Source organism: Lepisosteus platostomus, chromosome 16, assembly GCF_059453375.1.
Source record: "Lepisosteus platostomus isolate fLepPlt1 chromosome 16, fLepPlt1.hap1, whole genome shotgun sequence".
Classification (NCBI taxonomy): Eukaryota; Metazoa; Chordata; class Actinopteri; order Semionotiformes; family Lepisosteidae; genus Lepisosteus; species Lepisosteus platostomus.
The window spans coordinates 23365923-23438011 of NC_142626.1; the positions used below are offsets into that span (position 1 = coordinate 23365923).

General features: G+C 39.6%; 1 protein-coding gene and 1 long non-coding RNA gene across 2 annotated transcripts; both read left to right on the top strand.

Moving 5' to 3' along the window:
* Positions 1-14180: 14180 nt before the first annotated feature.
* On the top strand, positions 14181-29323 carry LOC148647072 (uncharacterized). The gene is made up of 6 exons (XM_088609486.1): positions 14181-14351; positions 15277-15345; positions 26861-26939; positions 28383-28438; positions 28561-28651; positions 29194-29323. Exons 1-6 carry the CDS (start codon positions 14181-14183, stop codon positions 29196-29198), a joined length of 471 nt encoding a protein of 156 aa, XP_088465612.1. The 3' UTR covers positions 29199-29323.
* Positions 29324-41185: 11862 nt separating this feature from the next.
* Positions 41186-57177, top strand: LOC148647073 (uncharacterized). The gene is made up of 3 exons (XR_015927745.1): positions 41186-41223; positions 55713-55827; positions 55912-57177. It is a non-coding gene; the product is annotated as an uncharacterized LOC148647073 (long non-coding RNA).
* The last annotated feature ends 14912 nt before the right edge of the window (positions 57178-72089 follow it).

A 72089-nucleotide genomic window follows, 5' to 3' on the forward strand; every position in this document is an offset into this window, starting at 1 on the left:
AAAAGGAGAGTGACATCATTCTTTACTTTACTGTTTAAACCACTGAAAAGTGCCTCAATTAGAAGATCGAGAGATATCACTTAACATGTGTACACTGTTAATTTGTTCAATTCAAATTTGCTGTCAGTTGAACCAATGAACAACAGAAATTTTCAGAAATAGCTGCCATTAAACACCTGTGTAATGGTCTCATTTTTCCTCTTTGGTTTGTGGTCTCCTCTTTCCTACACTACAGCATAACAAAAGCATGTAAGTAGGAGCATTTTGTAGGATGCCTGTCAAAATAATGGACTCACAGGTGCAATTCAAATTTACTCTGAGCTTAGACCCTTTGATGTATTAGACTAAAGGAATTGAGAAAGCTTAGATTGTACTACATGATGATATGTCTACAGTACAGTATCTTAACTATTCTTATGTCTTTGGATCCTTTTTTCATTCTACCCTGCTACCTACAGCACTAATGGAGTGATACTACTAATCAGTTGCTCAAGATTTTTTTTTCTGCTGAACAAATTGTTTTGCGTTTTTTAATTTAACTTCTGTTTTTAATAAATAATTCACATAATCTAAAAGACTATGTATCCCTGTCTTGCATAATGTCCTCAGAAGAAGAATTAAGTCATGAAAGTATAAAACTCTGAGACTGTGTCCTAGACTTTCCCAAAGTCTCTCTCCCCCATGTGTTTGAATAAAGAACTGTTTATCCTCTGAACCCTTTGTGAGGTTCTTCAGAAAGATTCTCTTACCATGATGGTTTCCACTGTTTGAAAAAAAAAACAGACAATATCATGATTAAAACCTTAGAAAGGATTCCAAAGTCCTGAGCTGAGAGTAGGACAAATAACTCTGGGATCTCTTCAAGCAGTTGCAATACATTTTTGCCATGACACACCGTGTCATAAGACAAGCCACCCTGTTCTGACATGACACTACAAAATGTGGACACGTTCCCAAAAACGTCTTATTAATAGGTATTAATAACCTATCAAACACAAAATGCAGCTCATGGGCAGCATGTCACCCTAAAATGTGATCTGTCATCATATCTGGGGTCCCTTTTGGAGAAGTCAGCAAAGTCCGCTGTCAAGTTGTCTAGTTGTTCATCCCACTGTCTATCACAGGAAGGACAGAACAGGAAAATTCCTCTTTAATACTCCACATGTCTCATTTTCAATAGTCTCAGATCTATCCCTTTTATACAGAGTTCAGCACTGACCTTTGCCATTTTTTGGACAAAACAGGGTTCCTGTATTAAATGTGGATACGGATAGTCTGTTCAACTACAGCTATTTTGCTTTTCACAAGCAACCTCTCTACTTCCCTAGTAAACTTTTTTTTTACTTTTTCCTTAACCTGAACTCAATTTAAATTTCCTTTCCTTACATATTCTTCTCTTTTTCTGCCTGTCACAAATTACTTACAATCTTATGTCTCCCTATACTCTGTCTCATCCTTCCTGCGATTTGTGATTGGTAACCTGTGCATAATTAATTTGCACTTTCTTTTGATTGTGCTGTTTCTCTGGACCAGCTATCTGGGATCACCAGATAATCTGCAAAGCATCTGCAAAGATGATGATAGGAAGAGACTAGTGTAAGAAAGACAGAGAGTGCTGTGCAGCTCAGTCAGTCAGGTAGAATATTCCAGTATTATGTTTTTAAGGATCCAGTGACTCAGTATGGAAGCTATTTAGTAATGATTAAAGTGAAGTTGTAATATTGGGTGCAAATTAATAGTCAATTTAAGGATTTATAAAAAAATCTATGCACACTTTGTGTCAAGTACACATGAGTTTGTAAAAAAAGACATTCTGCATTCTAAAGCATAAGAACATTAGAAAGAATAAAAATGAGATCAGACCTCTCTGCCCTATCTGTTCATTCTGTAATTTGGTAGCTAAGTGAAGTTCAAATGGAGTCCAGAACTGGACCCGAACTACTTGGCTTTAACTTCTGTTTTAGAGAACAATAACTCTGTTTAATGAAGCATTCCTTTTCCTTCATCTTTAATAATTTCCTTGTTTTAGTATAGAGTGTGAAAAAATTCCAAACCCAAAACTTGTTTCTTAGAACCCTAGCTTTAAGATCTTATACAGTATAGAATAAAGTATTTTTTTTTCCAGAATTAAAATGATTTTAGCCCTTACATTTTTCTTTTTTTAGGACTATTTTCCTAGTTCTGTGAGCATCAGTGTTTAATCATTGCACAAGATATGGTATGATGGATTGTTGACTTTCGCTATTCCACCTACACACATTTAATCATAAATAATATTTATTTTTATTTGGAGGTAAATTTAGCTAGATGGGAGTCAGAAGCAGAGAAATTCAAATTAGGAAAAAAAGTGACAAATCTAGTGTTTTTAAAACTGTGAATTTAAGATTTTATCAGAATTAAGATTTGTTTTGCTTAAACTATGTTGGAGGTTCTACAAAAATGTGTAAAATTAATTACCTCATAATAATGTGTTAATAATGATTCATTAAAATAACCCATAAATAAAACCATCTGTGGAACTGATATTATGTTGACAACTCATAACAGTAAGATTGTAAAACAGTTTTGTTTTCTTTCTGAGTGAGGCAAATGTACTTCATAATAATTTCACTGAGAGAGAAAAAATCCACAAATTGATCACCTGGAATATTCTAATTTAGAAACAGTTATTTATTTAGTTACTTTAAAAAACGATACATTATTTTCCACTTTCCAAATGACAAAACTTCTATTCACCTGGTTGCAGGTGTTAGTCATAATTTAGACCATATTTTAACATACAGTATGCTCCATCAAAACCTCTTGTAAAAACCTATTGCAAAATACTTCAGTTATTTCTTCTCTAGTATGCATGTACACACATGATACAAGCGTAAAAAATAAAAATAGATTAAATTTAGATTAAAATAGATTATTTATCTTGTTATACTCTCCAGATATTTAAAGTTTACTTCAGCATTGTTTTTATTAAGGATAATATTTTTACAGGATTTTTAGCTTTCATTGAGTCATTTCAGCACAAACAAATGTGTCATTTGATTGCCCTGTTCTGAATGTGTATCTTAAAAAAACACACATGGGCTCCCAAGTTTTTTAATAACTAGTTCTCCATCACTTTTACAAAGCATGATTTGTTATAGCAGGCTTGCAAAAATTACACATCAATTACACAGTTCTTTAATGATCTTCAGTATTACCATCAGAAAAAAAAATCTGAATTACCTTAACAAAACACCAGACGTTGTACACAATACTTTTACTTGAAGTTTTGAAGGGTCATTTTTTGTTCTACAAGTTCCACTAAGAAATGATCATTTTTTTACCTTCAGCTGATGGAATTGATGAGAGTCATTTTTAGTTTTTTTGATTGGAAACTATTTTCAGCTACAAATTTGCTGAGCTATAAGATGTAACACAGTGCTTACAGTATCTGATTTGAATTCATAAGTCATATTTTGTAATCCAGCTGGAAAACTCTATGATATTAATCTATCTATGAATTGACTTAATTACTCTGCTCTCCTGCACACTAATAGCTGATGTGTGGGGAGGGGAGTCCCCATTACCTGTAAAGCGCTTTGAGTGGAGTATCCAAAAAAGCACTATATAAGTGTAAGCAATTATCATTATTATATGTATATAACCCAGGTTTTCTGTAAGTACAGTGTAGCTAAGAAGATCTGCAGGCTGCTGAGTATGAGAAATTTCCTAAATGGAGGCCAAGTGCTAGGATGTCTTCTTCTCTCTTCCAGAATGCTGTACAAATTGCAGACTAACTGAGATTGGGCAGTGGAAAGAGTTTTGGCGCTGGTCCATGTGCCACATCTGAAACAATTGTAAGGAAGTGTAAGGCACAGGGAGATGTGTACAGGCATGGAGCATTAATGCTGAAAGGCATGGGCGCATGGATGCAAATGCTGGGTGGCTGGGTCCTTTTAGTAGACCTGTAAGCAGAAGAAAATATATAAGAAGAAGAAAATGAAGAAGAGCACACACATGTTAACAACAAAGCAAAAGGGAGAACTTCCACAGAAAAATAAATTCCAGCAGAAACAGATTCTAGCAGAAATGTGTTTGTGTGCTTAGAGACCAAAGGCAAATAAGTGGAGGGCAAAGACCTACAGTATTAAAATGAGGTCACAAATGTTTGTCAGTAAAAAAGGAACAAGAAATGAAGGAAGGCAGCAAACAATTATTTGATTATTTTGCTGCAGAAAAAAAAAAACAAATCAAAGAGGAGCAGTGTATTCATACAGGAAATAAAATCTCCCTTTGTGGGTTGTGTTGCTTCAGAAAGTGGGAGCCAAGAATATAACAACTGGATAGCGGAAATCAAATATGTTCTCTCTAATATAACAAATTATATGGTTTCATAGTATTTTGTATTTCTGAGTTAAAATTGAATAAATCCAGTGTTGTGTTTTTTTATCTTTTAGACCACACTCTATATACAAAAACATAACAGTTTTTAGTAAAAGAGTAAAATTTGTATCAGGGATATTGACTTAATTTTTTTGAACATCTATATAAAAAGGTATATGTAATGAAGCGTAGTACTGGACCCTATGCAGATGGTATAATCTGGAAGAGACTGGAGACGGGCAACAGGGAAACACAGCAGGAACAGGACAGAATGACTGACAGGGGGGCGTGATGGCAGTGTTCCGGTGCTCGGGGGGCGTGGCACAGGCGAACAAGTCCAAAACAATCCAGAAGGGGAAACCAGGAAGCAGTCCATAGCCGGGAGATCCATCCGAACAAAGACAGGAACGGGGACATGGAATCAGGAACAATGAAGTAAAAACATAACGGAACCGGGTGCTCTGAGCCCCAGACCCAGATGGTCAGGATGCCGGGGAATAAGACCTGCCCTCGGGCTACCCGTGAGCCTGGGGAATAGGCGATAGGCCTTGTAGTGTCCATCTTCCAATGCTGAGCGCAGAGCTTCGGAGGCCTGGGGTTTATATAATACACACGGAACAAGGGGCAGGTGAATGTAATAATGAAACTAAAATACAAAAAGGGTCGGAGCACCCTCTAGAGGAGGGATGACGATCGTGGCAGAATGTAACATCGACTATTTCTTTATTTACTGATTTTGTTTTGCGTCACCAAGCATAGTTGTGCATAGTTATACAGTAGTACTGTGAGACAACTTTTAATTGCTAAAATTGATCAACTTGCTAATTGATCAAAAGCATCATTTTACAGCCTTGGTTTCAGAGATACTATATACTTATAGTGTTTTGCCTTTGCTAGGACCAATCTTCTAACTTCTCTCCTTTTTTCCCAGGATTGACAGAGATTCCTTATGTTAGGGTAACCCTGAAGAATGTCCTGGAAAATGTGGAGAACCCTGGAGAAAACTATTCTAATCCAGTTGTTTAACAGTTTACACCTGTAAATTACATTTCTGTGAAAATTCTTTTCAGTTGAGACCTTGGCACCATATAACTCCTATATAATTTAGTTTTTTTTTTCACTGGAGTTTGTGTCACAGGGAAGAGAACAGAAGCATGGGGACTGTATTGACTTTACGTTTACATGTGGCAAGTGCTCGATTGGTGTTTGGTCTTACTTCTTTGTTCTTTGAACTTCACTCGATCAAAGATCTTCCTAGAGCAATCAGTGACTCTGACAGACAGCAATCAATAAAGGTTTACCAACACAATGTTGCATAGTCAAACAATATTCTGTCAATTCCAATACAGTTCAGGGACGACATGTGGGACTAGAGGGTCTGAAACCAGGAAGGGGCTCTGCTACTGAGGAAGAATAAACGATACATTATTTTGCCTGGCAATCTGCATGCAGGCAGCTTGTTAATTAGCCTTCAGTCGTTAGTTCAGGTTAATCCCAGACATCAATCCAGCCCTTTGTTTCGTATTCTGGCCAGGAAGGGGCTTTTTAAGCCTCACAGGGGGACTCAGGAGAAGAATTTGGGGGGGGCACTGGAAATGAGAGAGGACCCTGACACTGAGGGGGGCCCTACAGAGAGCAGCAGGGGAAAGCCCAGGTATCTTTTCCATCCCCAGGACAGCTTAGATTGGGGAAGACACCTAAGACCATTAAAGGACTTCACAGAGTTTCTTCTTTGCCTTACTGTAGGTGTGGTAAAATGGAGGCACACCAGGATCCAGGATAGGGACAGAGCTATTTCTTGTTTGTGGGACTTTCGGTTTGGGTTACTGGGGACCTTGAGGTTGATGGTTAATACGTTTTGCTTTGTGTGTTCCTTTTGGATTTTTTTGTCATGTGTTCTATAGGTTGATTAGTCAGTGATAGATAATGTAACTGCTGGAGTACTAAGGAGTGCAATTATGTAATATTACTGCCCATGTCTGTGAGTAAACTGTTGGCTCTAGGCGATACAAAGAGGAAAAAGGGTCTTAGCTCACTGGGATGCTAAATGACATAGTAAGCAGGACATAGTAAGTCCTGTGTTTTGGGGTCACTATTTATACTATCTGTGACTGATTTGAGATCTATTCTAGCAAATAAATACAGTATGTGCAAAGAGTTCTAAAAGAAGTCTTTAAATTAACTATTGATTTTGTTTTAGAAAAATGTACTCATACACATTTTCGTAAAATTGAAAACGTGCAAGACAAAAAATAATCTGTTTATCATTTTTAGAATTTCTAATACTTTTTAACAGAATGTATATAATTTTCCATTACAGGTGCAAAAGGTACAGTATTGTAGAGGTTTGATGGGTTTACTGAGACAATTATTAATTGGAGCAGTAATCACGAGGTTGTTCGTTTAGAAAATCAATCGTCAGAACAACTAACAACGCACACACACGGGTTCAATACACGAGATACATTTATTAATATAAATTGTGCACCAAACATATACTAGTCTGCCTGGATACAAGCAGCAGACCTTACTGTGAGGGTTATCAATATACAAGGTATATAATCTCGAAGAGATGCAAACACAAAGAGATACACAACAGAGAATATATGTCAATATATATCGTTCGGTTACCAAATCGCTAATCAGTGTTATTACCCACTGTTACTCTAAACTCGGAAGTAGATACATTACTCATTAATTAAATTGATAACAACTTGTGTTGAGGTACAATTGAATTCTCAAGACGCAATGTAGAACATGGGGTTTACTTATCCACTGTGTATGAATTTCCCGGCATGAACACCAAACCAGCTGACAGGCTCTGTTGCAGCCTCTGTTCCAGCGGTTGTCCAATGGGCGTTGTCCCGGCGTCCTCTGGCTACCGGCCAACCAGTCGAGGTGCAGCTTGGAGTAGGACTGGCGGAGGAATCTAACTGCGGCGCGCAGGGCAGTCGTTGCTCCGAGGGGATCTACCAGCAATCCGGCTGGCTAGTAGAAAGTCTCTATGCACAGAGTGTGACCGCGAGTCCTCACAAGTCACTCTTTTGCCCGGGAAGAAGCTGGTTCGTTCCCGGTCCAGCCCTGCTTCTGAATAAGCTATTCAGGTTGTTGGAGGGTCCAACTGTAGGCTGCCGTTGATCAAGCGGAGCATTCACGTTGGTAGAATTCTGAGTACGTACGGGATCCTCGGCCTCGTGCTTAGAACAAAGTCCAAGTCCCTTTGCAGACAACAGTAGTTGTCACGTGATTGTCTCTGAGGATGCGCGAAAATGGCCAAGGAGAGCCCCGATCTGAGCTTGCGCTCCCTTTTTGACCAAGACACAGATGTGTGCTGATTGGTTGAGAGTTTGGCGGGCATTGGAGACCCACGTGGTTTTACCACGCCCTGCCAGTCCCTGATTGGTTGATCAAGGTGAGATATGAGTCACTTACTCTTGACACTTAGGAATGCAGTCCAGATGTCCATTCCGCACTCCCTAGACAGATAGGCACCAATGGATGACCATTGATCATGATAGCCAGGCTTAGATAAGTGCATCCCCGTTTGGGAGCTGTCCCTTATCAAAAGAAAACATCTTAAATCAGCCTGCATGAATACTTTCTCTGTGGCTGCACCACAGAGATGGAGAGTGAGATGGGGCCTCATTTAGGAAAGCACACCAACGCTTAATTCTGTCTTATTAACAAGCATTGCCGCTACAGTATCTAATCTTCCTTGAATCGGGATTGCACCTTATCACTGATAAAGGGTATAAAATATTTTTCTTAACTGCCTTTATTACCTTAATCAAATTTTTAGTTTCCTTAGGCGTTAGTTTGCTTCAACCAATCAATATTCATTTCCTGCTCTGAACAAACCTTTCAAAGGAACAACATTAGAAATAAATTAATATTTTACTGCAACTTAAGCTTTCAAAATCAACTTGTTGTGGGATGAGTTTCAAATTGCAAGGAAAATCACTGGTCTAATTATTAAGAGTAGGAAGTGGCATAAAGGGATTTCAGCTGATATTAGGACTGGATGGGGCTGAGAGTCCATTGGGATGAAACACATGAATGTATAGGATGCACTGTGTCAGAGGTAGTAGAGGTCAGGGTTTCTGAAACGGCTTGATTAGAGAGACCAAAGAGGAACCTGATTTCACGAGGAATGATGGCAGCCGAAAGCTTTGGAGAAATTAAAATTATTTATTGGGATGTGGAGATTTGGCATAACCCGCTTGGCTGAGGGCTAACCTCCCGGCTGTTGGACGGGGAGGATAGGACCCCCAAAAGAACAAAGCGGGACCCCCAGTCACCAGTGCAGAAAAAACAAAAACAAAACCAAATGATTATTAAACAAATTCAGCCGAGGAGAGAAAGTGCTTGCTTGAGGATACCGGGGTTAGTTTTAATGTATGCATGATAAGCCTCAGAGGACCAACGGCCAAGTTGCTTGATGAGATACCCAGGTATGCCTTGGCAAGCGGCGGAAGATGCGGCCCCTGATCTGAAGGAGTGCCCGGAGAATTGTTCGAGGGGGTATCCGGTGGTTAGAAGGACGTCGTGGAGGTGAGAGAGGAACCAGTTGCGGGTCACGATACGGCCCTTCTTGTTTACGAACAGAGGGTCAGTAGGCAAAGCATCAAAGATGTGCATAATGGGATAGAGGCTCGTATGGGCTTATGTATGAGCAGAGTTTGAAATAATAGATGAGAGTGCTGGACCTGAGTTGGTCGGTTTTGCTTTTCTTGAGATAGAAGATCAGTGTATCGGAAGATAAGATGGAGATGTCGGATAAGCAGGGTTGAGAAAAAGGATCGAAGGATGTGGAAGCAGCAGTAATTTCGGAGCATCTTAGGAAGCCGAAGAAGGCTAACAAGAATATATATATATACATTCGTATGAGCTTAACATGCAGTTACATAGTTATATTGTCACAGTCAGGTGCCTCAGCCAGTCGTGGCTGGCATCATCCAAATCGATAAAATTGCCAGGGCATCTGAAGCGAAGGCAGGAGTATAGGATGTGGTCAGCCGTCTGCTCCTTGCCGTCTCCGCATTCGCAGATTGGGTCATCAGTGAGACCCCACGTGCATAGGGTGGCCCGGAAACAGCCAAGTCCAGTTCTTAATTGGTTCAGCTTGACCCAGGCTTGTCTGGGTAGGTTTGCTGGATACTTTGTCAATAAATTGTTTCAGTCTGTGGTTGTTATTATTCCACGCGTCTTGCCACTTTTTGTTAGCCCAATTAGTGCCATTGTCGTTATTTGCTTCTTTCATAAGGCGCCTCATTGTGTTAGAAGGTGAGTGCCGGTTTTCTAATTGGAGGATTGTGGTGTTCTGGTTGCAGATGGCATCGTGCAGCAGGTAGTTGGAGTCATCAGAGGCTTTCAGTGCTTTTTTGCTGCTGTTTGTTCTAGATGTTTGAAGGTCAGTGAGTGGCAAAGGACAACTCCTAGATATTTCGAGCTTTTCTCAAATGGAATAGTTTTGTCTTCACACTTGACGTTGATTGTTATGTTAGCAAGGCGATTGGCGAGGTGGAAAATGCTGCTCACTGTCTTGGTGATGCTAAGTTTAAACCTCCAGTCTTTGAAGTAGCAGTTCAGCTTGTTCAGGTCATTCGATAGTGTAGTTTCTATTGCTTTGATTTCTGTTGAGAAATGCATAATAGCAATGTCGTCTGCATATATGTACTTTTTGTACATGGCAGGTCAGCTGTGTAGATGTTAAACAGCATTGGTGCCAGCACCGAGCCTTGTGGGACACCATTCTTAATGTTACATTTCCTGGAGGTGTCGTTGCCCAGTGTTAAGGTAAATGAACTGTTAAAGATTAATTCTTGGATAAAGAGGACCATTTTCTTGTTTGGGATGGTACGAAGCAATTTGAGTATGAGTCCTTTATGCCAGACTGTGTCATAAGCAGCTGCTAAGTCCACAAGAACAGCACCCGCTTTCTTTTTTTCTTGGAAGCATTGTTCGATATCATCAACCATACAGCAGACCTGGTAGGTTGTTGATCTATTTGTCCTGAAATGGGAGTCAAGAAGAGTAACTTCCTTGTAGTGACCTCCGGGCAACTTCTCTGATGGCAAAAAGCTCTTCAAATCGAACTTACCATGCAATGCTAACAAGAATAAAGATTCAAGAGTGCGGTCGACCCAGGGTGAGTGGTAACCCGACCTGAGGACATAGATGCAGGATTCGAGGATGTCCGAGGTAAGTGGTGCGCGTTGGTTTGGAAGTGGTTTTTCGAGCCTCTCAAAGCCTTTAAGCAGGAGAGTAATTTGAGGGTGGATAAGGGAGGGACAGGTCGTGCCGAAAAGGAGTTTATGGAAGAAGTGGATGCTGCACAGGTATACTTTGGTGGTAGATGCTCGTACCTTGAGTGAGTTTCTACAATAGCAAACGAAGGATGATACGGTGAGAATATCGAAAGAAGGGAATTTTATGTTCGCAGAGAGGTGGAAGGATTGGAAGCCCTTCCAGGCAGTCCAGTAAGAGTTGAGAGTTCGAGGGGCGATTCCTAAGAGGATAGTTTGCTGGGCCAGCTGGACATAGTGATGGAAAGGATGATTCAGAGGAACGTGAGTTCCAAATAGGGAGGTAGTGTGCATGGGTTCAGTCTTGCATCTGGTGCCAAGTTCCTGAATTTCTGAAATTGAAAGCGAGAGAGAGAGTCAGCTATCTCATTAAGGTGGCCTGGAATGTGAACAGCTACAGGGATGAATTGATGTGTGAGAGAAATCCATTAAAGCGACGGAGAAATTTCATGATAGATCGGGATGAAGACCTTCCTTTGTTGATTATATGGGTTACCGCATAGTTGTCCAAATGGATAAGGACGGATTTTTGTTTCCAATTGTGGCCCCAAAGAGAAGTGGCAACGACAATTGGAAATATTTCGAACAAGGCCAATGACTGGTTGGCGAGACGGATTGAAGAGAATTCAGGAGGCCAAGGGGCCACGAACCATTGGCCTTTGTAATAGCCTCCGAAACCGACTGAGGGGGCTGCGTCTGTGAAAAGCTGGATATCCTCGGCGTCGGAGAGGAGGTCATTGTAGAAGACAGATATGCCATTCCAGTTGACCAAGAAAAGTTGCCAAAGCCTGAGCTCGGATTTGTAGTCGGCAGAAAAGCTTACTTGGTGGTAAAGAGAGGACACGGAAGAGGCGAGGTCGAGAAGGTAGGAGATGAACGACCGTCCTTGGGGAATGATACGCATGGCGTAATTGAGGTGGCCGAGCAGAGAGAGAAGTTCCCTCTTTGTGCAAGATTTGGCAGAAGAATAGGTAGATATATACGTCTGGATCCTGTCGATCTTGTCGCGAGGCAGGGAGGCGGAGAAATTGATGGAATTGAGGGTGATCCCAAGGAATTGGATTATATGAGAGGGGCCGGTTGTTTTGTCCGTGGCGAGAGGTACCCCTAGTTTCCTAAAAACAGAAATAAGTGTGGAGGAGGCTTTTGCAGGTGTGGAGTGGGGAAAATCTATGGTAAGGAAATCGTCGAGAAGGTGGACAAGAAAAGGAAGCCTATAGATATTCAAGAGGATCCAGCAGAGGGCTTCGTCTAAGGTATCGAAAATTTTTGGGCTACTCCTACATCCGAAAGTAAGGCTGACTGGGAAGAAGAACTTGTTCTGCCAATGAACCCAGAAGAGGTGCCAGAAGTCTGGGTCGAGAGGCATAACTTTAAAGGCACTAGAGATGTCGGCCTTAGCGAGCCAGGCACCCGGACCTATGATTTTAATGAGAGAAATGGCATGGTCAATTGTGGCATAGTGGAGGGAGAAGTCTGAACTGGGAATAAGGCTATTGAGACTTGGCACGCGGGAGTTATGGGGGGCTGACAAGTCAATTATAAGGCGTTTTTTACCGGAATACTTACAGACCACTATACCGATGGGATTGAGGAGTCAAGTGGGCCGATCATGAAACCATTCTCGACTTCAGATGCTAACAAGGAATCAACGGACTGGGGATCGGTGGTGGCAGATTGCAAATTTTTGCAAAAGACGGAGGAAGAAGGAAGTGTGCACAGGCCTGGTGAGAATCCGAAGGAAAGGCAGTCGAGTAAGATGTGGGTGGAAGAGGGGTTGGGGTGATGGAGCAGTTCGGAAGCAAGAGCGGGGATATCGATTGGGGTAGACAGAAAAGCCAGTAGTCATTTGGGAACGCTGAAGGTGGAGCGAGCATGGAAGGGTCGGTGGGGGCAGGCAGAGCGAGCGTGAGCTTCGCAGCAGAAGCTGCAAATGTGAAGAAAGAGACAAAGGGAAGAGGTACGTGTTGAGGAATTGAAGTTGTTGCAAATTTGTTGGCCTCTGATCATCACAATGGGGCGACCGCGAATGTCTCTGGACTGGGAAGGTTTGAAGAAGACCTGGCGGGAGAATTGATGCTGAGGGGGAGAAGGGGCAAAGTCAGGGATGGTATTTGGGCAAAGATTTGATGGATGTGTCCAAGACGAACAGAAGTCGCAGGAAAGAGCTCTGATGTCGGCGAAAGTGCGGCAGTAAAGCTCAATGTCGAGGGCTCCCCAGTAGGTGCGCTGGTTCCATTGGAGTAGGCGGGCAGCTGCCTTGGCCGAGAACTGCTTGTGGTAATAGTAGAACAGGGAGCCCTCTAAACGGACAGATTGATCGAGGATGATGTGCATGTAATCGTCAAGTTCCTTACAACGTTTGGGAAAGGCGGAGCACATGATGTCGCGAAAAATGTTGAAAGCCAAGCAGAAGTTGGAAATTCCAAGGACTGAAGCAGAATGAGGGTCAGAAGATTTGAGAGTAACGGAAATCGAGCCACAGTCGACTGTTCTGGAATCAGAGTTATAAGTGGAGGAAGAGAGAAGGTGAGCTAGATTGACATCCGCACCTCGTAAAATTTGCTGCCGGAGTGAAAAGGGAATGCGAGGAGGACTAAAATTTAGTGCGTTAGGAGGAGCTGGGAGAGGAACAGCTGTTTGGAGATAAAAGTCCTTTTTGAGTAAAGGCGAGGTTGGAACCCAGGGCCGAAGGCACGGGATGACTGATGCCATGTTGGACACCGGGGATGGGAAAAGATGAGGAGGGAAGAAGAGCAGAAAGCAGATTGTGGTAGGAAGGGTTAGACGGATCTGGGGCCTGAAGCTCAGTGGTTTGGGATATGGAAGCCGAAGATTGTTGAGGAGGAATTGAAGCAGGGGCGAAGGCTTCGTGAAGGACTGAGGAGGCTGCCAAGTCGTCTTGGACACCAGGGGGTGGGGGAGGGTAAGGGCCACCTGCTGGCTGAGCTGGGGGTCGTTTACTGGAAGGCCTTTGGGCCGTGGAGACAGCAGCAGGGGCTAAAAGAAAAGAAACCGAGGCCGAAGGCACCAAGCCGGTGGCACTTGAGCTGTGTTGGACGCCGGAGGTAGAGACAGAGGAGAGTGCAGAAATTAGATTAAGCAGAGAAGGGGGTGGGGGAGGGGTGTGAGCCTGGGGCCTTAGACTTGGCAGCAAGGAGTTTAGGGAAGGAGGCTGGGTGGAAGAGGCTAGGTGCAGTTGTTCAGCAGAGGAATGGATTGGTTGGGGAAGAGACACAGACACAGATATATCAGGACAAGACAAGACAGAAGACGCGACAGGCAGAGGTGCGGACGACCTCGGGGTCCTCACGTTGGGATGAGTGACGGCGGCGCGGGTGATGTCATCAGAGGGCACCGGGGGAAGCTGTGTAGCTGATGTTTCCTTTGTGTAGACTGAGGTTAAGTACAGGGAAAACAGATCTTTTTTGGAAGCGTTTCTTTTAAAACAGACGCCATGTTTTTGAAGTATCCTCTGGAGGCTTGCTACGGTCCAGTTGGAAATCGCGAGAGATGATCCAGGAGAAGGGGGAGCTGATGTGCGTGAAGCGCAGCGGCAGGGACATCCTTGAGAGAAACGGGGGTTATTTGGAGACTTTGCCGTGGAGGAACGGGAAGGCTGGGTTTGTAATGAGAGAAGGACTACGACGGCGGAACACAGTCTTCGGCGAGAAGTTGGATCTTGTGAGGACTGGCTGGGAGATGAGCGGCGCTGATGTGGCACAGCGGGTGAAGGAGGCGATGAGACGGAGGTAAGGGAAGCGGGGGGGGAGGACTGGACGAGAGGGGTAGGAGAGTCTCCAGTAAAGGTCTTCATCGCAGCAGCGAATCTGCAGATCCATGAGAAGGGAGCACGCATTAAAATCTGGGCGAAAACGAACCATGCAGAAAACGAACGAGGAAGAGGAGAGGGTGACGTTTGATATATAAATATGGAGACCGGTTGCTTATGTCAGGATTAGTGGGAATTGCAACAGCTGTCGAACGAGCTCGGCTGCTGTCATTCCTCCCGAACTTTCATTAAAAACTCCATATTATCAGGACTTTAACCTTCCAATCCCAGCAGATGCCAGTGCCATGAGAGCAGTCAAGCTAATTTCACAAGATTCCTGGAGGCTGACATTACATAGGAAGCACTTGACTGTATGTACAGGGACAGGCGACTGCAGAATTCCTGCATTTCTCAGCAGACAACCATGCTACTTTTTCATTGAACTGAAAGATTCTAGAAATATGTTTTATTTTTATCTACACTGCAATTTAGTATTCTGAGGTCAGAATTTCCATTATTTAGGAATTTAGAACTTTGGAATTTAATGCTACACTGTATTAGAAAATGCATTTCTTCTTGTGTATAAAGGGCATTTGGGAAATGTTTGACTGGGGAGTAGCTATACATAACGAATGATGTCAGAGAGGTAAAAAACTGCCTCTTTCCATTCCTTTCCAGTGCATTCTTTCTGTGGTTAGTGTTATCTGAATGAGCTATCATCTATTCAAATATTTAAAAAGTAGACTGCAAAAACATGTACGCAAACAAACAAGAATGTTTGTCTTCAAAAAATGACCTTTTAGTAACCTCTTCTTGCTTACATTGCCTATAAAATAGGATGATTCTGCCTTGAAGCATGACCGTCACTTTGCATTTATCACCTGTGCTACACAGTACATTCAGCAGGTAAGTATTTTATCAGTCTTTACTTTTGTGGTCTGTTCCAGATATTATCTTGTATTTAATAACTACTTAATTACATAATGACAAACGGAATTGTGATGAAAAGGTGTGAAAGGAGGTCTGCACTCAAGTAAATTAGCATGTGCCATGAAAACTGGTTTGAGTTTGTACAGTGCTAAAATACATAATTTTTTACCTTTCTATTTTCATGGAATGACTATTCCATGGCCCCTACCTAATCAGTTTTCTCACTCACAATGGAGCTGCAAAAAGGCAGCGTTTTGAAATTAAACCAGTACAGATCTTTGTGCCCTGGACATATCTTCATTTAATCCAAGTCAAATCTAACCTATTCTTGTATACTAGTTTTAAATCCCTCTTGCAGTTAATGCTCCTGTTTTATTTTTTATGCATTTTAGGGTGGACGTGGCAGCATTTCAATAAAAATGTTCATACAGATGCAGCCATTCAAAGTGCGCGGTACAGACACGTACCGGAGGTAATTGGCTATGGCGTCGCCAATTGTGATGCACGATGACGCGCGGTACCGCGGTACGTGATTGGTTGACCGATAGGGGCACTCGTGGTCCGTTAGTCTGTCTCAGAAAGATTTACAGTAAACATCTTTACTGTGCCCGTTGTAGTATTGAATATTCATATGGAATTTTACCACTGAAGGGAAATCTTAGTAGCTGAGCATAAAATGAATAGGAGTGTAGTGTGCTCTTTGAAGGCACCAGTTCTGTAGGGTTTGGGCATTTACTGGGACAATTATTAATTGTAGCAGTAAATCACAAAATTGATTCTTTTGATGGCTTTAGAATCTAACCATGCGATATAACTCAAACGACGCACACACACAGGTACTAATACACGAGGATACATTTATTAATACATAGAATATGCATATAAACCTAACAGATCTTATCGAGTGGGTCATCAGAATACAAAAGGTATATATTCAGTCAATATATACACATCAAGAGGACATACGTTCAGTATATCATTCATTAAGACCGTTTCGTAAATGAACTTGGTTATAACTTCTACATTAGATACCCAAAACAAGTACATAACTCTTAGGAATTAAATTGATATCAACTGGTTGGGATAACAATTGAATTCTCGAGCTGTAATGCATTGAAGTTGAATACTCATCCAATCTCTGGGGATTCAGATCTCCTGCGGTCTCAAAGAAACAGTTGCAGGCTTGTTGCTGTCCAATCCGCGCTGTCTGGCTAGGTGCCAGGCTGTGCTGTGCGGTTTGCGACGGTGTGCTGCAGATGCTCACTGATTGGCTAGTTAGTGTTGGCTTTAACTAGCACAGTTTATGCACAGGAGAAAAGATGACTGTGGGTCCCAGCAAGTCAGGAAGAGGACCGGTTCGTTCCTGATGAAGAGCTAGTTCTGAATAGTGATTCAGCTGTCCACAGTTCCGACCTGTTCATGAGGCTTGCTGCTGGTGCTAACCTCGGGTGGATCCTCTGGTTACTCTCTGGCAACCTCTGCTCTAGACTCTTAGAACAAGAGAAAGTTCTGGCATTCGGACACACTGGCCGTTCCGTGGTTGTCCGGGCTGAGTCTCAGGAAGGTCAGGAGGCGTGCTGCGAGAATGTCCTGCCCTTGGGAGCCTTTTGCTTCTGGGCCGTCCTGCCCTGGAATTCTCCTTTGAATTCCCTTTAGAATTGACCACAGAATTCTCTAGAATAGTCTTGGAGCTCTGTGTTGCCTGTTTTTACCTGGAGGAACTTCAGCTCATTCATTGGCTGAAAGTTCCATGGGCATCAGAGTCCCACGTGGGTTACTCGGCCCTACCAGTCCCTGATTGGTTGATCAAGGTGAGATATGAGTCACTTACTCCTGACACTTAGGAATGCAGTCCAGATGTCCATCTGGCACTCCCTAGACAGATAGGCGCCAATGGATGACCATTGATCATGATAACCAGGCTTAGCTAAGTGCATCCCCATTTGGGAGCTGTCTCTTATCAAATGAAAACATCTTTAAATCAGCCTGCATGAATAGCTTCTCTGTGGCTGCACCACAGAGATGAAGAGAGAGATGGGGCCTCATTTGGGAAAGCTCAGAACACTTAATTCTTTTTTATAAATAAGCCTCGCCGCTACAGGAGCATACTGTAATGCGTGTGAAGGCCATAAACGATATTAATTTTGGAACAGAAAGTATACAGTATATGGCTGGTCTTGGTACTTTAATGAAAAAAACACACCAGTATTCCATTTCTCCCTAAACATTTTAAGCATCGAAGTCTTTAACTAAAGAGATACTGGAGTCAACAAGCATACTTTTAGAATTTGATTAAAAGGGAATATAATATGGAATTGCGTATCTAAAGAAATTAATAATGATATAATTATATTCATGTACCGCAACACAAGAATAGTGCACGCTGTACATTGTCTATCGATAATGTTTCTGTAGTGCTTTTTCAGCACTCTGCATGTGACCGCGCTGGTGGCGCTGTGGGTTAGGTTCCTGACTCCCATGTCACATGGTCTGTGATTGAATCCCATGGAACTATGACTTTATTTTTTAACAAACATTTCTTTGAAAAAATGAAACATTTCCCTTGGTCAGAGATTAAATAAAACCTCACTCGCACCAAACAAATTTATATTTCTAAATATCACAACATGATCGAATTTAAGTCTTTTTAATAACAATGAATAGTCACCTATGCGTTACAAAATAAACATTTATATTGATTTGAATCGCGTTTTGATTTAAATCGTAAACGCGTGTTTAAATATATGTGTTTAAAGGCGATATATAAAAGCACTGATTCTTATGGAATGTGTTCTGCTGGGGATTCAAAAAAATTTTTTTTTTAATTGCGTATCTAAGGAAAATAGCAGTATAACTTTGTTCATGCACAAACAGTGGCATGTTACATTATTCATTTGGGTGTCTCCTCTTGCCAGAAAGCTCTAAATTGCATTTTGAGTGCGGTTTTTGACTTTTTCTAAAGTGCAACCCATAAATAAAGCTGATACAGTTTAGACTTATTTTAAACTGTATTACAGCAGCACAATGGACAATGCAACGTAAATTGCAAAAATGCACTTGGAATCTGTCCAAGCCCTACTTTGTCAGGCATTTTATTTTACTGCAACGGACATAAAAACTCCCTTGCTTTTAAGAGAGCGTTTCATAATTTCTTACTACGAAATTTATTTAAACTGCGACACTTATCATTCATTCCATTCCATTCCATTCCATTATCAGTCTTCCATTTCTCCCTAAACATTTTAAGCATGAAAGTTTTATGAAATAGTACCCAAATATGCGATTGCTGTATAGAATGAATTTTAATTGAAAAAAATATTTAACACGAAAATTAAGCTGGAAATCTCGCCCACTTCTACTTTGAAAATACCTATGAAACCGGTTGAATTCGTCACAGCCAGCACTCCCGCAGAGAGGGGGGTTGTACTCGTTAATGTCTGAGCCGGAACACATCATTATATCTCATTTTTGCTATTGTTGTTATTGTTTTTATCCTGTAAAGCGCTTTGAGGAGCACAGCTTTCTCACCACTTAGATTACTTTTTGACACCATCCTTACACAAAGCAGAAACTTCTTGTATTTTCTGATGACACAAGTGGAAAGATTACAGATTTTAATAGTCTTTTTTCTGAACCAGGGAAAATGTGATCATGTTTCTCTATAACAATAATAAAAAACTTTATTTTACATATCACCTTTAAAAGTGGCATCTCAAAACAATACAATAGATGTAAACCACAGATTACAAAGTAAATACCTAGACAAACGCAAACGCATTTTTAATAAAATGCTTTTATTCATTCAGCAGAGAGAGAGCGTAAAACCTGGGTGTAACAGCTGTTCCTTTTTCTGATCACTCGCTCTCTGGATAAACGTCTCGCCTGTCCTGTTCTTTGTTTTCCTAATTTGCCGATTATGCCTGCTGCGATCCACTCCTACCCTCATACCTAAAGAAGACTATTTTAAATTTCTTTGAGCTGTCCATTGTGCAATTAACCCTTGTATGTGCTGTCCTTTAGTTGATATCACATAAAGGTGATATGTAAAATAATGTTTTTTTATTATTGTTATAGAGAAACATGATCAGATTTTCCCCGGTTCAGAAAAAAAGATCTAAAGTATACTAGTTAAGAAAAATAAATCTAAACGGGGAGAAAGTTATGCTGAAAGTTTATTAAGATACTTAGAAGACAAAGATATCAATTTATTTTACTTAAAATTTTATATATCACCTTTAAAAGTGGAATCTCAAAGCAAAGTAAATACCCAACACTGATTGTACCCATCTGTCATGCTAATAAAAAACCTTGAATTGAATTGAATTGAGGGAGAGAGGGGGGGAGGGCAAGCGAGAGAACCAGGACAGACAGGCAAATAAGATACACTTCACAGACATTCACAACAGTGACATATCATAAAACGTTTGCACATATAGTTAAGTTATTACTTGGTTTTCAAAGTGCAATGAAATACAATATTGTTGTTGTTCCTGTTCTTGTTGTTTTTATCCTGTAAAGCGTTTTGAGAAGCCACCTTTAAAGGCGATATATAAAAGCACTGATTCTTATGGAATGTGTTCCGCCAGGGATTCAAAAAATTGTTTTTTTTTCTATCGCGTATCTAAGGAAATCTCAGTATAACTTTGTTCATGCACAAACAGTGGCATGTTACATTATTAATTTGGGTGTCTCCTCTTGCCAGAAAGCTCTAAATTGCATTTTGAGTGCGGTTTTTGACTTTTTGCAAAATTGCAACCCATAAATAAACTGCGACACTTTAAACTGCGACACTTATCATTCAACCAGAGCTCGAAATATCACAAGGACCCTCAAGAGCACAGCAAAGACTGTATTAAAAGAATCGCGTATCTAAAGAAATTAATAAGATATAATTATATTCGTGTACTGCGACAGGGCTGTGTAGGGCTTTCACCTCTCTCTTCATGTGACTCTATTCAAAAGCCATTTAGCAGAGACGGGATGAGAAGAGTGACAAACTAGTATAGCAATATGTATAGTATAGCAGTCAAGCAATATAAAGCATCTCCTTTTACTTTTAAGTCCCTTAAATACATTGAGCACAGCTTTCCCACCACTTAAGATTACTTTTTGATACCATCCTTACACAAAGCAGAAACTTTCCGATGACATATAGTACAAGTGGAAAGATTACAGATTTTAATCGTCTTTAATTTTGTTCCGTTATACGTTTTAGGAATGTTTCAGCTATACAAACACCACACAACTATTCTCGATTGTATTTCTGAATGTTATGTTACACCTACAGTAGTTCACTGCTTTAAATACATCGAATTAAGAAAGTTAGGTGTAGCACTTTAGATCTTTTTTTCTGAACCGGGGAAAATCTGATCATGTTTCTCTATAACAATAATAAAAAACTTTATTTTACATATCACCTTTAAAAGTGGCATCTCAAAGCAATAAAGAAGATGGAAAAACAGTTAAAAGGGACCAAAGTAAATACCAGACAAACGTAAACGCGTTTTTAATAAAATGCTTTTATTCATTCAGCAGAGAGTGAGAGGGACATCCAGCAGAGAGAGACACACACACCAGTTTCCATTGACAAAAGATACAGAAAAACCAACACATGCCCCATGATAACGCTAAAAAACAAAGAGGAAAGACTCAAACAAGCGCTCCAATGGATTGAACAGGGGGAGGCATTTCAGGATGTACTTTTCACCGATAAACAGTGGCTCTGGAACAGTTTTCAACAATGTCATTTTGCAAAAAGGGGAGATATGTGGACAAGCCAAAGCCCAAACATCCACTGAAGGTTCACGTCTGGGGGGGTATATCTAGAAGAGGCCCGGGACCACTTCTTATTTTCGAAGGAATTATGGACCGTGAATTCTTCGAGGAAGTCGTGGTCACACAGCATGCCGCCCCATATATCAGGGAGCTGTTTGGATCAAGGGACCGTCTCTTTCAAGACAACGATCCGAAACACACAGCAGCAAGGGCGAGGCTTGTAGCAGAAGGAGTGAACTGGGTGAAAAGTCCAGCCAAATCCCCAGATCTAAATCCGATAGAGATGGTTTGGCATTCGTTGAAAGACTAAGTTCGGAAAACTGCTAAGCAGGAACTGATCGATGCGATCTATAAATTCTGGGAGGAAGAACTGACCGAACAAAATTGTAACAATTTTATTAACAGGCTGTTTCGTGTTCTTCCTAGGATTGTTGACCGGGGCGGGGGACATTCGGGAATGTTAGTCTGAGAAAGGCAGTCTCACGTTTGTGGACAGTCTGTCCACAAACAAAAAAGTCCTGTTAGACAAGAGGAATGTAAAAAAAACAATTACTTTTTGTCAATGAAAACCTGTGTGTGTGTCTCTCTGCTGGATGTCTCTCTCTCTCTCTCTCTCTGCTGAATGAATAAAGCATTTTATTAAAAACGCGTTTGCGTTTGTCTGGTATTTACTTTGGTCCCTTTTCCATCTACTGTATTGCTTTGAGATGCCACTTTTAAAGGTGATATGTAAAATAAAGTTTTTTTATTATTGTTATAGAGAAACATGATCAGATTTTCCCTGGTTCAGAAAAAATGATCTAAAGTGCTACACCTTACTTTCTTAATTTGATGTATTTAAAGCAGTGAACTACTGTAGGTGTAACATAACATTCAGAAATACAATCGAGAATAGTAAATATCTAAATATACATTCGTCCCGGGCAGAGGCCGAAGAGCGCCCGGCTGGGGTGCGCGGGGAAGAGCAGGACAGGAGTGAAAGTGGTCAGGGCGGGGTTTAGGAAGGCGTACAGTCTGGGCAGGTATAGATTACACTTTTCTAAAACGTATTTGAAAAATAAAAACGATTACAATCTAATCCTTCCACGTTTGATCCCAAAATCCCAAGAAAAATAAATCTAAACGGGGAGAAAGCTATGCTGAAAGTTTATTAAGATACTTAGAAGACAAAGATACTGTATCAATTTATGTTGCATTACTCTGATTATGATTAAAAAAACACATATAATTAAACACGCATTTGCGATTCAAATCAAAACACGATTTAAATCAATATAAATGTTTATATTGTAATGCATACTGTCCAGCCTCCATTTCTCTATAAAAATTTATTCTATTACAAATTTACAATTTGTTGATAATAGAAATGTTAGGTTCTCTAAAGCTTTGTGATAGTTGACCCACCCAGGCAGCAAAAGATCAGCTGCACTGGTAAGATGTGACACTGAAGATATGATTAATAACCCTTTAAAACTGAAGGGAAATCTGGAGGGATCCTCCCCCCACACACACACACACAATAGAAGCAGGAAGCAGAAGCAGGGACCGTTGTCAGAAGGGAAGAAGGTGACTATTCATTGTTATCAAAAATGACTTAGAATCGATCATGTTGTGATATTTTGAAATATCAAAGTCAATTGATTGTCCATAATATTGCTATTCTATTTTTTCGAAGAGATGTTTGTTAAAAGAAATGTCACAGCGCCAGCTGGATTTGAACACACAACCCGTGAGTTGGTAATCAGGCACATAGACCAGTGGGCTACAAGGGAAGTCGCATGAAGAGAGAGGTGAAACAGCCCTACACAGCCCTGTCGCAGTACACGAATATAATCATATCATTATTAATTTCTTTAGATACGCGATTCCATATTATATTAGCAGAAAAGCTTAAAACTACCACTTTTTCACATGCTATTTCACATGTTAGTTAAATACTTCGATGCTTAAAATGTTTAGGGAGAAATGGAATACCGGTGTGTATTTTTTCTTTAAAGTACCGATTCCTGGAATCTGACTGGCTGACACCCTTCTGAAGTGGTTCCATAATATCTGGTATACGGAAAAGAAAGCGTTGATAAAAAAAGCCTGGATTCTCATGTATCTGATACAAGTATCTTTTAATACAGTCTTTGCTGTGCTCTTGAGGATCCTTGTGATATTTTGAGCTCTAGTTGAATGATAAGTGTCGCATTTTAAATCATTTTCGTAGTTAGAAATTATGAAACGCCCTGTTAAAAGCAAGGGAGTTTTTATGTCCGTTGAAGTAAAAGAAAATGCCTGACAAAGTAGGGCTTGGACAGATTCCAAGTGCTTGTACAAATGTGCTAAAGAAATTATACTTTGAGTATACAGCTTGTCCAAAGTCATTCATTATTAATACTATTAGTAATATCTTCGGTAAAGGCTTTGATGATAAATATTTCTGATAAAGTTAGGTTGTGTACTTTTGTCCAACTGAGCAATCTTGCTTTCATAAAATATACCAACATTTTAATGACTGATGATTAACATGCTGTAATACACAGTTCAAATTTAAAAGCTCAAATGCTGTACATGAGAGGTTAAGCTCCCCCTGGCGGTTTTACAAGGTGATGCCGGATACTTTCCGGCATGACGTCAAATGACCCCATGATACTGCATGATACCGCGACACGCCCACCGGGGTTGCCGCGAAATACCCCACCCATTTTGAATGGCTGCATCTGTAGATATTGTTACAAGCTAGGACAGGTGACAATGGAGACTCAGACTCTAGATCAAGTGTGTAACATCTGGCTGTGTACAGATTACAGCAATGCAGGGGGATGTTTGCTGAGGTCCAGGGTCTGTGATTAAAGCAATCATAAAGAGTCCTTGGTTTACCTCTGGTTTACCTCTGTAAATTAAGTTGGGTAAATGTTCAAGGGTCATTCAAATTTCAGAAAGACACCATATTAGACCAGATCAAGACAGAGGAAGAGAAAAAGAAAAAGAAAAAGGGGGGAAAAAGTCAGACCCCACAACAGAGAGGAGACAGAAACAGACAGAACTTAAAGCTGGTGTCAGCAGAGAGTCCCTTCTTCATGATCATCTGAAAAACCCTGACTGCAGCTAAGTGTTTGAGCCTGACTAAGAGATTGCTATTCTGTAACCTTTAGAGAACTTGAAGCTCCTGAGTGAAGAATCCCTCAACTCCCTCTCCTGCTTAGTGTGTGCTGTTTAGAATAGGGAGGTAGGGTCCCATTGATTTTGTGGCATCCTGGTCAGAGAGAGAGATGTAATTGTAGGTTTTATTCTATTTCAGAAGGTAGCCTATCTCTTTTTTGGCCTCTAGGCATTATTTAGGAGTCACATAATTGGTAGCAGCCTGGGGTTTTCTGAGTTGACTAGATGTAGGAATCTGAAACGTTTGTCTGTGAACTAGTAAATACAGTAACTTGGGTGTTGTATGTTTATGTTGTGTGTAGTGTTACTGTCATTGTTAATAAATATTTGTTTAGCTGAATGTGCCTGAATTATTACTCTTTTCACCAAAGCTGCACCAGAGAATAAGGAATTCCTGTGCTTCTGCCTATACTAACCATTTGTATAGATTCTGGCAGAAATCTTTACAAGTTGGGGGTTATGATATTTTATTTTACTCACTGACTAATCCACTTAGTAATTTCCTGATTTTCTACTATTATTAATATATTATTAATATAATACTTACTACAGGTTTGGAATCACAGCAGACAGGCTAACTGAAAATAAGTGACAGAAGTGTAGCATTAGTGGATAAATGTTTTTCCAAAAGATAGGAAAGATAGAAGAGAGGAAAACTTCATGAATATGACATGAAATGAATGAATGAACATTCCAAAGTTATAGTGTTGGGCTTTTATTACAAAGCACTAAATGCAGATATACTGTAGAAGCTTCTTTTTCCCAGCTTAATAATGCCCACGTTTTTTTATTTTACTCCAAACATAAAATGTTGCTTGATACTTTTGTGGGAGTGGCAATTTTACCTTTACTTTCAATAAAACAAAGAACTTCTGAACACTTCTTGGTATCTCTATTTAAAGAAATCTTGATTGCAGCATTCAGTTGACCTAATTTCTGAAAATGACCTACTTGGCTTTTTACAAATTTCAAGTTTGACCAAATTACTTTTAGATTTTTAATATCTTCTAAATAATAGTTGCCTCTCCTTAGTGTCCATTTTGAGGTCATACTAAACTCTCCACATAAACAATACTTATTTTAAAGTATATGCAACTTAGATATAATTAATAACAATATTGGCATGTGTTGCTGTCTCAGAATTTGTCGTAGTATATGATAGTTCTGGTCAATTTATTTCCTCTTATTAACTATAAGGTACAATGTTGAGTTCAAGATCATTGTCATAAAAACTGCTTTCTTTCTATAGCTGCTGCTGTGCAGGGTGTAATCAGTAGCACCGTTGCAGTTTCTACAGCTTCACACTATCAATCCTACCTATGAGGCTGGGTTAGAGCCCAACATGAGTCCCACTACGTGCCCCATTGAATCTATCCCACACTACCCCTTCTGGTCTTAATCAAATTTTCAAACATTGGCATGACCAGGAACACAATGATGACCCTGATGCCTGATAACAGAGAAGATATTGCACCTACTCTGTCTTTTGTTGAATGCTCACTGAGTTCTAAAACACTTTAATGGGAAAGGAAAACAATAAAGAATCAAGTACTTTTACTTTGGAAAATATAGGCAATCTTATTTCTACAGTTAGTCTGTTTCACTTTACTTTGAATATACTGTATATATATTTAACACAGTTAAAAATCACATTCAAAATTAAAACTGATAATGATTTATTAGTATCACCCTACATCTAACCCATCTATTAAGATAAGATAAGATCACTTTATTAGCCATATATGATTTCTGGCATTAGGAATTTGACTTTTCACAGACCCCAGTTTGCTCTCCATGAGACACACAGACAGGGAGAGAAGCTTGGAGTCAGAGCACAGGGTCAGCTATTGTACAGCACCTCTGGAGCAGTTATTGTTAAGGGCCTTGCTCAAGGGCCCAATGGAGTAGGATTCCTCTGCAAGCCACAGGTGCAGATCCTTAGCCACAGTGCCACCACTCCACCCTGGTCTATATTGTAGACTAAATACTTGATACTGTATTTATTTTAAAAATATCTTTGGTTTTTCTTAATGTTGTCTCATACAAATGATAAAGTTCAGGTGTCCGTGTAGTAGAAGTCTCTTTATTTTGACTTGCAACCACCAAACTCCCCAACCAGTACAAGAATTAATCTTTTATACTGTACCTTAAAACAAACGAGCTACTACGACACATTTTGAGACAGCAACACATGCCAATATTGTTATTAATTATATCTAAGTTGCAGACAGAAAGTTAGTTCCTTTCATATGTTCTGGACACACAGCCATCTTACCTCATACATGCCCTTTATCTTACTGACCAAGGCCAGGCAGCACATTTTTATATTTGGCTAAGCCAACTTCAAGCCACTAGACTGCATAGTTTGCAAACAATACAAAATACAAATGATATTATTACCTCACTTCCCAGGTGTCTCCCTTATCTCTTAATTAGGTAAAATAGAAATAAATATCAGTTGGTTCTGACTTTAAACAAATTTTGTAAATGTTTTTTAACCACTAAATCTGACAAGTCATATCGTAGCAATATTGCTATTGTTATGTATAAACCTTTCTCCTTCCTTCAGGTTGTAGAAAAACAAGATGACCCAGAAAACGACCACACTGCTTCTGTTCAGGACTGTGGTCATCAGCAAAACAACCTCGGTAAATATATCTCAATTCAATTCAGAGAAAATTGTAAAATTTCAAACACAAACTACTTTGATATACAGTATTGCATTTTATGTAAAAAGAAATGTTTGTATAAAGTCAATAAGGATGTGAGGAAACTCCTGACTAGAGAAACTAGGGTGTCTCCAGAATTCTTTTACTTCGAATCTTCTATTAACTTTCTGTGAACGGCTTCTACTTTACCCTGTTTAGTATCCAGTTCCAATGGTTGATCCTATCTATATCAGGTGAATTTTCTGTTAGAAATCTGTCTAGCTTTTCTTTTTTTCCAAAAAAATCTTCAATCCTCTTTAAACCCTCAATCCTGCCACCATTGCATATTTTGAGTTCTGATAAGTGTATCAAACTCAGACATGTCATCATCATAAAAAGAAAACTATTCTCTTTTCTCCAGTTGCTCCGCAGCCTCCTGACTGAGAAACTTCTAAATAATAATACAGTTCTATACTGTTTTCTTAGTGCTGAGTTACTGTAGTTGGTAGTTGTTGAAAATGTGAATGAAAACAGTAGAAAGTTCCACATGAACAACATCAACACAGGCAGTAATCCAATGCAATAATCATGTGGCCTTTGATGGACTGGCATCCAGCCTCGGGTTCACCCTACCTTGTGCCCATTGCTTGCCACAACAGTGTGTGGGGTAACTGAGGTACCCAAAGGAAACCAAAGAAAAACATGCAAACTCCATGCAGATAGTGTTCCAAGAATTGAACAAAATTAGTACTTAAGAATACAAGTTTTTGAAAGTCAGATTGTGCTTATCTTACGCAGAAAATTATATATACTAGCTAGATACTGTATATGTAATACAGTATGCTACATGGTGTGTTTCAGATGCAAAATTTCTGATCAACTGGGGAAAGGTGAGGAGCTGCAAAAGGGGGGTTATCTTATCTCAGAAAATGGAAATTACAAAGCTGTATTTCAGGTACGTTTATTTGATTCCTCAAAAAGAACAGAGCAAGAACCAGGATGTGCAAGACTTGTCACTAGTGTCCCTGTATATGAGTCTTCAATTTCTGAAATTCAGCTCAAGCGTCCATCCGCATTAATTCCTGACAATGTCTGGATGCTTCCCCAAGGAGTCACGGACCTCTTCTGGGACCTGAAAAAAGTGAAGACATCCCACTGAAAGAGAATCTTCATGATTCTCCAAGAAATCGTTTTTATCTCTTTTGTCACTGTGATGCCATTCAACATCCATTTTCTGCCCGCTTCATCCAATTCAGGGTTGCAGGAGAACAGAAGCCCATCCTGGCAGCAAAGTGTGCGATGAGTACCATTGCACTGCTACTGTTCCAGCATCAGATAAGAAAGGATAAGATTCTAAAAATATTATTAGCACTTTTGTGGCTTAGTGTGAGTGTGAGGTCGTCATTTTTCTTCATTTCATTTTCTTTTTCTTTTTTCTTTTAGTCCTGGTCCCTGCCGCCAAGTGGGGTCTTTTTCCAGGCTGGACCCAGTTAGACAGGGTCAGTGCAGCCTAGGCACTGATCTACACGCTTTACACAACGGCGCACTTTTAAAAAAAAACAGTTTATTTTTGTTTTGTTTTCTTTTCTCTAACCTCACACCAGTGCCTCCGCCCCCTCAGATGCCGTGTCAAGACCGCGGCTCGTCCCACTTCCGCACTTTATATTCTCAGCCTCCTGAGTTCATTTTAATGTTAAAATGTCAGCTGCATGGTAAGAAACTTTATTATGAAGGGGCGTATTGCACCTGGCACATTATTTAGTGTTCTAGTGTGCTTTTTGTACATTTTATATGCAGAAAAAGTGCAGTTTAGTGAAAGTTAATGGAAAGGTACAACCACAGAAGTAGTCTGCCTGTGAAAGCATGGTACCAGTAGCTACTTGACCACTTTACTCTGAAGCAAGAAGGGATTAATTCTGCCAGAAAAGTATGAGTCAAAATGTAAATATATGTTTCAGCAGCATCCCATCCAACATGTACCCTGCTTTGCGGGCGTTGCTTGTCAGGAAATGCACCAGCTCCACCATGACCCTGAGCTGGTGGAAGCGGTTAGAAAATGGATGGATTTTTAAGTGGTCAGGGAAGTGAAACATCCACTTTGAGGTTTGCCATTGAGAAATTACTCTTTTGCTACTTACTAATCAGCTAAGATATTGATTGTATCAAACAGGATAGCTTGATTTGTAAAGAACTCCCACATCTTACTTATATCTTTCTGATCTTTGTCACCTTTTGATTTTTCATCCTTCTCCAGGATGATGGTAATTTTGTGATATACGGCTGGAAGTCAATCTGGGACAGTGACACCGCTGAGACGTGCAATGCTGATCATCTGATAATGCAGAGTGACTCGAACTTGGTGGCCTACAAGACTGACGGTAAAGCCATGTGGCAGACCAACACCCACACCAGCAGTGGCTTCGAAGACTGTGTGCTTCAGCTGAGAAACGACGGCACCTTAGTAATCGAAAGAGATGGTGAAGTCTGGTCCTCTGCAACATCCCGGGGTCTCAAGTATTGAGTAAACTTTTAACTGAACACTGCTACAAATGGACAACTCCATTAAATAGTTCTATTAGCCTCTGAAAATGCCAAAAGGGAAGGTACAGAAAATAAAAGAATCCAAAATATCTGAGAGTGTTTAATTTTCTTCAGAGTTGGATACCAGGTGGGACTGATTAAACCCTGGATATGGAGAATAAACAATGAAAATGGGTTAAAACAATATCATCTGCAACACTAGATAAGAGATAAGATAACTTTCCTGGCCTTATACAATTTCTTGCATTAGGAATTTGTCTTTTCACATACCCCAGCTTGCTCGCCATGAGACACACAGACAGGGGGAGAAGCTGGGGGTCAGAGTGCAAGGTCAGCCATTTACATGGCGCCCCGGAGCAGCTGGGGTTAAAGGCCTTGCTCAGGGGCCCAGTGGAGTAGGATTCCTCTGCCGGCCACGGGATATGAACCAGCAACCTTCCAATCAAGTGCAGATCCTGAGCAACAGGGCCACCTCTCCGCATAAAGCACCTGGAGATGGCAGGGATGGCCAGATGGCTTCTGAGTTCTAGGGGAGCCTCAGATTGGACAGGGCTTTGCAGTTTCTCCTAAATATGTAGACATGCATGCAACTAATTAAATCTGTTTAATAAATCCCATGAAGTGATGTTCTTAAAGTGTTCTTCCCATGTATCAATTTTTTAATAAGCAGGACTCACACCCCTACTCTTTTCGAGAAACACCTTGAGGTTTTTAATGACCACAGAGAGTCAGGACCTCGGTTTTACATCTCATCCAAAGGAAGGTGCCCGTTTTAGAGTATAGTGTTCCCATCACTATACTGGGGTATTAGGACCCACATGGACCACAGGGTGAGCACCTCCTGCTGGCCCCACTAACACCTCTCCCAGCAGCAACCTTAGTTTTTTTGCAATTTAATCTAAATATACACCATATATCACATGCTCTGTGTATTCATTAGAATCTTTGTTATTAAAAAAACTTGGTTGTTAAAGCTGATAAAGTTGGTTAAAGATAAAGTTGGTTACCTGGGTTATTTTATCAGTCCTGAAAATGTATTAATCTTGAGTCCTTCCAGTACCTGAAACACGTCTGCCTAAGGCAGATGACTTATGGGGGGGTCTTCAGGGGAAGAACTACTGAGTGAAACATTTATTTAAAGATTTATGCAGATGCAGCCATTCAAAATGCACGGTACAAACCCGCGGTAAGGGAAGCTACCCACAAGCCACCGCAGGGCACTGCAGTAAGTGATTGGCTGGCCAAAATGACCGACAGGGGCACTCATGGTGCATTGGTCGGTAGTGAAAAGATTTAATCATTTAATCTCTTTACTGTGCACATTTTAATCCGCTTAGTATTGAATATTTATATGAAATTTTACCACTAAAGGGAAATTATAGTAGTTGAGCATAAAAAGAAGAGGAGCATAATGCATCTGAAGGTCATAAACGATATTAATTTAGGAACATAAACATTACTGTATGTAAACTGTACTGTGTGTGGCTGGTCTTGGTAGTTTAAAGAAAAAATACACACCAGTCTTCCATTTCTCCCTAAACATTTTAAGCATGAAAGTTTTATGAAACGGTACCCAAATATGTGATTGCTGTATAGAATTAATTTTAATTTAAAAAAAATATTTAACACGAAAATTAAGCTGTTTACATCTTCCGCCTGAGAACATAGTCACCTGTTGCTACCCTACGCAGAAACACAGCCACTAACTAGCAAAGAGAGGACATTAGCTAGCCAATATGATAAAGAAATAAATGATTATTTTGTTTATTTCTTTTGCACATTTATTTGAACATTGCCATCGATTGTACAAGCACTTGGAAACTGTCCAATCCCTAGTTCATCAGGCATTTTCTTTTACGCTGCGGGCATTCTCCCGGTCTGGCGCCGGTCTGTGTCTTCTAGGATATAATGCCAGCGATTTTTTTGGGGGTTTCCAATAACCCCGCAGCAAACTCTTGTTTTTGTTTCCACTATAACAGACAATCTCCTTTGCTTTTAACCGAGCGTTTAATCATTTCCTAAAATGATAATGATTTACTTTGTTTCCCTCACGGGATCAATAAAAGTATCTATCATCTATCTAAATTGAGACAGAATTCCGGGGTCTCATTATACCAGAGATTAAGGTAGAGCTTCAGAATGGTGATTGGCTGACACCTCTGATTGGGAAAAAAAGACGTGTTGATCTGCTATACATACTGTACCAGGAAGAGGATTTCTTTGAAACGTGTATTTTAAAAGTTTAATTAAGAAGTAAAAACCTTACAGCGTACACAGATTTCTAAACTGATCAGGAGGAAGAAAAATCACCCGTGTTTCGTGCATAAAAAGTGGTTATTAACTATCGAAGCCTTTTTTATTTATTTTATTTTTATTTAGATTTAGATTATTTAGAGTTCCCGTCACCCCCATTCCCATTTAAATCACAAACCTGTGTTTAATTAAATGTCTTTTAACGTAAATCGTTATCTTTGTCTTCTGCATAATAATGTTCACCACTCTGTCCAGCAAATTAATAATAAACTTTATTTTATATAGCATTTTAAACGACTAAGTAATTAGATTGCTCATAAACCTAATCACTTATTCTACATAAACACAGTGTAATTGCTCTCTGAAAATGCTTTTTCTTTTTATTTCAGCTCAGATTTCAACTATAGATCGTACACTGATTACTAGCGAAATACTGATGTTTTGCTCCCTCTTACCACAAAAATATTAAAAATAATGTATTGTAGCTGGGATAAACTTTTTTTTGAACGTGTCTCTACCTGCTGCGACTCGGACACGGATTGGTTAAAGATGGCGACAACTCAGGCACCCAGAGTTGGGGGGGCATCTTTCCGCCTCCCCAACTAAAATGCCAAATAGGAGTAGTTTTTAATTCAGTTTGAATTATAACTGTACGTACTGTCTTCGTATTTTGCCAGGGCTTTAAAGAGAGGGCGCGCCAAAATTTTTCGGTGCCGTCTGCGCTTTAAAGGTACCCCTGTCGCGGAAAAATTGGATCTCGGAACGTTCACCCAGCATAATTATTGTTTCCTTGCACTTTGACAGATTGTCTTTAAATCAGTTGTTGTCAGAATATCCCCACCTCCAAACAAGAAAAAAATCGCAACGATTTTATTAACTGGCTGTTTCAGTAACCTAAAGTATATATCTAAAGTAATAATTTAATAATATATGTAAATGTTTTAAGATATGTTTATGTTGTGAATGTCTGTAGATTGTATCTTATTTTTAGTTTTGGTTTTGTTTCAAATGGCCTTGCAGATCAGATACTGTAATAAGGAACAAAACAATTATCGCGCCCGGGTCCTCAATGGAATCGCTTTAACATGCTAATGTGTTGGTGTAACACTCTGTGTCTACAGTACATTGTGAACAAACCGGTTTCACAGGTATTTTCAACCCCCAACCAATGTTGTTTCATTGGTTGTTATCCTGTAAAGCACTTTGAGGACCTACGTTTAAAGGCACTATATAAAATAAAGGTTATTATTATTATTATTAATATTGATCATATTTTTCTTCCCAGAACTTGTTGTAAATTGTTGTTGTTATTGTTGTTGTTATCCTTTGAGAAGCATACTGTCCAGCTTGTCAGGTACATTATTTTGTAAAATAATAAGTAGAGCTTTGGGCTTATTAGTGCTCCACTTACAGCAACCCAATGTAAATACATTTTGTCTCCAAATCCACCACCACTTGTATGAATCATAACCCTGCCAAGTGATGCAAATTCCGCCACAATGGTTGTGTGCAGGAATTATTCAGTTTGGCATCTCCATGTTCAAGTAAACACTGCTCTGTGTGCAAATGCAAATGCATTTAAAAAAAGTTTTTTAAAGGCGCTATATAAAATAAAGTTTATTATTATTATTAATATTGATGATATTCTTCCTCCCAGGACTTTTAAAATTGTTGTTGTTATTGTTGTTATCCTGTAAAGCGCTTTGAGAAGCATACTGTCCAGCATATTGTAATTCATTGCACTTTGACAGATCGTCTTAAAATCACTTGTTGTTAGAATATCCCCCAAGAGGATATTCCCCCCAAGAGGATATAGAGGATATCCCCCAAGTATCCAGGTAACAGTGAAACGGGCGTACAGTCTGGGGAGATTGCCCGTTTTCCATGTAAATAGTTCCCTGGTTCCGCACCCCTTGGTGTCTCTCTCTTTCTCTCTCTCTCTGTCTTTCTTGGGCCCGCACTCTTGGCGGGCTTGTCTTGTGTTTCTCTCTCGTCTGGGTGCGGGAGTGCTGCTGGCGGGTGGTGACGTAGAAGAAATAAAGCACAGTTTTTAACTCCACAGGTTTGAGTCTCTGTGTTCATCCTCAACGGACCCAAATTCATTACATTGGTGTTAGAAGTGGGAGGATGGACAGTGAACGGCGAATGATGTCGGACTCAGAGAAGCGCTGGTTCCCCCAGCAGCCGAGTGCCCCCTAAAGCGCCTTTTGGGGGTGAGCAGCAGCCGCCAGGTCAAGTGACCTACTCAGTGGAAGGGGGGCCCTTTCCCGGGTCGCCTCAGGCCATGTGGCAGGAAAGAGATGCCAGACCAGCGGGGTCCAGCTTGCCACCCCTGCTCCAGCCTGCACCAGTGAGACCGAGCCATTATAATGATGAGATCCCATGGCAAATGTTTGAGGCCCAGAGGGGGGAGAGGGGGCACATCGCCCAGGAGTGCCAGGCGCTGGATCCCCAGGGACTCCGGAGGCCGTTGGGAAACGGAAGCGGAGTGGCCTAAAGGGGGGAAGGCTGCCCTTAAGCGACGCTACCCCCGCTTCGGAAAGCCAGAAAGAGCGCTTCACCCCGCCTGCTGTGGGAAGGGTTGGCCACAGCCGGGGCTTATTTCTTCCCTGCCTCATCGAGGGCAGACCCTGCCAGGCCCTTGTCGACACTGGTTCGACCATCACCCTGCTGCAGCCTGGTGTCCTGCTCACCGTGCACTTTGGGGCTGCGAGGGTGAAACAACCCTTCTACCTTGCCCCAGTCCACGAGGAATGTATCCTGGGGTTGGACTAGCTGACACCTTTCTGAAGCGGTACCATAATCTCTGGTATACGGACGACCCTGAAATTTGACTTGTTACTGTGTGATAAATTTTAAAGACGTAGATAAAAAAGTTTGGATTCTCATGTATCTGGTACAAGTATCTTTTAAAACAGTCTTTCTTGTGCTCTTGAGGATCCTTATGAGCTCTGGTTGAATGATAAGTGTTGCAGTTTAAATAATTTTCATTGTTAGAAATTATGAAACGCTCTGTTAAAAGCAAGGGAGCTTTTGTGTCTGCTATACTAAAAGAAAATACCAGACGAACTAGGAATTGGAAAGTTTTTCAGTGCGTGTACAATCGATGGAAATGTTCAAATAAATGTGCTAAAGAAATAAACAAAAAAAGTAATTTATTCCTTTATCATATTGGCTAATGTCCCGTCCTTGTTAGTTAGATCAACGAAATGCTGTGGTGTTACTTTTTGTAGATGATTTGAAAATCATTTAAAATGACGGTTACAAATAATGTGGACCAGCGTAATACTTTGAGTTTACAGCTTGTCCAAGGTCATTGATTATTAATAATATGAGTTATATCTTTGGTAAAGGCTTTGATGCATAAAATATTTCTGCATAATTAAAATATTTATGATAAAGGTAGGTTGTTTACTTTTGCCCAACTGAGCAATCTTGCTTTCATAAAATATACCAACGTTTTAATGACTGATGATTAACATGCTGTAATAATAATAATAATAATAATAATAATAATAATTGCTTACACTTATATAGCGCTTCTTCTGGACACTCCACTCAAAGCGCTTTACAGGCAATGGGGACTCCCCTCCACCACCACCAATGTGCAGCATCCACCTGGATGATGCGACGGCAGCCATAGTGCACCAGAACGCTCACCACACATCAGATATCAGTGGGGAGGAGAGCAGAGTAATGAAGCCAGTTCATAGAGGGGGGTTATTAGGAGGCCATGATTGGTAAGGGCCAATGGGAAATTTGGTCAGTACGCCGGGGTTACACCCCTACTCTTTTCGAGAAACGCCCTGGGATTTTTAATGACCACAGAGAGTCAGGACCTCGGTTTGACGTCTCATCCGAAGGATACACAGTTTAAATTTAAAAGCTCAAATGCTGTACATGAGAAGTTAAGCTTTATTGGCTCCTCCTGGCGGTTTTACAAGGTGATTCCGGATAAAAAAAAAAAAATCGGGTGGAGCGGTGGCTCTGTGGCTAAGGATATGTGCCTGTGACTGGAAGGTTGCCGGTTCAAATCCCACGGCCGGCAGAGGAATCCTACTCCGTGGGCCCCTGTGCAAGGCCTTTAACCCCAGCTGCTCCGGGGCGCTATGTAAATGGCTGACCTTGCACTCTGACCCCAAGCTTCTCCCTGTCTGTGTGTCTGTGTCTCCATGGAGAAAAGCTGGGGTATGCGAAAAGATGAATTCCTAATCCAAGAAATTGTATAGGGCTAATAAAGAAACATTATTATTATTATTATACTTTCCGGTATGACGTCAAATGACGCGATACACCACGTGATACTGCGTGATACTGCGTTTTGATGCGACACGCCCACCGGGGTTTACCGCGAAATACCCCACCCATTTTGAATGGCTGCATCTGTATGTGAAAGGCAGTCGAGCAGAAATGATTTTGTAAACTTTGCTGATTTAGCACTGCTAAGAGTTACTTTGTATTTGATAACATATCTGCTTCTGCTTCAACTTAGAGTTGAGAAGTATTTTAATCTATTTGAATCAATTTTAATTTGTTTTGAGTTGAATATTTAATCTATTAAAATGTTAAGGGTTTCCACTATTATTGAAATAGCAGGCTCTTTGATCTTGACCTCACATCATAAAAAAATTTCTGCACTACTAGCATTGAGATGTGGACTTCTGTGGAATTCTTCAGTTTGCTTCTCAGTTGAATTGTATTTAAGGGTTGACAAAGATTGCTCAGTTACCAAAAACCTGCATGTGGCACTGTTAATTTTGCAAAACTCTTTTATTTTACTAAAACCTCTGGTTTGGTATTGTCCATTTTAAATACTAGCTAACTGATGCAGAGATCTCAACCCACACAGACCTATGACATCTGGCACCCAATGGACCTAAGATCAGTGTCCCTGCATCTGCCTGCACCTACAGGAGCAGAAACCACCCCCAGCCACCCCAGAAACCACAGGAGACAAATAACTCTGGGGATAATGTTTGCTGTGACACAGCCGTGTCCTTGGTCAAGCCATCCTGTTCTGACATGACACTATTACTGTGGACATGCGCCCCGAAAACTGCTTTTCCAAGTAGATAAAAGAGGAATTAGCCAAGCATTGGGTAAACGTGCTTCAAAAAGTGGCATAAAACATAAAAATCTGTGCCCGCTGTGTGAGTAGAGGAGCTTTCAGGGAATGTAGGAAAGTGGTCAGAGAGTGCACTGCTGGTGGTCCTAGACAGTCTGTTAAGGGCAAGAACATAATGCAATGAAAATACAAAAGAGATATTGTGGTAATGCCAAGTCATGAACCACAAAACACAGGTCCTTTAAAATTGTCCCAAATGTATTATTTACAATAATCACCAAATTAGTCCTTTTTATAGAGAGTCATGGTGTAACATTTAACTTGGCCTTTACAGCCTTCCAGTTCACTTTAATCAATGCTACTTCATAATCCAGCTTCCATAATGAGAAGCTGGATCCTTACAAATTAAATACTGGAATATTCTACCCAAATGACAGAGCTGCAGGTGTATCTTTTTTAGACCCTCACACCTGAAGAAGGATCCACAGCCGAAACGTTGTGTTTCCTTTCTTTTCAGCAGGGAATGAATCCATTACCTTCAATAAAAAGGTCTAGTCTCTATTGTGTTAATAAATCCATCCAGCCTATGCATGCTGACGCAGCTCCCTACTTGACCTATTTTTTTAACTAATCCTTTCTTCCTCACTTCCTCATCATCAACCTTGAAAGTCCTCTGCTCGATAACCACAGACTGCCTGCTGGTGTAAAAGCACAGGGGCAATAGAAATTCATACATTCAATTATGAGAATTAACTCTCTTCCTTTCCCACAGGATCTTAAACCCAGACCTGTCACAGGGGACCCAGAGCCTATCCTGAAAAGCAATCGGTACAAGGCAGGTTACACCCTGGATGGGACACCAGTCCATCACAGGGCACACAGACAAAAACACACACACACGCCAGAGACAATTTCCCCAGAATCCAATTAACCTACTAGTATGTCTTTGGACTAAGGGAGAAAATCAGAGCACTCAGAGGAAACCCAAAGAAACACAGTGAAAACAAAACTTCCATGGAAACACTATCATAAAAATCGAACCCAGGGCCAGCAATGCTAACCTCTGCACCACTGTGTGATAGGTGAGGAAAGGTAATTCAATTAAATACAAACAAAGATAAGGAAAAAAGGTTTTTAAAAAACACAGATGAGTTTGAAGCAGGGGTGTTGCAAGTGAAAAGCTGAAAAGTTGTAATTAAATAGTAAAAATAACAGAAATGTTCGGTGATGCAGAGCTGCCAAAGGTGATACCGTATAACATATTCTTTTTTTAACTTAACCATACTTAAATTAAAATGTAAAAAAAAAACTTCAAGGATTTTAATTATTAATACAACTACATCATACCATCATAAAATGTTTCCATACCTTCTGTATTGATATATGGATTCCTTTGGAATTTTTCAGTTTATTTTTCAGCTGAGTTGTATTTGAGTTTGTATTTGAAGATTCTTCAGTTACCAAAAGCAAGAGCACTTATGTGTTACTGTTACTGTACAAAACATTGGTTATGTTGTTTCCATTACTAGTGGTTTGATTTTGCACATCTGAGACAGTGTACAGTATGTTCAATGGCAATGCTGGTGATTAGTACTGAACTTACTGAAAGCAATCTATATGGACATATTCACTTTGTACTACAAATGTGCACTGTATATTGTAAGAAACATCATTGATCAGATATCCACATTTGTAACAGGAACTCTTATGTGTAAAAAATAATTTAAAGTTGCAAAAGGGAGATGACTACCTTGATCCATTTAAAAGTTTGTAGCTAATTGATCCAAAGCTTTCCAGTCACGCAGAGCCAGGACACAAAGTAATAGGTTTATTCCATGCTGAAATGAGAAGAAAGAAAATGCAACGTTTTGGCCACAGAGCCTTTTTCAGCTGTGCTGTGAGAGGCATATTGAACAGTGAAAAGCACTCCCCCGCACTGCTGAGCAAGGCTTATATAGAGACCCAGGGCCTCAACAGAGCACCCAAGGGACCCAGGATCAATCTCTCAGACTCCACCTGCACCCACAGAAGCTGTAACTGCCACCTGGTCACCCCAGGCTTTCCGGGAAGACAAAGGCCACAGCTGAGAACTGAGAGCACAGTAAACATCGCTAGGATCTCTTCCAATTTGGAGTGACACGCCATGACCTTGGTCAAGCCAACCTGTCCCAATGCCACATCAAAACTGTTGACACGCCTGTTGACAAAATTGGAAGTAAGTAAGTGTAATCGAAGCCAGGATTGTGGCAGTTACAACAAAAAGTTGTCTCCACAGCATACGATCTACTGTATGTGTACTGCCTATTTGAGCTGTATGAAAGTGGGCAAGGAATTAGCTTCAAAACAATGGCTGGGTAGCTTATTCCACACTGCCATGACCCTGTATTTTCTTTCCACTTTCCACTTGTGTCCTGTGCAGTATCGTTTAGTCTATATTATCATGAGGTACTTGAAATGCCCCTTGCAAATAAATTTATTCAACAACTTAAGGAATTGCTGCTCAACGGGATGTTAAAACATTTAGCAAACAAGCTAAATTGTCTTGGCTGAATTGTATAACATACAGTTTAAAGGTGAATCAAAAATTATTTGGGCTTGGAATCTATGACACTGAAGCTGGTCTTCAACTACATTTGCATACAAGGTCTCCTGCAGAATCCAGAAACTGTGGAGTTCTTAAAGCTTTTTTTCATGTTAGTTTCACAAGTCCGACATGTACATACTTTAAATTGTAAACTAGAGGAAGAAGAGGGTCATCTCATTAAAAATCTTCTATACAGTTACTATTCAGTGGTAAACAAGGTGGTATGGTCGTACAGTAGTTAGCATAGCAGCCTTGCCTACTGGGGCCCTAGGTTAAATTCCAGACCTGGGGCACTATCTGTGTGGAATCTGAATGTTCTCTACATTTTTGTGTTAGTTTCCTCTGGGTGCTGCAGTTTTCTCTCATAGTCCAAAAAATACTGGTGGATTAACTGCCTTCTGGATAAACTAGGCCTGTGTGTGAGTGTCTGTGGGAAACAGAAATCAAAGAACAAGCTCTAAACTGCACTCTGTAACCATGCTGTTCATAGATAGACACTTTATTGATCCCGTGAAGGAAAAAACAGTGCAACAGCAGCTTAACACAGTCAACACAGCAACAGTGTCATGAAATGATCCAAATATACAACAATACAATACATTCGTACAATACAATTTGAACAGTCAGTGAGAAGTGCACTAAGAAGAGTTGCTCACAGTCCAGAATATACAAGGAACAAACAGAACAGTACACAAAAAGTTGTATTGTATATTATAAATATAAATATATTTTACAAGTCCCTGGCATATACAGTATTGCACAAAAAACAGTTGTAAACGGGAAAAGCCAGATGTAAGCAGAGAGTTTACTGCTTAGTCCAAAAACAAGTCAATGTTGCCCCTGTCCAAACACAAAGTTCATAACCATTGGTGAAAATAACTGGAATGTCTAAAACAGAGAAAGTATCAGAAGTATATTTTTGCAGCAGCAGGTCAAGTTAAATAATTTGTCTGCCAAAGTACCTTATGCGTGCTGATGCTGACTTAATTATTCAATCTATAAGTGACACTTGGTGAAGAAATTGGTAGAGTTTTAAATGTTTCACAATTCCTACATCATTAGCCTGGATTTGCACTAACTAGTAATTTGTGCACATTTTGCAGAAGCTCAGAGAGCTGAACATAACTACAGTGACAGAATGACCGATGGAAAGAAAAGCAGCATAATTCCATGTTTGGAATAAGTAAAGGTTTGTTCCATGCTGGAAAGAGAGGAAAGGAATCAGAATGTTTCGGCTGTGGAGCCTTCTTCAGTTGTGAGGAACCAGAAAAGGATCCACAGCCAAAATTTTGGGTACCCTTTCTTCTCTTTTCAACATGGAACAAACCTTTACCTGCAGCTTTGCAGTCTATGCATGCTGACTCAGCTATTTACTATAAGACATCTGTTCACAAATTACTATATTTATCTTAACAAAAAATTAGTTAAAGCATACAGTAAGTTAAAGCAATAAAAAAATGATTGGAAAGACGTGTGTATCATTTGTAATCCAGCGACATCCTAAAACTTTTAAAGGGTCTGAATACTTTTGCAAAGCCCTGTATATTAATTTCTTTATCTGTATCTTTTTTTCTGCTTGAATGCACTTTTAATTCCTTTTTATTTAACCACATCCTGGTCTTTTGATTCATTTTGTAATCCTCTTATGCTTTCATGAAGTTAGTGTAATATTGATCTGAATGAGCTATCACCCAACTAAATATTAAAAGAGCTCTGAGACAAATCCTGTACATTTTTTTGTAGCCATTCCTCCTCAGATCGCATATATAAAGGAATGATTTTGCATCAAACTTACCGATCTGATGACATTTTTCTTTCATCACCTACAATACATTTAGACTGTAAGTACTCTCTGTGTATGTACTGTCTGTGTGTCTGTGTGTTCTTCTGGTTTGTGCTCCATAAAATTTTTCTTTATGGATCATTTAATTGTAAATTCAGACATGTTCATCTGCACATAAATGTTCCTTATCTTTCAATGTTAAGTGAAATATATATTGTTACATCACATACACTTCTGTTACGTATGTCAAATGTGATCAAAATTTTAAACTAGATGAGATCATGTAAAGTTTCTCTCCTATTGAGTAAATTTTGCTCTTCTTCTCAACGTAACTGATATAGTTCCATCTTCTCATATCTGGTTGCTGCTCTAGGGAGACCAGCATTGCATCTCTGACCACACTTGATTTCCTTTTTTCTTTTCTCTTTTTTATTATTTGTATGCAAGATTTTGATTTTTACAGATGCAGCCATTCAAAGTGCGCGGTACAGACACGTACCGGAGGTAATTGGCTACGGCGTCGCGCATCGTGACGCAAGATGACGCGGGGTACCGCGGTACGTGATTGGTTGGTCTGTAAAGATTTACAGTAAACGTCTTTACTGTGCCTGTTGTAGTATTGAATATTAATATGGAATTTTACCACTGAAGGGAAATCTTAGTAGCTGAGCATAAAAAGAATAGGAGCATACTGCAACGCGTGTGAAGGCCATAAACTATATTAATTTTGGAACATGAACATACAGTATATGGCTGGTCTCGGTACTTTAAAGAAAACATACACGAAACATGGTTTCGTTATGACCAGAATTGGTCTTGAGATATTTTTAACTTGATTTACAGTATTTGAGAGGTATGTCTTGACACCGATACTACGTAAATACTGCTCACGTATATGTTTCTAGGTTTATATTATGCATTTCATAATATTTTCATAAAATTACTTTTGAGCAACTGATAAGAAGCGCGAAACGGTATGCCCAGGGCGTTTTAGTTTTCATTTTGTTTTAATGCAGTGCAGTGGATTGATTAGAGATATCAAGTACATACAAGTCATTTTTTAAATGTTGTAGTTCGTCTTGTAAAAATGTTACGAGTACATCATCTGTCAACAATTACACAGGTTCTGTTTCCATATTGCGGATTTTGGTTACGTAATATTATTTTCTAATTTCACGTTGTAAATATATGATTTGGGCAAACAGAGCCGCAAAGAAGTACATTATGGGTTGTTGTTTTTTTTGCAGTTTTATCTAGAACAAGCGATGCTTAAACCTTTGTCTGATTCTTGTGAAACTATCCACACGACAGTTACCTAGGAGTTGACTTCAGTGATGTCACTGATGGGATGTTTCTAAAAATCCATCCTCTGTAAAACGTCTTCTCTAGTTGTCCTGCATATGTATCCGCTAATGAAGCTGTGTGTTCTGAGCCTGGTTCTCTACATTTCTGTATGAACCAGCTTAGAGAGCTAAAGACAGCTTGTGTTTAAATTGAGTGTAAGGTAATTTATGCTTCTAAAGTCATAGTCAGCATTTCTTATTGTACTGTGCTGTAAACTTGTTCTGTGCCTAATTACATTATTTTATAGCTTTATCAAATCTGTACATTGTCTGTCGATAATGTTTCTGTAGTACTTTTTCAGCCCTCAGCATGTGACCGCGCTGGTGGCGCTGTGGGTTAGGTTCCTGACTCCCATGTCACACAGTCTGTGATTGAATCCCATGGAACTATGACTTTATTTTTTAACAAACATTTCTTTGAAAAAATGAAACGTTTCCCTTGGTCAGAGATTAAATAAAACCTCACTTGCACCAAACAAATTTATATTTCTAAATATCACAACATGATCAAATTTAAGTCTTTTTAATAACAATGAATAGTCACCTATGCGTTACAAAATAAACATTTATATTGATTTGAATCGCGTTTTGAAAAAATGTATTTTTTTTAATCGCGTATCTAAGGAAAATTGCAGTATAACTTTGTTCATGGACAAACAGTGGCATGTTACATTATAAGTTGTGTGTCTCCTCTTGCCAGAAAGCTCTAAATTGCATTTTGAGTGCGGTTTTTGACTTTTTCTAAATTGCAACCCATAAATAAACCTGATACAGTTTAGACTTACTGTATTCTAAACTGTATTACAACAGCACCTTGGACAATGCAACGTAAATTGCAAAAATGCACTTGGAATCTGTCCAAGCCCTACTACGAAAATTATTTAAACTGTGACACTTATCATTCATCTTTAAATAAACTTTATTTTATATAGCGTTTTAAGCGAATAGGTAATTAGATTGCTCATAAACCTGATCACTTTTTCTACATAAACACAGCGTGATTGCTCTCTGGAAATGCTTTTTCTTTATATTTAGGCTCAGATTTCAACTATAGATCGTATTATTATAAACTTTCTTGGAAAAATGTCTTTTATGTAAACCATGTTTGCTATTAATTCATTTAGGGCTAAAATACGTTCATTGTCTTCCAATCGAGTCGAGTTGATATTGGAAGCTTGCCACGCCCGGACTGTTACACCAATGCATTAGCATGTTAAAGCGATTTCATTGAGGAGCCTAGCTACTAGTTAACACTGTACTTACTACTTTGAAAATACCTGTGAAACCGGTTTAATTCGTCACAGCCAGCACTCCGGCAGAGAGGGGGGTTGTACTCGATAATGTCCGATGACATTCAGGTGGAAAGATTACAGATTTTAATCGTCTTTTTTCCGAACCAGGGAAAATCTGATCATGTTTCTCTATAACAATAATAAAAAACTTTAATTTACATTATTTTACATATCCCGCTTACACATCGCACAACTTTAATAAGTCTATTCTTTATTAATACTAAATAAATAATACTAAAAATACTACAGCAAAGAGGTCACTTGATTTTTGGAATAATTCCAAATAGCACAATGATCCACTGGCATCCCTGAAGTCTGTTTAGTCCATAATCTTCCAAATACAATCACTAAGCAATTATAAGAATTATACCATCCTATTTCTTTGTGATGTCCTGTAAAAACTAAACCTATTTTTATAAGGCTTTTACTCAAAAGATTTCCAAAAACATTTGTGAAGTACTATATTATTTCTAAAGGTTACTGGTACAACATCAATCATTAAAGCTTAACAATAAAGTTTAGATTGCTGACTATGGACTAACTACATTAACTAACTGCAATGCAACAGTAGACATTTTACAAGTAAGAATATCTGGTTGAATTCTTGCATTTGTAGCCAATTTAATGCGAGAGATTTTAAGTTTTAACAGAAGAAAACTACGAATATGAAAACAGCCATAACAACAAAAATTACTGTGCAAATATCAAAAGGCTACTTCAGTAATGAAATAATAATCACAGTAGAAACCAGACACTGTTTACACCATATTGTTAAGAAAGACTCAAGACAGAAATGTTCATGCACAGCTGGAAAAAACAACTTCTAAAACAACAGTGAAGGCTGCAACATTACGCCCATGCTTTTCCACACTTGTAAGGATAACCTTAAAACTTAGGCTGTTGAGTCCAATCAATTAAAGCTGGAGTTCTGCAGGTTGTACAGGCTTAAAAGGTAGATCGGTAGTTTATCTGCAATATAGTCCAGTACTTTAGGTGTTTCTTGATTTAATTTTCCTGCTTATTAATGCTTACTTTCCTACATTTCCAATGCAGTTCACTATCATTATACACAAAAGCCAAACCATAAACTTTGAAGCTAGCAGACTTCAAGAAAACACCTGTTGGTGTTAAATGGTGAGGTTTTATTATAATCTAAGGTATGAAAACAAACTAGCTACATTTTTAACACACTATATAATACACCACTTTTTTGTTGTAACCCAAGTGATTTGAAGCATTTCTGTTTTAATTGAATTTCTAGAGTTATTTCTCCAATGTTTAGGAGGATATCGCCATAATAAGGGGCATGCTTGTCATATGCTAAAAGAATAGCTTATAACAGGAAAGGCAAAGTCTGTTTTTTTAAAAAAAGCTTCTTTAAAGCCTATGCCCCAGAAGGTCCATTTATGTTGAGCTGTGAAAATGCTTTACAGTAAAAACCTTGTGTAAATGGTTAAAAGCAATGATCCAGGGACCAAAGGTGATTCAGGAGCCTAGAACCAATATTTGTGTGCTCGGTGCAGTCGGATGTTGAAATTTGTTCCCCATTTTTGAAAAAGTCCCACTGTATGCTGTTCCTTTTGTTTACAATAAGAATCTAGGAACCTCTAGGAGACATCAACTGCAAAGTGACATGACTGAGAGCCTCTTGAGTCCTGCAGATACAGGATACAGGGTACCTCATAATTTTAATGAAATCAAATGTGTACTGTACGTGTAAAACTGAAGCTGACCAAACAACCATCCCCTTTTCTGCAGAGCGTGTTTAATTGTACTGTTTCAGCACATCAGTTTTTTCATGTAGAAAAAGCGATTAGGTTTATGAGCAATCTAATTACCTATTTGCTTAAAACGCCATATAAAATAAAGTTTATTTAAAGATGAATGATAAGTGTCGCAGTTTAAATAATTTTCGTAGTAGGGCTTGGACAGATTCCAAGTGCATTTTTGCAATTTACGTTGCATTGTCCAATGTGCTGTTGTAATACAGTTTAGAATACAGTAAGTCTAAACTGTATCAGCTTTATTTATGGGTTGCAATTTAGAAAAAGTCAAAAACCGCACTCAAAATGCAATTTAGAGCTTTCTGGCAAGAGGAGACACCTAAATTATAATGTAACATGCCACTGTTTGTGCATGAACAAAGTTATACTGCAATTTTCCTTAGATACGCGATTATAAAAAATAAATGTTTTAAACCCCGGGCGGAACACATTCCATAAGAATCAGCGCTTTTATACAGCATATCGCCTTTAAACACATATATTTAAACATGTGTTTACGATTTGATTCAAATCAATATAAATGTTTATTTTGTAACGCATAGGTGACTATTCATTGTTATTAAAAATACCTAAATTCGATCATGTTGTGATATTTAGAAATATAAATTTGTTTGGTGCGAGTGAGGTTTTATTTAATCTCTGACCAAGGGAAACGTTTCATTTTTTCAAAGAAATGTTTGTTAAAAAATGAAGTCATAGTTCCATGGGATTCAATCACAGACCATGTGACATGGGAGTCAGGAACCTAACCCACAGCGCCACCAGCGCGGTCACATGTTGAGGGCTGAAAAAGCACTACAGAAACATTATTGACAGACAATGTACAGATTTGATAAAGCTATAAAATAATGTAATTAGGCACAGAACAAGTTTACAGCACAGTACAATAATAAATGCTGACCATGACTTTAGAAGCATAAATTACCTTACACTCAATTTAAACACAAGCTGTCTTTAGCCCTCTAAGCTGCTTCATACAGAAATGTAGAGAACCAGGCTCAGAACACACAGCTTCATTAGCGAATACATATGCAGGACAACTAGAGAAGACGTTTTACAGAGGATGAATTTTTAGAAACATCCCATCAGTGACATCACTGAAGTCAACTCCTAGGTAACCAAAATCCGCAATATGGAAACAGAACCTGTGTAATTGTTGACAGATGATGTACTCGTAACATTTTTACAAGATGAACTACAACATTTAAAAAATGACTTGTATGTACTTGATATCTCTAATCAATCCACTGCACTGCATTAAAACAAAACGAAAACTAAAACGCCCTGGGCATACCGTTTCGCGCTTCTTATTAGTTGCTCAAAAGTAATTTGACCGTATGAAATGCATAATATAAACCTAGAAACATATACGTGAGCAGTATTTACGTAGTATCGGTGTCAAGACATACCTCTCAAATACTGTAAATCAAGTTAAAAATATCTCAAGACCGATTCTGGTCATAATGAAACCATGTTTCGTGTATGTTTTCTTTAAAGTACCGAGACCAGCCATATACTGTATGTTTATGTTCCAAAATTAATATCGTTTATGGCCTTCACACGCGTTGCAGTATGCTCCTATTCTTTTTATGCTCAGGCACTAAGATTTCCCTTCAGTGGTAAAATTCCATACAAATATTCAATACTTAAACGGGCACAGTTAAGACATTAAATATACATATACATACTGTATACAGTACACTTTGCATACGGTAATATGTTTATGTTCCTAAATCAATCTCTTTTATGAGCATGTGAAAGGCATGGTGAATCGATTCTCAAAAATTACTGTACTTTGCATGATTGGGAAAAAAATGTGTGATTGCGAAATGCTGTGGTGTTACTTTTACAAAGACGGTCAATGAAAAAAAGAATGTGGACCAGGGCAGTACTTTTACACTTACAGCTTGTCCAAGGTCATTCATTATTAATACTATTAGTAATATCTTCCTTAAAGACTTTGATGGCGACAGCTCAAACATGAGAGGTTGAGCTTTATTAGCTCCACCTTGTGGAAATTCCGGATACTATTATTTTGCTTGCCGTATTTACCGGTAACTCGCAGTAGACTACGTACAGCATACCGGAAAATAATGCGGTATCGCCCTCGCATTTTGAATGGCTGCATATGTATACTCGTACAGAGTGCAGGATGTGTATGTGCAGGACGACATGGCGATGGCACTGTATGATATAACTTGTGAAGCGCTTGCTTAGCTGTTGCTGTTATTGTGTGAACTGCATGGCTCTTGCTGCTAGGTACCGGATAAAGGCAGTGTTGGTTTAAAATATAGCTAAGAATTCCTCTTCCCTTTGATGCACTGCTTACCCAACTTCCTCAAGACACTGTGAATTCTACACAGAGCACAGATTGTAATCATATAAATAGAGTACTTTATACCATGGCTAAGGGAATACCAGAGGACATGCCAGAAAGTTAATGGAAATATTGAATCTGTGTTACGTAGAACAGATGGGCAACAGCTGGCAAATGTTTAAATGTATTTCATACCGAAATACCTTCATCTTGTCTACAAGACTCTATTGGAAGGATATGAAATGAAATTTCTGATATGATGAGAAATTTCATCATGTAGTGTTTTCCTGACAGTGGTGCTCCAGAATCTCCCATAAGTGTTCAACAGGGTTGAGATCTGGTGACTGGGATGGCATTGTCATCCTGGAGTATTTCAACTCCCATCAGCATAGAAATGCTGCATCATAGTGAAGTAAGATGTGAAGACGGGGTTAATTTTAAGTCCTTTCTGCATGAAGATTAGACTTCTAAGGCTGGAGTTTATGGCAGGAAGGGGGTTAACTAATAAGGATTCCAAATGCGAGCTACAGATGCAGCCATTCAAAATGGGTATCACGCGGTTCACGTGTGTCACGTGACTAACTATCCGGCGTCGCCTTGTAAAACCGCCAGGGGGAGCTTAACCTCTCATGTACAGCATTTGAGCCTTTAATTTTGAACTGTGTATTACAGCATGTTAATCATCAGTCATTAAAATGTTGGTATATTTTATGAAAGCAAGATTGCTCAGTTGGACAAAAGTACACAGCCTACCTTTATCAGAAATATTTATGCATCAAAGCCTTTACTGAAGATATTACTAATAGTATTAATAATGGATGACTTTGGACAAGCTGTATACTCAAAGTATAATTTCTTTAGCACATTTGTACAAGCACTTGGAATCTGTCCAAGCCATACTTTGTCAGGCATTTTGTTTTACTTCAACGGGCATAAAAACTTCCTTGCTTTTAACAGGGCGTTTCATAATTTCTAACTACGAAAATGATTTAAAATGCGACACCTATCATGAAAAGAAAAAAAATACACACCAGTATTCCATTTCTCCCTAAACATTGTAAGCTTCGAAGTCTTTAACTAACGTGATACCGGAGTCAACAAGCATACTTTTAGAATTTGATTAAAAGGGAATATAATATGGAATCGCGTATCTCAAGAATTTAATAACGGTATGATTATATCCGTGTACTGCGGCAGGGCTGTGTAGGGCTGTTTCGCCTGCCTGTTCATGCGAGCTGTCTTGTAGCCTACTGGTCTAGGTGCGTGACTACCAACTGGCAGGTTGTGTGTTCGAATCCAGCTGGTGCTGGACCTTTCAGTTTTATTTATTTATTTTTTAATCGCGTAACATAAACATATTACCGTATGCAAACTGTACTGTATACAATATGTATATGTATATTTAATGTCTTAACTGTGCCCGTTTAAGTATTGAATATTCATATCTAATTTTACCACTGAAGGGAAATCTTAACATAAAAATACAGTATATGGCTGGTCTCGGTACTTTAAAGAAAAAAATACACACCAGTATTCCATTTCTCCCTAAACATTGTAAGCTTCGAAGTCTTTAATTAACGTGATACTGGAGTCAACAAGCATACTTTTAGAATTTGATTAAAAAGGAATATAATATGGAATCGCGTATCTCAAGAAATTAATAACGATATAATTATATTCATGTTGCAAAAGAACTGCAGCGGACATAAAAACTCCCTTGCTTTTAACAGAGCGTTCCATAATTTCTAACTACGAAAATGCCAGGTGAAAGGATTTGTAAACATATTTTGTTAAAGCAAGTCAGTTTTTTCCGCAACACATAAAATACATTTTTCCAAGAAAGTTTAGCCTTTGTCACTAATGAAACCACTAAATAAAGACATAAATATAGAAATCTTAAGATTTGTTTTATTTAATGTTGGTAGCAGGATGAACTGTCAGAGTGTATATTTTGTCGCAAAGTTGCTGCAAGATGTTAACAGTGAAAAAGGTATTTAGAAATGAGTTATTTCAAGATGAAAAAGAAAACATACACGAAACATGGTTTCATAACGACCAGAATCGGTCTTGAGATATTTTTAACTTGATTTACAGTATTTGAGAGGTATGTCTTAACACCGATACTACAGTGCTTAAGTACTGCTCACGTATATGTTTCTAGGTTTATATTATGCATTTCATACGGTCAAATTACTTTTGAGCAACTAATAAGAAGCGCGAAACGGTATGCGTTTTACTTTCGTTTTGTGCTGGGACCCGTGGATTGATTAGAGATATCAAGTACATACAAGTCATTTTTTAAATGTTGTAGTTCGTCTTGAAAAAATGTTACGAGTACATCATCTATCAACAATTACACAGGTTCTGTTTCCATATTGCGGATTTTGGTTAGGTATTATCAAATCCAGTGGCGCTGTGTGTTAGTTTACTGAGTCCCATGTCACATGGTCTGTGATTGAAACCTGTAAAACCGGTTTAATTCGTCACAGCCAGCACTCTTCAGGTGTGAGGGTCTTCTGCTCAGAATGAAACGCTAAAATGTTTGTGTATATTCTAATGGTAGTGGGGGCAGGGTGTGTGGGAACAGGTTTGGTTGAAATTGCATTGGAGATCTATGTTCTTCACACCTGAAACATTTTCTCTGAAAGCATTTTCTTCGCAGTTTAACCGATCTTGTTACAGCATGTTACAGTTTACTATTATTAACCATATTAATTTTAAGTGCTTAATGTAAAATCTTGTAAAAATATATTTTCATTGTTCAAATATACATTAAGTCTGACTATCATATAATAAGTTAAATACAAAACTAAAGAAAAAATAGGGTTAAATATAATTCAAAATATTTTGCTAACAATGTTAACTGTTTATGAATAATAAAATGTATTAACCAAGGAGTAGGATGGCACAGTTGTTAGTATGTTTTTTGTTTTGTTTCTTTTTCATAAATACAACAGTAGTACCTGATGTCTAAGTGGCTTTCAAAATTAAATTATGCATGCAAACCTGTGAACTAGAAAGATAACTAAGATATCCATCCATTATATTCCATAATATCCATGAAATATATGGCGCTGAAATATGTGTGGCGCAGTGGTGGCCTGACACGGTGAGGTGCGCTGGCAGCTGTGTGGTGTGACGCTGTGGTGGCCTGGCACGGTGAGGTGCGCTGGCAGCTGTGTGATGCACTGGTGGCCTGGCACGGTGAGTTGCGCTGGCAGCTGTGTGGTGTGACGCAGTGGTGGAAATGTTCACCATGTTTCACTATGCTGAAAATGTTTGTACCACACTTTTTTGAGGCCTGTTTAATTGTGTCTGAAGTCTGATGTTGTAAATTTTATTGTTAAAAAGATCCATGAAAATGTCACTACTAAAGTTAGCTGGTACTGTTGGTATTGTAAGTGGCAAGTAGAGCTCATATTTTAGATTTTGTGTAGTTGCTAGCGTTGAACTGTGTGTTGGATGCACATGAATATATTCATTATATGCCAGCGCACCTCACCGTGCCAGGCCACCACTGTATCACACAGCTGCCAGCGCACCTCACCATGCCAGGCCACCACTGCGTCACATAGCTGCAAGCGCACCTCATCGTGCCAGGCCACCACTGCATCATACAGCTGCCAGGGCACCTCACCGTGTCAGGCCACCACTGCGTAACACCACATAGCTGGCAGCGCACCTCACCATGCCAGGCCATCACTGCGTCACACCACACAGCTGCCAGCGCATGTAACCGTGCCAGGCCACCACTGCGTCACACCACACAGCTGCCAGCGCACCTCACCGTGCCAGGCCACCACTGCATCACACCACACAGCTGCCAGCGTACCTCACCGTGCCAGGCCACCACTGCATCATACAGCTGCCAGGGCACCTCACCGTGTCAGGCCACCACTGCGTAACACCACATAGCTGCCAGCGCACCTCACCATGCCAGGCCATCACTGCGTCACACCACACAGCTGCCAGCGCACCTCACTGTACCAGGCCACCACTGCGTCACACCACATAGCTGCCAGCGACCTTACCGTGCCAGGCCACCACTGCGTCACAACACACAGCTGCAAGTGCACCTCTACATACCCGACCACCACTGCATCACACAGCTGCCTGTGCACCTCTACATGCCCGACCACCACTGCATCACACAGCTGCCAGCGTACCTCACCATGCCAGGCCACCACTGCGTCACATATCTGCAAGCGCACCTCACCGTGCCAGGCCACCACTGCATCATACAGCTGCCAGGGCACCTCACCGTGTCAGGCCACCACTGCGTAACACCACATAGCTGCCAGCGCACCTCACCATGCCAGGCCATCACTGCGTCACACCACACAGCTGCCAGCACATGTAACCGTGCCAGGCCACCACAGCGTCACACCACACAGCTGCCAGCGCACCTCACCGTACCAGGCCACCACTGCGTCACACCACACAGCTGCCAGCGCACCTCACCGTGCCAGGCCACCACTGCGTCACAACACACAGCTGCCAGTGCACCTCTACATACCCGACCACCACTGCATCACACAGCTGCCAGTGCACCTCTACATACCCGACCACCACTGCATCACACAGCTGCCAGGGCACCTCACCGTGCCTGGCCACCACTGCGTCACAACACACAGCTGCCAGTGCACCTCTACATACCGGACCACCACTGCATCACACAGCTGCCAGTGCACCTCTACATACCCGACCACCACTGCATCACACAGCTGTCAGCGCACCTCACCGTGCCAGGCCACCACTGCGTCACATAGCTGCAAGTGCACCTCACCGTGCCAGGCCACCACTGCATCATACAGCTGCCAGGGCACCTCATCGTGTCAGGCCACCACTGCGTAACACCACATAGCTGCCAGCGCACCTCACCATGCCAGGCCATCACTGCGTCACACCACACAGCTGCCAGCACATGTAACCGTGCCAGGCCACCACAGCGTCACACCACACAGCTGCCAGCGCACCTCACCGTGCCAGGCCACCACTGCGTCACACCACACAGCTGCCAGCGCATGTAACCATGCCAGGCCACCACAGCGTCACACCACACAGCTGCCAGCGCACCTCACTGTACCAGGCCACCACTGCGTCACACCACACAGCTGCCAGCGCACCTCACCGTGCCAGGCCACCACTGCTTCACAACGCACAGCTGCCAGTGCACCTCTACATACCCGACCACCACTGCATCACACAGCTGCCAGCGCACCTCACCGTGCCAGGCCACCACTGCGTCACATAGCTGCAAGTGCACCTCACCGTGCCAGGCCACCACTGCACCACACAGCTGCCAGCGCACCTCACCGTGCCAGGCCACCACTGCATCACACCACACAGCTGCCAGCGTACCTCACCGTGCCAGGCCACCACTGCATCATACAGCTGCCAGGGCACCTCACCGTGTCAGGCCACCACTGCGTAACACCACATAGCTGCCAGCGCACCTCACCATGCCAGGCCATCACTGCGTCACACCACACAGCTGCCAGCGCATGTAACCGTGTCAGGCCACCACTGCGTCACACATATTTCAGCGCCGGATATTATGGAATATAATGGATGGATATCTTAGTTATCTTTCTAGTTCACAGGTTTGCATGCATAATTTAATTTTGAAAGCCACTTAGACATCAGGTACTACTGTTGTATTTATGAAAAAGAAACAAAACAAAAAACATACTAACAACTGTGCCATCCTACTCCTTGGTTAATACATTTTATTATTCATAAACAGTTAACATTGTTAGCAAAATATTTTGAATTATATTTAACCCTATTTTTTCTTTAGTTTTGTATTTAACTTATTATATGATAGTCAGACTTAATGTATATTTGAACAATGAAAATATATTTTTACAAGATTTTACATTAAGCACTTAAAATTAATATGGTTAATAATAGTAGACTGTAACATGCTGTGACAAGATCGGTTAAACTGCGAAGAAAATGCTTTCAGAGAAAATGTTTCAGGTGTGAAGAACATAGATCTCCAATGCAATTTCAACCAAACCTGTTCCCACACACCCTGCCCCCACTACCATTAGAATATACACAAACATTTTAGCGTTTCATTCTGAGCAGAAGACCCTCACACCTGAAGAGTGCTGGCTGTGACGAATTAAACCGGTTTTACAGGTTTCAATCACGCACCATGTGACATGGGACTCAGTAAACTAACACACAGCGCCACTGGATTTGATAATACCTAACCAAAATCCGCAATATGGAAACAGAACCTGTGTAATTGTTGATAGATGATGTACTCGTAACATTTTTTCAAGACGAACTACAACATTTAAAAAATGACTTGTATGTACTTGATATCTCTAATCAATCCACGGGTCCCAGCACAAAACGAAAGTAAAACGCATACCGTTTCGCGCTTCTTATTAGTTGCTCAAAAGTAATTTGACCGTATGAAATGCATAATATAAACCTAGAAACATATACGTGAGCAGTACTTAAGCACTGTAGTATCGGTGTTAAGACATACCTCTCAAATACTGTAAATCAAGTTAAAAATATCTCAAGACCGATTCTGGTCGTAATGAAACCATGTTTCGTGTATGTTTTCTTTTTCATCTTGAAATAACTCATTTCTAAATACCTTTTTCACTGTTAACATCTTGCAGCAACTTTGCGACAAAATATACACTCTGACAGTTCATCCTGCTACCAACATTAAATAAAACAAATCTTAAGATTTCTATATTTATGTCTATATTTAGTGGTTTCATTAGTGACAAAGGCTAAACTTTCTTGGAAAATGATTAAATCTTTGCACTACCAACCAATGCACCACGAGTGCCCCTGTCGGTCATTTTGGCCAGCCAATCACTTGCCCTGCGGTGCCCTCCGGTGCCCCGCTGTGGCTTGTGGGTAGGTTACTGTACCGCGGGTTTTTACCTCGCATTTTGAATGGCTGCATCTGTAGGAGAGCTAGGGAACCCCTGGAGACTAATCCCTGACCATTTGGCCAAAAAGCTGTAAACTGGTCAAACACGTGACCTCCCCCTTTACCATAATAACGAATGACGAATCAGAGCACCAAGTAAGGACTATATAAGCCTAAAGTTTGTACCAGCACTTTGAACAATACTTCGGTTTTGTTGTTTCTTGTGGGAAACAAGACTTCGGCTTTATTGTTCCTTGCATGCAATAAACTCATCTGTTTAACTTCATCTCGGGATCCATAACCTTATTCTTTCTGTTACAACAATAGGAATATCATGTTTACACAGAATAGCTTTGTATTTATTGGCATTTACCTCTAAGGGGTTGAGTGGACCTAATCCATGCCAGGAAAATGCATCTTAACAAAGACCCAGATCCCTTCACAATAGGATTCACGCTGTTGAGCCTGTAGGCTTCTTTTGGTGTGCACTGTGTACTCGCCTGATTGTTGAAAAGAGGCTGAAGGATGCCTCATCTGACCATATTACTTTTTTCCACTGCACAGTAAACCACTGCTGGTGTTCTCTGTACCACTTCATTCACAAAAATGCATCTTTAAGTGAAACAAGCAGTCTATGCACTGCAACCTGGCTACAGTATCCCTCTTTGTGAACGTCTTGACAGACTGTACTTGAAGATATGGCCTGCTCATGTCTTAGGTTGAACAGATCTTAAATGCCCAGTATTTTTATACTTAACCTTGAACACGATAGCTGTTGCAATCAAATGATTCATAGTTGCTCTTCTGTTTTGCCTTGCATTTCAAACTAATGCATGAACACCATAGTCAAGGACTATAAGCATTTGTCCACAGTTACCCTTAGCTGATGATGTCTTCCTTTCAGACTCTTCCCCGTGAAACATCAGCAAGTTGGCAATATTTGTCACTGAAGTACCTGCCCATTGTGCCCCAACAATCACCTTTCTCTCAAAGTCACTGAGTTTCATTCTCCAGCCAAGGTAACCAAACTAATGGGCAACTTTTATACATGAACCTTAGCATGATGGGATGTTCATTTTCTCTCTCCATCCTTCTATTTCTAGAGAAACATGACGACCCAGAAGATGGCCACTCTGCTGCTGTTCCTCATGGTTGTGATTGTAGTGCCTGTGTTGGGACGCTGTCCACCCCCTGCCAATGAGACAGCCTATCAAAAATTCTTACGACAGCATTACAATAATTGTGGCATGGGTACTAAAGATTGTCCTTCGGTAATGAGTGAAAGGTGCATGGGCAAGCCCTGCAAGGAAAAAAACAGCTTCGTCATCAATACCACGACAAAACAGATGCAAGATGTCTGTGGCAAAGGGGGCAAGCCTTTGAGTGGTAACTTGCGCCAAAGCACCTCTCCCTTCTAAGTTCTCACCTGTAAAAACAAAGGGTCCGAAAGCCCCCCTTGTAAATTCAAGGGGGTCAAAAGCTCCAGATACATTGTCATCGGCTGTAATGATGAGAATTACCCTGTGCACTTTGATGAAAGTGTAATCCCATAACTGGATTAGCCTGGCGTCTGCTTTATTCTGTAAAGCCATTCAAATAATTTCACTTACACTCTTCAATTTGTACTTTGATGCATTTAAATAATGAAACGCTGTGAGAGGGTACTGTGTTACCACATTACCCTCTAACATGCTTTTGTCAGAGAAACAACCACCTTATAATTTAAAATACTGTATATGCAGTCAGCTCCATGAGGTTGTAGAGTAGTGGGTGAACCATCCCGTCAACTTTCAGACAGAAGAGATATCTTGGGAGTACTCACTCATCTTTTAAAAATTGAAAGTCAATGTTATGAAGAAGGGAGAGTTATTTGAATTAACACAACAGCTCTCGAACTGTTTTAAAGTGTCAAAACTTGTTAAACTACCTATTTCTGCAACGATGCCCAAAGAACACAGTAAATGTTTAATGTCAACATCTCGTTAATGCTCTCTACTTGAAACGATACATATAAGTGGATCCCAGCAAAAAAAAAAGCAAAACCCTAAAGAGCAGTGTTTGAATGTGATTGGCACAGGGGATCATATTGGTTGTCACCTACATAGGCACAGTAAAAAGTTTTCTCACATAGATTTCTAGATGATACTGTGGATTATACAAGATGTTTGGATGAGAAGAGCAGTTATTGATGTGATTACTGGTAATTGAGGTATTATCATGCACTGTTAAATTATGATTGTTTCAACATGGATATTGAACCTGCTGTCTAGAAAGCAATACTTTCACATTGCTGCAATTTGCCATTTAATTCTCTTTTAAGGTACAACTAACTGGAGTGAAATAAATAAACCATTCTGTGAAAAATCAAATTGTCCAGGAGTGTTTATGTTCAAGAGCAACTTGAGTTTTTCATCCATTTGTTATCAGAAAGAAGCCCATAGCCTATTCTGGAAGCTTAGGGACACAATGGGAGACTGTGCCCTGATTTTCCATTACATAAACAATGACAATTTAAGGACACCAATCACAATAGCGACCATATCTGTGAATTGTGGAAGGAAGCCAGACCATTAAGAACAATAGAAACATGGACGTGGGGGGATCTTGCATACTCCACACACAAAACGCCCTAGTCTGGATGAGAATCCAAAATCCAGGAGCTGCTTTGCCACAGCATGTTGTCATGCCATTGTGGCTCTCTCTAGTCTCTAAACTCAAAGTTACTCTCTCTGGTTTCTAGGACATGTACAGAAATCCTGTTCTAAAATTATTTTGTCACATATCCTTCTACTGATGAAACTTGCACTTGAACTCTGTACAGTTCAGGGTGTTACACTGAGGAAATGCTGAAATGCAATTTAAACTCTGCATTTGACGATCGAGGACAAAATAATGGATTTGGAATTTTTATTTATAGGTCTGGTCAATACAGAACTTTCTCTTCACTCATTTGGTTTCTAATACTCCTAGTATTTACAGATTCAGACTCTTCCCCACCAAGGAAGGGTGCTTGAGGAGCTGGTTAACAAAGTACTGGCCAAAGAGTAAGATGATCTCCTGGAGTCTAAGGCAAGGAAGCTGATTAAATTGGTGTTCAGGTTCGTCAGAGGCGTCTGAAAAGTATATAGTCTCTAGGTGCCACAATGGTGCAGCAATAAACATGCCTTTCAGCACTGGTGCCCCGGGTTTAATTCCTGGGGTGTTATCTGCATGGTGTGTGTGTACGTTTTTTCCTCTGGGTGCTCCAGTTTCCTCCCATAGTCCAAAGATAGTAAGTTAACTGGTTTCTCGGAAAATTGTCCCTGTGTGTGTGTTTGTGTCTATGTGTGCCTTGTAATGGACTGGCGTCCTGTCCAGAGTGTACATCTGTCCCTGCTGTGTTGGAAAAAGTTGCTCTAAGGATAATGGCTTTTGTAAGTGACAGCACAGTGGTGCAATGGATGGCATTGCTGCTGTGCAGCACTGGTGCTTAGTTCCAAACCTGGGATGAGTTTCCTTCTGGTGCTCCAGTTTCCTCCCACAGTCCAAAGACATACTAGTAGCTTAATTGGCCCTTGGGTGAGTGTATCTGTGTTTGTGTCTAGCTGCTGTGCAATGGACTGGTGTCCCATCCAGGTCGTACACTCTTCTGCCTGCTGCTTGCAAGGATAGGCTCTGGCTCCCCTGTGACCCTGAATTGGAAAGAGTGGATAGAAATGGCATGAATGGAAGTATGTTGGAATATTTAAGCAATAAGGCACGATAGGCTATGATATATCGTGAATATAGTCACAGTTAAAAGGGTTGCCTAACAACACCTTTTAACTGTGACTATATTCATGATATAGCACAGGCCTCGAGTGCCTTATTAATTTTTTTAAAAAATTTAAACGGTCCCCAAATATTCGATTTCTGTATAGAATGAATTTTAATTAAAAAATGTATTTAACATGAAAATTAAGCTGTTGACATTCCTCCACCTGAGAATATAGTCCCTCGTTGCTGCAAAGCCATAAGTAACATTAGCTAGCAAAGAGAGGACTAGCCAATATGATAAAAGAATAAATGACTTTTTTTTGTTTATTTCTTTAGTACATTTATTTGAACGTTTCCATTGATCGAAGAAGCATTGAAAAACTGTCCAGTCCCTAGTTCGTCGGGCATTTTCTTTTTCACTGCAGGAGCGCTCCCACTGGTGTTGGCCCCGGTGCCTGTCAGGATATCACTCCAGCGCTTTGTCATTAAAATTGGGTTTCCAATAACGCCGTAGCAAACTCTTGCTATAACTATAATTGACATAATCTCACTTGCTTTTAACCAAGCATTTGATCATTTACAAGAATGAAAATGATTTTAACTATGCGACACTATCATTACGAGGGCACATAAAATCACTATGATCCTCAAGAGTACAACAAAGACAGCAGAAGAAGATATATGTATCAAATACCTGAGAATTCAAGCTTTCTTATCTACGCTAAGAAGTAGTCTTTAAAAGCCTATGCGATTGATTTAATTGACCGTTATTTATCGGTCAGTGCATTGATAATTCTTCATCATACAGTAAAAAGTCAAAATTCCTTCCAGGGCATATCAGAGCATATATCACAGAATATAGCACGGCTTTGAAAGCGTGTCAGCCAATCAGATTTCAGGACCAGAACTATTCATTTTATAATACGCATTATACTGTTTTTCATCAACCACTGTACAACTGAGCAACATATGTTTAAAAAAAAATCAGAATTTGGTGGATGGCACTTATAAGAGAGAATTCTGTTAGGATTGTTGGAATAACATCATTTTTCCATAACATTGTACATCAGAACCAAATACCCTGACATACATCGCAAAAAAATAAAAATAAAACCAACCACTAGTTATTCATTAGAGTTATTCAGTAGAATTAACTTGAGTTTCATTGCACTGGATAACCCAGTGGATAACCCAGTTATGAATAAGAATAGTTGAATATGCTTTATATTGTTACGTATGTAATGTATGATAAAATCATTATTATTCTGTGCCTCATAATAATGTTATCTAATTTATAATATTTCTTTCTCAGAAGAATAATATAATATTTACACTATCCACAGGAGATGCAATCATTTAAAATGCACATGGTGTCAGGAGGTATAAATGCAACAGCATGACAAACAGCACCTCAAGTGTAAAATGAATGTGGCAGGTGGCAGAGTGAATCCTTAACGTACCACAGCTGTGTACGGCTGTCACAACAATCTTATTTAAATAATAAAAATCTTTATTACAGATGTAGCCATTCAGAATGCGCATTAAAACCCTGTAACGTGTTATTCGGGCTGCACTTTACCGCAGTACGTGATTCACTGGTCAACAGGTGGCACTTCTGGTGCATTAGATTCCAGGGAAATGATTGCTTCATTTAATCTCTCTACTGTGCTGTTTAAATCTGCTTAATTGGGAATATTAATATGGCAGTTAACAACTAAAGGGAAATTGTCTTAGCTGAACATAATAATAACAGAAGCATAACGTCATGAAAGATATTAATTTAGGAATATAAATATACTGTATTATATATACTGTATACTGTATGGCTGGTAGTGGTAGCTAAAATATAAAAAAATATACAACAGTATTAGACTTTCTTCATAAACATTTTATGAATCAGAGTTTTTAATGCAGTCACTGTGGTTATTTTGGAAATGTTTTGACATTCTCGTTCTGACTATATTAAGTTTATATACTTTATAAAAAGCTATAATGTTTCAAACTTTTTATGAATATTTGCTCTCATTATTGCAGTAAAAAACGTACTTTTTAGAATCCACTTAATAGGGAAAATAACATGGAATTGCTTAACTAAAGAAATTAATAAAGATATTAATTTAAGGGTCTAAATATAATGTATTTATATAGCTGGTAGCATTACTGTATTCCACTTTCTGTGTAAACATGTTCTATTTATTCTTTGACTCATTCATTTGTGACTCATTCATCCGTTTCAATTATTATTCTGAGTGGCATGTTGGTACAGTGGGCCGTACAGTTCTGGGTTCGATTCCTGCTTAGGGCACAATATTGTTTTTCTAACAGACTCCTTTTAAAAAACTAAAATAGTGTTTTGTAAAAATTATGTACACTATATTAATAATTGTTTAATATTATATTTATATATCACAACATATTTGATGTTAAATTATATTAATAAAAACATGAATGAGCAAAGGTGATACTGTCAACAGTTGGAGTAAAAACCAACTCAACTGGTTTAATTCAATTCAATACAAAATACTTTATTCATCTCAGTGGGGCAATTTAACACAAGTCTTTACAACAAGCCTTAAAACATAATTGTATATATTATAATTATAATTGAGAACAACAATATGGTATTGAAAAGACCACTGAAACTAAATGATAAGGTATGTTATTAATTAACAATCTAAATGTATTAATAATAAATAATAATTTCAAACTTCTTGTGTTTCTTTCAGGGTCATTTGATCAGTGATGATGACGAGTCCACTTACAGGGATGAAATCGTATGGCTGCTTAGGTGGTGTCATAGCAATAACCTGGACTTGAATGTGAGTAAAACAAAAGAGCTTATAGTGGACTTTCGGAGACACAGGCCACACACTTACAGCCCACTCAGTATTGATGGAATGGAAGTGGAAACAGTCACCAGCTTTAGGTTTTTGGGAATTCACATCTCTAAAGATTATAATAATAATAATTGCTTACACTTATATAGCGCTTTTCTGGACACTCCACTCAAAGCGCTTTGCAGGTAATGGGGTCTCCCCTCCACCACCACCACCAATGTGCAGCATCCACCTGGATGATGTGACGGCAGCCATAGTGTGCCAGAACGCTCACCACACATCAGCTATTAGTGGGGAGCAGAAAGTAATGAAGCCAATTCATAGATGGGGATTATTAGGAGGCCATGATTGGTAAGGGCCAATGGGAAATTTGGCCAGGATGCTGGAGTTACACCCCTACTCTTTTCGAGAAATGCCCTAGGATTTTTAATGACCACAGAGAGTCAGGACTTCAGCAACGTCTCATCCGAAGGATGGCGCCTGTTTACAGTACAGTGTCCCCATCACTATACTGGGGCATTAGGACACACGTGGACCACAGCACAGGGTGAGCGCCCCCTGCTGGCCCCACTAACACCTCTTCCAGCAGCAACCTTAGTTTTTCCCAGGAGGTCTCCTATCCAGGTACTGACCAGGCTCACACCTACTTAACTTCAGTGGGTTGCCAGTTGTGAGTTGCAGGGTGATATGGCTGCTGGCTAAAGATCTAACCCGGACTGTGAACACTGACTCTATCATAAAGAAGGCTCAGCAACACCTTTATTTCTACCACTGCACCATCGAGAGCATCCTCACCAACGGGATCACCATGTGGTATGGCAACACCTCTTCTTGAGAAAGAAAGGCACTGCAGAGAATGGTCAATATGGCCCAGAAGATCATCTGGTGTGGTATCACCGAGATTAAACATGAGGACCGCTGCTGTGGTAGAATTCTGGCCATCACAGAGGACAGTCACCACCCCGGGCATGAGCTCTTCACCCCACTGCTCTCAGGCAAGAGATACAAGAGCATACGGACACTTACCACCAGATTCCTCAATAGCTTCTACCCACAAGCAGTGCGATTGGCGAACACATTTAGCCATGACCCTCGGACCACACCTGTACCATTTACCTCACTATGATTTCTTATTTATTGCACATCTCCAGTCATTGTTTACACATCTGCATTGTTTACATTCAAACTGTTTACTTGTTTACTTGGACATTGTCTACTGTTTGTATATTGTCTTGATGCACTGTCTGCACTTTTTGTGTATTTACACTTGTTTTAATAATCGAGAGACTTTCTGTAAGTAAGAATTCCATTGTACCAGTATATGTACCGGTTACATATGGCAATAAAGTTCAAGTTCAAGTTATTTTTTATTAAAATGCCTATTTATGAGACATGATTGCCAATTTGCTAATAACCTTGTGAAAAAATGACACAGAGCCTTCAAACCACAGGCATTTTAAAGATAGTGATTTAAAGATAGCTTTTATTTAGATAGCATCTAGTACCTGTTTGTATTTTTATAAACCTTAGTTTGAATAAAGTGGATCCCAGGTTTAAGCAACTTCATAATGCAAGAACGCATTGTGCTACATTTTTTTATGCATCAGTCAAAGCGTTCTGAAGTCTTTCAAATACAAAAAATATAACATACAGTAATACTGTACTGTAAAATGGGCAACTGATTCTTTTAATTTTATAAAGAAAATAAAAAATAAGAAACAATAGTGTGTACCTGCCTAAATAAGACATTGCCTGACTTTAAAAGCCTTAAATATACCACTTTTTATGCATGAAAACAGGTGGTTTTTCTTCCTCAAGATCAGCTTAGAATCTTTGTGTAAAATCTTTTTTTAACTTTTTAATTAAAATTTTTAAACACTTTAATTTTAAAAACGCAACACACAAAAAATCACAGTCTCCACTCTTCCTGTGGTGTGAAGCAGATCAGCAGGTCTTTTAGTGATAACATGATTGAATGAACCTCCAGACCATCTCCAGGATGCTCAGAATTAGCACATTATCACTTCACATTAGGAAGAAGGGAAACTGAATGTGGGCTTTAATTTCACTCTCCATCAATACACATTCCAAATAATCACTAATGCAGCTTTACCTAAGTAACTCTAAGTAGCTAAGTTTAAATTCCTGATTTTAAGAGAGAATGTGAGGTTTTTGTCTATACTTTTCATGTATAAGTTGGCAAATTTATTTTAACTTACCGAGTTCACAAAGACTCTAAGATGATCAGGAATAAGAACATTTGTGGAAAATAAGAGACGTATACCTAAAACTGTTTTTATAGCATTTAAAGTCATGCAATGACTACATTAAGCAGGGACATGTAATTTTTTCTTATTTTTGATTTTGTTTTAAAAATCCCCCCCTTCCACCTTGCCATAACTGCAGTGAGAATGTAGCATGTTCGGGGACTTGTTCGGGAACTTTGATCTGTTTTGTGGAGCTGATATTTTTACCTTGGTTCAGGCATGCACTTGGGGTTGTTTTAGTTTGTAGCAGTCCTTTGTATTATGGGTACTGTGATATTACAGTTTGTATTCCAGTTAATTGTGGTGTCCATCATGTCTTTCAGTTTAGACTGAGAATGTTATATTGAAGGAGGTAGACAACCCCCACCCCCGGACAGACAAGGGTAATAAAGGTTATAAAAAGGTGCAGAGCCACCTGTAAGAGCAAGGTGACATTCTGCTCAAAGAAACTAAAGCTATGGTACTATCAGACAGAATTCTTTAACAAACATCTGTTTGTCAAATTCACCTTCTTTGCGCAGTACACAACTTCTGAAAGCTCATCAAAGGTTTATTTTTTATAATTTTGAAACCCTGGACGATGTGCCTCAGAGTTTCATTCACAACATAATCAAAACAACCCCCCCCCCCACCCCAACATCATGCGAACCCTATGCAGTCAGACCCACAGAGCGGCAGTGTGTTCGTATACAGTATAAATTTACTGTATATACAGTACAGTATGATACTGTATGGTTTCAAAGCCACTACACTGCAGAATGTGTGAAATATTTTTCTTAATCCAAATTTAAAGTTAAATTTCTCATTGCTTAAATTTGTATTAAGACAAAATATAGTATATATTTCCTTAATGCAGATGTAAACCTGAAACAGGCACATCACGTTCACAAGCTATAATAATAAACTAGTTTTATACATCTGGCGATGTAAAAAATATGGCCAAAAGGAGCTCTCTAAAGGTGAATTCCAAGCTGAAAACACAAAACTCAATATGTCTTCTCTATAACTCTTCATCTTATTGCTTGTCCGTGGTCATTCATTATTGTTAATAATATATTTTGTATTGCATTTAAATTGGAATGTTTTTATACAACTATAAAAAGAGGAGAAAGACGACGTGTCTCCTCTATAACTCTTCAGTTTACGGAAAAATTCCCCCACAGCCAAACAACATTGTCCATGGCCTTCTTGTGTCTAATTTCCAGGGAGTAATTCTATAACAAAAGGGAGCAGCACATCAGTCCTTGATTATGGTTAAACAGTACATATGATGTGTAATGGAATTTCGGTGTTCACTTTTCTGTAATTTGTACAAAACCATGACATCCCATCAAGATTTGGTACTAAGAAACAAGGGGAACTCCACAGACTTGTTTGTTTGAACTAAACCATGCTCCAGTAAATAATATACAGTATATCAACTTCTGTAACGCTTCTAGCTTAGCAAGATTTATGCGACAAGAACATTTTTTTAAAGAGGGTGACATTACCCATGTCTATATCACTGTACGACACAGGTTTGAGTCTGATTGTCTGTTTATAAAAGACAGTGCCTTCCAATAAATTTAATTATGTCTTCTTTTTTCCTCTTCAACTATATGAGGCAAAAAAAAACTCAAATCAGACAGGATTTCGGAGTTTAATAAGTGAACGCTTTGGTCTAAAATATTTTGCATAACAAGAGCGTCCACAATTGGAGAGTATAAAACTAGCAAACAACAGAGTGAGTAACTGGCTCACTTAAAGGTGTCTTCACTCTCATGATACGGTTTCAAAATATTGATAAGCTGTCCTCCAGTTACTGGCAATTGTAAAAATAATCTGCCTTTGTGTAATTTAAAGAATTCCGTGAAGAAATTCAATTCTGTCACTCACTCAAGCTGGAGACTATTTTGCCAGAAACAACCTCTCTGTAAATCTTTGGACTGTGCAGTACTGTACAGTACAATATATGGATTAAAGTTTAACATTTAAAGTTAAATTGCTTGGGTTTACTGGTTACTGAAATTAGGATTAAGATAAAATAAGATTAAGATTTGCAGTTATATGCAAACGTTTGGGCACCCCTAGTCAAATTGCAAGTTTCACTGAATCTCTAAGTGAAAATAAGATAACACAACCTCTGTAGGGTACAAACTTAAACATGATCACCCTTCTATTTGATTTATTAATACTATATGTAAGGACTCAAAACTCAATCACCTTAAATTCAATCAGATGAAGACAATTTCACAATTGAATTAATACTTCTCCTACACTTCTACCCTCTCAGGATGTTGTGCCAACTCTCAACAATCATGGGTACCTCAAAACAGCTGACTAAGAACTTGTAAATAAAGATATTTGACTCTTACAAAGCAAGAAAAGGCTATAAAAAGATATCTAAATGTTTCCATCTTGGAATTTCCACCATCAGAAACATCATTAGAAAATACAAGTTAAGGGGAAGTGATAAAGTCATGGCAAGATCTGGAAGACCCAAAAAATCGTTGATAGATCTGCTTGTAAACTGGTCAGATATGCAAAGTAGAGCCCGCATATCACTGCAAAGAGCCTGCTGAAAGGTTTAGCTGACACTGGAGTAGTGGTACACAGTTCCACAGTACAGAATCCTTTACAGAAAAATGATCTGTATGTACAGTAGGAGTTGTCACAAGGAAACGTTCCCTATGACCTCATCACAAATGGCATTGTCTAAAGTATGCAAAAAATACTTGGATAAGCCAGAAATATTTTGGAACAAAGTGTGGTTGACTGATAAAACAAAACACAGAACTTTTTAGCCACAACCAGAAAAGACATATTTGAAGAAAAACAGGTGAAGCATTTGAATAAAAGAACACTTTGCCAACAGTTAAGCATGGGGGTGGATCTATTATGTTTTCTGGTTGTGTGGCAGCCAGTGGCACAGGAAATATTGTGAGGGTGGAAGGAAGAATGGATTCAACAAAATATCAACAAACCCTAAACATTAATGTCCCAGAATCAGTTAAACTTTTAATTGAAGCTGATAAGAGGTTGGATATTTCAGTAAGACAACTATCCAAAATCCTAACACTAAAGGATACAAATCTATACCCATTTAGGAAGGATGTGTGAGAGGCCTATTGAACAGTGAAAAGCACTCCCCCGCACTGCTGAGCAAGGCTTATATAGAGACCCAGGGACTCAACAGAGCACCCAAGAGACCCAGGATCAATCTCTCAGACTCCAACTGCACCCACAGAAGCTGTAACTGCCACCTGGTCGCCCCAGGCTATCTGGGAAGACAAAGGCCACAGCTGAGAGCTGAAAGCACAGTAAACATCTTTCTAGGATCTCTTCCAATTTGTGGTGACACGCCATGACCTTGGTCAAGCCAACCTGTCCCAATTAAATTACATCAAAACTGTTTACACATGCCTGAAATCTGCTTTTTTCAGTAGACAAAATTGGAAGTAAGCAAGTGTACTTTGAATCGAAGCCAGGATTGTGGCAATCACAACAAAAAGTTGTCTCCACAGCATACGATCTATGTGTACTGCCTCAGTAGTTGAGCTGTAGGAAAGTAGTCAAGGAATTAGCTTCAAAACAATGGCTGGGAAGTTTATTCCACACTGCCATGACCCTGTATTTTCTTTCCACTTGTGTCCTGTGCAGTATCCTTAAGTCTATATTATCATGAGGTACTTGAAATGCCCCTTGCAAATGTTCATCAGTTTATTCAACAGCTTAAGGAATTGCTGCTCAATGTAACGTTAAAACACTGAATTGTATAACATACAGTTTTAAACGTCAATCACAAATTATTTTGGCTTGTTATCTATTACACTGAAGCTGGTCTACAACTACATTTGCACACAAGGTCTCCTGTAGAATCCAAAAACAGTGGAGTTCTTAAAGCTGTTTTTTTTCATATTAGTTTCACAAATCAGACATGTTGTTTACTTTAAATTGTAACTAGAGAAAGAAGAGGTTTATCTCATTAAGAATCTTCTATACAGTTACTATTCAGTGGTAATCAAGGTGGCCTGGTGGTACAGTAGTTAGCATAGCAACCTTGCCTTCTAGAGCCCTAGGTTCAATTCCAGACCTGGGGCACTATCTGTGTGGAGTCTGAATGTTCTCTACATTTTTGTGTTGGTTTCCTCTGGGTGCTCCAGTTTCCTCCCATAGTCCAGGAACATACTGATAGGTTAGCTTGCTTCTGGGAAAACTGGCCCTGGGTGTGAGTGTCTGCTGTTCATAACCACTGGTGAAAATAACTTGAATGTCTAAAACAAAGAGAAAGTATCAGAAGTATATTTTTTTCAGCAGCAGGTCAAGTTAAATAATTTATCTGCCAAAGTATGTATGCTGATGCTGACTTAATTATTCAATCTATAAGTGACACATGTTGAAGAAATTGGTAGAGTTTTAAATGTTTCACAATTCCCACATCATGAGGCTGGATTTGCACTACCTAGTAATTCCTGCATGCTTTGCAGAAGCGCAGAGAGCTGAACATAACTACAGTGACAGAATGACCGATGGAAAGAAAAGTGGCATAATTTAGTGTTTGGTTTGTTCCATTCAGAAAAGAGAGGAAAAGAAACATAATGTTTCGGTTGTGGAGCCTTCTTCAATTGTGAGGAACCAGAAGAAGGATCCATAGCCGAAACATTGTGTTTCCTTATTCTCTTTTCAGCATGAAACAAACCTTTGCAGCCTATGCATGCTGACTGATGTACGTACTTGAACTAATTTAGATTTTGATTTTCTATAAGACATCTATTCACAAATTACTATTGTTGTCCTTAACCAAAAGTCTGTTAAAGCATAAGAGTTAAAGCAATAAACATATGGATTGGAAAGATGTGTGTAAGTTTAATTTGTAATCCAGTAACATCCTAAAACATTTAAAGGGTCTGAATACTTTTGCAAACCCCCATATATTCATTTATTTATCTCTGTTTTCCTTCTGTATATATTCTGTCTTTTTTTCTGCTTGAATGTACTTTTAATTCATTTTTATTTAACCACATCCTGGTCTTTCGATTCATTTTGTAATCCTCTAATCCTTTCGTGAAGTTAGTGTAATATTGAACTGAATGAGCTATCACCTAATTAAATATTAAAAGGGCTCTCTGAGCCAAATCCTGTACATTAACCAAAGGAAGATTTTGAGTCTCAGGTGACAGTAAAAACGCCTTTTTTGTAGCCATTCCTCCTCAGATCTCATATATAAAGGAATGATTCTGCATCAAACTTACTGATCTGCTGATGTTTCTCTTTCATCACCTGCAATACATTTAGACTGTAAGTACTCTCTGTGTATGTGTCTGTGTGGGTTTTCTTCTGGTTTGTGCTCCATACAATTTTTCTTTATGGATCATTTGATTGTAAATTCAGACATGTTCATCTGCATATATATGTTCCTTTATCTTTCAATGTTAAGTAAAATATATATTGTTACACCACATACACTTTTGTTACACATCTCAATTGTGATCAAAATTTTGTACTGGTTGAGACCATATAAAGTTGCTCTGCGGTTGATTAACTTTTACTCTTCTTCTCAACTTAATTGAAATAGTTCCATCTTCTCATACCTGGATGCTGCTCTACGGAGACCAGCATTGCATCTCTGACCACACTTAATTTCCTTTTTTCTTTTCTCTTTTTTATTATTTTTGTGCAAGATTTTGATTGTTTTATACTCGTACAGAGTGCAGGATGTGTAGGTGCAGGACGACATGGCGATGGCACTCTATGATATAAGTTGTTGAAGCGCTTGCTTAGCTGTTGCTGTTCATTGTGTGAACTGCATGACTCTTGCTGCTAGGTACCGGATAAAGGCGGTGTTGGTTTAAAATATACCTCAAAATTCCTCTTCCCTTTGAGGGACTGCTTGCCCAACGTCCTCAACACACTGAATTCTACACAGAGCACAGTTTGTAATCATATAAATAGAGTACTGTATACCATGGCTAAGGAAATACCAGGAGGGCATGCCAGAAAGTTAATGGAAATATTGAATCTGTGTTACATAGAACAGATGGGCAACAGCTGGCAAATGTTTAAATGTATTTTATACTGAAATACCTTAATCTTCTACAAGAGTCTATAGGACTCTATTGGAAGGATATGACACGAAATTTCCGTTATGATGAGAAATTTCATCATGTAGTGTTTTGCTGATGGTGGTGCTCCAGAATCTCCCATAAATGTTCAATAGGGTTGAGATCTGGTGACTGGGATGGCCATGGAATATGGTTTACATCATTTTCATGCTCATCATGGTGACCACCAGTGCCCTGTGGATGGGGCATTGTTATCCAGGAGTATTTCAACTCCCATCAGCATAGAAATGCTGCATCATAGGATGATCATGTTTACACAGAAAAGCTTTGTATTTATTGACATTTGCCTCTAAGGGGTTGAGTGGACCAAAACCATGCCAGGTAAATGCACCTTAACAAAGACCTAGATCCATTCACAATAGGATTCAAGCAGTGGAGCCTGTAGGCTTCTTTTGGTGTGCACTGTGTACTCGTCTGATTGTTGAAAACAGGCTGAAGGATGCCTCATCTGACCATATTACTTTTTTCCACTGCACAGTAGACCACTGCTGGTGTTCTCGGTACCACTTCATTCACAAAAGTGCATTTTTAGGTGTAACAAGTGGTCTATGCACTGCAACCTCACTACAGTATCCCTCTCTATGAAAGTCTTGACAGACTGTACTTGAAGATACAGCCTGCTCATGTCTTAGGTTGACCAGTTTTTAAATGCCCAGTATTTTTATACATAATCTTGAGCATGATAGTTGTTGCAATCAAATGATTCATAGCTGCTCGTCTGTTTTGCCTTGCATTTCAAACTAATGCATGAACACCATAGTCAAGGACTATAAGCATTTGTCCACAGTTACCCTTAGCTGATGATGTCTTCCTTTCAGACTCTTCCCCGTGAAACATCAGCAAGTTGAGCCATATTTGTCACTGAAGCTCTTGCTAAACGTGCCCCAACAATACAGTGTCTCTCAAAGTCACTGAGTTTCATCCTCCAGCTAAGGTAACCAAACTAATGGGCAACATTTATACATGAACCTTAGCATGATGGGATGTTCATTTTCTCTCTTCATCCTTCTATTTCTAGAGAAACATGATGACCCAGACGATGGCCACTCTGCTGCTGTTCCTCGTGGTTGTGATTGTAGTGCCTGTGTTGGGACGCTGTCCACCCCCTGCCAATGAGACAGCCTATCAACAGTTCTTACGACAGCATTACAATAAATGTGGAATGGGTACTAAAGATTGTCCTTCGGTAATGAGTGAAAGGTGCTTGAGCAAGCCCTGCAAGCTAAAAAACAGCTTCATCATCAACGCCACGACAAAACAGATCCAAGATGTCTGTGGCAAAGGGGGAACGCCTATGGGTGGTGACCTGCGCCAAAGCACCTCCCCCTTCCAAGTTCTCACCTGTAAAAACAAAGGGTCCGAAAGCCCCCCTTGTAAATTCCAGGGGGTCAAAAGCTCCAGATACATTGTCATTGCCTGTAATGCTGAGAATTACCCTGTGCACTTTGATGAAAGTATAATTCCATAACTGGATTAGCCTGGCGTCTGCTTTATTCTGTAAAACCATTCAAATAATTTCACTTACACTCTTCAATTTGTACTTAGATGCATTTTAAAAATGAAACGTGTTGCCACATTACCCTCTAACATGCTTTTGTCAGAGAAACAACCACCTTATAATTTAAAATACTGTATATGCACTCAGCTCCAATGAGGCTGTAGAGTAGTGGGTGAACCATCTCCTGTCAACTTTCAGGCAGAAGAGATATCTTGGGAGTAGTCACTCATCTTTTAAAAATTGAAAGTCAATGTTATGAAGAAGGAAGAGTTACTTGAATTAACACAACAGCTCTCAAACTGTTTTAAAGTGTCAAAACTTGTTAAACTACCTTTTTCTGCAACGATGCCCAAAGAACACAGTAAATGTTTAATGTCAACATCTCGTTAATGCTCTCTACTTGAAACAAGACATACTGTATATGTGGATCCCAGCAAGTAAAAAAGGCAAAACCCTAAAAAGCAGTGTTTGAATGTGATTGGCACAGGGGATCCTATTGGTTGTCACCTACATAGGCACAGTAAAAAGTTTTCTCACACAGATTTCTAGATGATACTGTGGATTATACAAGATGTTTGGATGAGAAGAGCAGTTATTGATGTGATTACTGGTAATTGAGGTATAATCATGCACTGTTAAATTATGATTGTTTCAACTAGTCATGGATATTGAATCTGCTGTCTAGAAAGCAATACTTTCACATTGTTGCAATTTGCCATTTAATTCTCTTTTAAGGTACAACTAACTCAAGTGAAAGAAATAAACCATTCTGTGAAAAATCAAATTGCCCAGGAGTGTTTACGTTCAAGAGCAAATTTATTTCCAGAAGACAGGAGCCCTTGT

Coding starts and splice junctions, on each gene's coding strand:
- LOC148647072 (XM_088609486.1), top strand. CDS start 14,181: ATGATCCAGGAGAAGGGGGAGCTGATGTGCGTGAAGCGCAGCGGCAGG. Junction 14,352..15,276: donor TCGGCGAGAAGTTGGATCTT/GTGAGGACTGGC, acceptor CCTATAAAATAG/GATGATTCTGCCTTGAAGCA. Junction 28,439..28,560: donor GCTGGACCCAGTTAGACAGG/GTCAGTGCAGCC, acceptor CCGCCCCCTCAG/ATGCCGTGTCAAGACCGCGG.